The 72089-nt window shown below is 38.3% G+C and overlaps 1 protein-coding gene across 1 annotated transcript; it reads left to right on the forward strand.

Annotated features, from left to right (window-relative positions):
* Nucleotides 1-30098: 30098 nt before the first annotated feature.
* LOC149142834 (ras-related protein RABE1c-like) lies at nt 30099-57066 on the forward strand. The gene is made up of 8 exons (XM_089449521.1): nt 30099-30474; nt 55124-55196; nt 55285-55385; nt 55555-55620; nt 55771-55868; nt 56009-56071; nt 56232-56324; nt 56450-57066. The coding sequence occupies exons 1-8, from the start codon at nt 30402-30404 to the stop codon at nt 56531-56533; spliced, it is 651 nt and encodes a 216-aa protein (XP_089305647.1). The 5' UTR covers nt 30099-30401; the 3' UTR covers nt 56534-57066.
* Nucleotides 57067-72089: the final 15023 nt, after the last annotated feature.

Raw genomic sequence — 72089 nt, forward strand, 5'->3', positions numbered from 1 at the left:
TTTTACACAAGCTTGAAATGGAAACAGACTATCTTTGAGAATGGTTTCATTTTACACAAGCTTGAAACAAGATAAAATATGCTTGAAATGAGTTTGCATGTCCCCAACGCAATGACTCAATTCAAGATACATGCCCCCCAAGCTTCATTGCATTCACCTAAGTAGACTATTGGCTACTAACAGGTGGATGGAATGAAGGTTCACTTATGAGATCAAGTGAAAGACTCAATTGGGAATTTACGAGATCTAATCAAAGACTCAAATTGGAAGGGGATTTCTTTCATTTTTTAATGAGCTTGACACAGGGAAAGAACCACGCTCATGACACCTTGTTTCATTTTTTAACGAGGTTGACATAGTAAAATAACTATCCTCATGGGAACCTATTTCATTTTTTAACAAGGTTGACATGGTAAAAGAACTATCCTCATGGGGAACCTTGATCATGGACTATAAGAGACCATGACTTCCCAAAGGTTCTCATCAGATGGGAGAACAACACTCTGGAAGGGATACATGTCAAGGGATTCAAATGAAAAATAGGGTTCCAATGCCCCCAGTACATGGTGTACAACATCCCCTACTAGATCATCAGTAGAGGCAGGCATGGAATAGGTGGCCATGTAATTAACCTGTGGCGGGGGTGATACCGCTTGCATAAATGGACTATTTAGGGAAGATGGTTGATTGGGAGCCGTATTAGGACCAACAAACGAAAGTTGATCAATGATCACAATTCTTCCTTCATGCGGGAAACACATCACTCGAAAGAGGGAAGAGACAAGAGCTCCCATGACATAAACATAGTCACAACCAAGGAGTAGATTAAAATCCAACGGGCCTTGGAAAACTATCACGTCTATATAGGCAATCCTGCCTCCCAAAGTAGTAGGAAAATTAGGAAGGATCCCTAATGGTTGATTGGTTCCTCTGTTAAAATCCAACAGATTATGGGTGACGGGGACAAGATGTGGAGAACCTAAAGCTTTCCAAGCATTGGAGGACATAATACTAACAACTGCACCCTTGTCTACGATTGTGCTAGGTACGACCACATTATAATCTTGCACTGGAATCGAGGAAGGCACATAAGATGGAAGACGATATTTTGTCAATCAACTCCAATCAAAAGAAGTGACCAAACTACTCAGAGAGGGTGCCATAGGAACGAGAGAGTTGCCTCCTTGCGCTATGGGAACAAGAGAACTGCTCCCATGCACCTTGGGAACAAGAGTATTTCCCTCGAGTTCATTCAAAATTAAAGAAACTAGAAGAACCTGAGTGGTATGAGGTTCACTCTCTATCGGAAAGGTACAGTCAATCGAAGGTGGAGCCAGGTCTACTGTTTTCTCAAGCAATGGTTGGTCGAGAATGGACTCATGAGATTCATTTTTAGAGAGAGTGGGGTTGACCAAAGATGACTTTTGATCAATCACTGGATCAACTAGTGAAGGATCAGGGGAAAACTTTCGATAACCAGTCAGAAAACGAAGTTGGGAAGCTGTAAGGTTTTCCAACTCTTTGGAAGCCTCATCCATAAAAGGCCAAAGGTGAATGGGATGATTACCTTCACACAACTTACAGGGAAATTGACTTTTCCCTTTTTCTCATGGACTTTATTATTACTAGTTGAAGGTTTACCACCAGCATAATCTCTAGAAGCTAATGACAAAGGTTGATGTGAACTTGTGGACCACACTTCTAAGACCTTGGGAATACTATGACAATTCCGAAGAAGGTGGTCACCCTTACATAACATGCAAGGGAATTTTACTTTTCAGGGTTGGTTGGAAGATTTTTCTACATCAGTTGCATCTGTAGCAATGGCTGCTTGGTTGGCCCTTGCTTATTTTTCTTCTTCTTCTTAGCTTCCTGGTTACTAGAATCCAGACTTTCACCAGGCAAAGAAGAAGAACGGGGTGAAGAAATAGATGAAGAAGGTGAGCGGTCAACTTTAGGATCAACACGAGGTTGATGTTGTTAGGTGGAGGAGAATGCGGTTGAAAAGCAATTTGGACACTCAGAACCACCGAGGCCGAAAATAACCAAACTGGCAGACCAATGGTCAATCCAGGAAGGGACAACGTTGCCATATAGGGAGCACTAGTATTTCCAAAAGATGGAAAAGGACTAGGATTCCTGTCAGAGGAGTTTCCTTGACTGGTAGACTCAGGAAATGTTGCCAGTAATATTAACCTAAGATCTACTAAGGATTATTTTCCACAGGAAGGATGTTGTTCCGCAGTCAATTAATTAATTTTAGAAATGAACAAAATAAAACAAAAGAGGGGTAAGCTAGGCAATATGGTTTACCAAGTATTTGTGAATCACAATATACACCTTAGCCGAAACCAAGGACTTAATGTACGACGTACAATCTCCCCGAATGATGTGTTCGGTGTATCACATTTACAACGCGGCTGACTCGGTTACCTGTGGCTAAAGGATAGCAACCTAGTGGGGTCTCCCAATATATACACGATGGTACGGGGAGCACAAGTCCATGTTAGCATTGTCTAATGCATAATCGTTCGATGAGAGCATTCCCATATACTTGCCATACGTGGAGCTCCTTTGATATACCTAAGAGTACCGGAGAACGATCCTATATACTTTCGTACGTGGAACAAAATTTCACCCTCGGGATACAATACTAGAAAATAACGACAACTGCTAGGTTTATAGACACTGGAACACGTCTCTAGCCTAGACCTCTAAATGTTTGCGTTAAGTTCCAAATGCTCCTTAGGTTGATTGAGTAAATTTTAACGTTTATCTTGAATTATGTTTCAATTTTGGGCTCAAAACGATGTCACCTGAATCCCTAAGATGCAACTATATGAGAAAAGGAAAAATTTATACTTTGATGAAAGCTAGACTAATCAAGGGAATAAATTTCAATCAATAATGCATCAAACAACATGCCTTCCACTAACTTTCACTTTTGCTTTCCAAAATGTAATGCTTACAAATAAAAATGATCTTCACTTTTCGCTATTCTAAATGCAACTTTTCGAAAGAAAAATGCTATTTGCTTTTACTAAGATGCCCTTATACAAATGATGCTTTTTTCTTTGATTTTTGAATGCTCTAATGCAAATAAAGCATCAACTAAAGCAAACTGAAAATTTTGATTCAAATGCTCTAATGCATCAACTAAAGCAACACCAAATCCAAATCAAAAGCACCTAAATGAAAATATCTTTCACTTCTATTTTTGAACAAATAAACGATGCACTAATTTTAGCTTGAAAATCAAACAACATAATATATGCTTGATTAAAAATAAATATGATTTCCAAATGCAAATGACTTAATGCAACCTGAAAATAAATTTTGTGAAAGACAAGCTAACACAAATGCAAACTGATGTTTTCAATGATTTCCATGGAAAACAAGACTCAATCAATCAACAAACCAATATATCAGTGACACAACAAGCATCCAGTGGTGATTAATTGACCTAGAAACCCTAGAACTCAATCAAATTCCACTTCAAGCACTTCAAGGTCAAAGAGACTAATTTACTAATTAAACAAGACAATCAGACAAAAATACTGGCAAATCTAGACTCAGAGGACAGGAAAAGACCTTCAAAGGCCAAGACACACTGGATCCTAGGGTAGAAATCCTATTTTTTCTCAAATTTATGAAATCAACGCGGTTGCCATAGGAAAAAACGTACTGAAAGTGGCTTCAACGCGACTGTTTCAAGTAAAAACGCGCTGGCAGCGCGACTATTCAGGTCAAAAAACGCATTGGGCGAGAAAGTTGGGAAAAAATAAAAAGAATTTCAACAAGTCCAGACCTAACACTCTATAGTAGTGATCATTCAATGTGTAGACATATACATACCCAGACTAAATGATAAATCAATGGTCAGTCAAAGTGATCAAAAAACCAAATTAAGAAAAGAGATCGAAGAGGCTATAACTTCCCCAACGGAGTCACCATTTTGTTGTGAAGATAAATCCCCTATGCAGACAAAGGCGATCTCTCTAGCCCAATGAGTGGGTCTAGAAACAAACTGAACAAACTAATGCAGACTTTCCTAGCTTATGTTTAAAAATACAGAGAGAGAGAGAAACCTACCTCACTCTGATGCTAATTGCTCAATCCTTTGGTGATGGTTTCGATCCTTAGCTTCCAGGCTCGCTCCTTGCTTGTTCCTTATGTCCGAGTACCTACAAAAGAGATCAAAAGACAATACAAGATACAAGATAATACATAGTAATTATCAAACATAAACTACTTGATAGATCAAGGAGTATCAAGCTAAATGCATAAATATTTAGACATTTATGGAAATTGAACATCAGATGTATATATTAATGAATAAAAAAGGGAAGCATACAACCATTGCCTTGATGTTGGAGACCTCCTTTTGGTGGATGTCCAAGTCCAAGCCAAGGCTCTGCAAGCACTCCTTCTCCAAGTTAGATGGGTAGCATTTAGGCATAATCTCAGTATAAGAATGCAGGAAATCAATGACCAACCATTTGGGAATGGAGTGGATTTGATTTATAGGAAGGGATAGGGAGTTAGGGATCCACAAAAGAGGGAGGAAGGTCCACATCTCAAGGGGAAGACCCTTAAAGGTAGGATCAAGAGCTCCAATTGAGAGAGCTCAACCATATCTCTGCCCAACAACATCCAACTTGTTGTTTCTCGAAGTTTCGGCATACGAAGCTTCTCCTCCATTTTGAGAAAACCTACCAAAAGAGGTTTAGCGTGGGATTTCATATCAAAACCCGTGCTAGCAGTGCTATGCCAAAGAACTAAAGCTTGCCATCAGCACAGGCAAGCAATGGAGCAAAAAGCGGTGGTCTTGAAATTTAGGGTTTCAGTCAACCTTCTCATAATTGACTCAGGGCATTTTTTCTTCCATTCTTCGAGGATGTTTTAGTATGTATTCCATGATGAGTACACTTCACAGTTGTCAATATTTTGGTACTTCGGGATGTGAAACAGGAAGTGAACAGGAGGTGGGACAAATTATTATGTAACAATGGACCCACTGCCTTATAATAAAAAAGAGGACCCTTTGCATGAGCTCTTCCAGAATCAAATACACAAGTCACCTTCCATCTATCCTTTTCAGCAAACAATTTCATAGAACATTTACCCCCTTGGTTTTAAATTTGAAGGATACATGATCATTAATAGCTCGAGAGAGTGGCAACACTTTCATAAAGTCTCACAACTTTTTAGACCAACATAGCCAAGACAAAATGTGCAAGTGCCCTCTAACAAACAAGAGGACAAAAGCTGCAGAAAAATACGTTATTGACCACCCTGTGTTTGAGAGAATTGAATAAATCAAACAATATGAAAGTATACATCAAAATCCCCTGCAAACCTTCCAAGGCAACCACCACCCAAAGTTCCACCACAACTACTTCCAAGACAAAAGCCGGATTGGGAGTCCCATGAAGTCATTGCCCCAATCGGCCTAGCCGGATAGCCACAGTAAAAAAGGATTCTCACACTTTTGATGCCTTGTGTCACCATTACTCTAATCTTCCTTCATGATAATAGACTTGAGAGCCTGAACCCATTGCAAGTAATTAACATCTCACATATCAGAGTACAAAGGTTATCATTCGCCTTGAATTCACATAAATACGCTTGGTACAGGGAGAGGGGAGCATGTATGAGGAAGGTGCTTGCCCAAGTAAATACATTGATTTCCATTTGGGTTCGACATAATTTGAGGGGAAGGCCACATGCCTCCCCCATAAAAAAATTGATTTAAAATTATAATCTTGATTATGTAGTGCATAATAGAAGATTATGGGGTGGGGGCCTCTATAAGTGACCCTTTAACAACTAATGTTCTTAGAGATACGAGAGTAGCTTGGTTTGTCATTGAATTTGTTGTGGAGTTGTGCTCTCTAAGAATGTGGAAAGCTTTGAACCTATCAAGGGAGGAGATCTAGAGTTTAATCCTGGCTAAGATTGAAGTAGGTGCAAAATCTGAGGGCACAATGCTCAAAACAATGTGTCGAATAAGATTATGAGAATCCCCTATAATTATTTGAGAAGTGACCTCCCTTTTGAGAGGTGAGTCAAGCCCCTTAAGTAGCCCATAACATTCTGCTTAATTGTTTATGGTCATTTCTAGACCCCATGAGAAAATCAATTTGATTTATCCTATAAAATTAAAAATTACCCTGTACTTACTACCAGTTATATTCAAATTTTTTAGAAATATGTGTTTTATTTTAAAAAATTCATCATATTTTATCCATTAATTTTTTTCATTTAATTAATATTTAAAATTATATAATAAAAAAATTAATAAGTAAATATGTATTTTATTACACCAAACAATTATTTTTATCTTTGATCACTTATTGGGTTTGGAAGGAAATACCTTTCCATTTTTCTCTTTGAACACTTATTAGTTTTGGAAGGAAACTCCTCGTATTACATCAATCCGAAACTTTTCTCATTGATCACTAATTGGGTTTGGCATTTTCAAGTCAACATTGTAACTATTTAGGTAGTTGGATTTGGTAACTCTTCATATTACATCAACCAAATCTATTTTCTTTGATTATTTATTATGTTGGGCATTTTCCGGTCAACGTTCTAACTATTTAGATGGCTAGATTTTTGATGATATATCTTGATTTTGATTTGGTAAGTAATCGAAGGGAATTTATCATATTATATTAATAGATTTTTTTAATCAAATTAAAATGGGTATGGTTAGTATACATTCATTTTAATTATGGATCTAGTAAAAGTCTAGAGATCAAATTTTTTGAGGTGAAAATTTCTTTTAAAGTGCAAAATTTGATATTGAAAGTAAGATTATTGATGTTTTATTATACTTTTTATTAAACAAACTGAACAAGTATATTCATTTTTGTTTTTTTATTATGGTAAAATATTTTATTTATTGTTGAGGGTGAGGAATATTTTTACTACTTCTCCTTAGTATGACCATTGAGTATGAGATTACTGATGTTTTATAATACTTTTAATTAAACAAACTAAATATGTATATTCATTTTTGTTTTTTTATTATATGCGACTTTTTTATTATTATTTAAATACATTTTTCCAAAGGGACACATGTCAACTCCAAATTAAACACGAACATACTTACACATCTCTCATACTGAGCTATGTAGAATAAGCCTCTTTGCTCAATTATTTAATACTAAGATTTTGTATATATATATAAATGAGAATTTTTGAAGAATCAATAATTTAAAATATCGGTTTTCATTATTATATTAGGTATAATTATTTCATAAATACTACAAATGGGCTAATTACAACATATCTCTAAAGACTTGAATCCACATAGCTCGGAAAACAAATTGTTCACCAAACCACTCAAACTAAGATCCTTTGACAATAAATTTTATTTTTTTTAATATATATTCTAATAAGTTAATTATTACGGTCCACGGGGTCTTGGATAGATGGTGATTGGGTGCGATGTTAAGGCACTCCTAGATGTTAAGTAATCGATTCAATTCCCAGCCCTATTCGGGTGTTATTCTTGGACATGACTATGATATAGCCTCACCATTGCCTAAGTTACAAAAACAAGGTTAATTCTTACATTAGATTTTCAAACAATTATATCATATCTATCACTCTTTGTTTTTTGCTCGCCATTTGGGAAACTAGACCAAAGATAGAAGAGTATGGAGTCCAAGCTAACATATTTAAACTAAAAATGACAAGATATGTTGAGAGAGTTAACAACATATTTGTTGCTCCATGGTTGGGGAAAACAACAACAAAATCAAACAAAAAAGCGACATTGTTACCCCACAATATCTAAGGGAATAGGTTAAGGAAACTAAAAATAACAACTAAGATAGGGTGTGAACACCCCCATAAAACTAACATAGAAATCCCAAAACCAAATAACATGATTGGATGGGAACTTAGGCCTCAAGAGGACAAGTGTCCATATTATTGGGTTAATTCTCGACCTTGCATGGCTAAGGAATTAGAGAACTAGGTGGTGATCCATTCTCCAACCTTCCCAATCTTCCTTCTACGTCCAACATGAGGTCTTCAACTCATCTGACCTATTCATGAGACTAACTTGAGTTTGTTGTCAATCTACTAAAACCTTTCTTGGCAACAACTGGACATGCTAGTAAAGGTCCATTGTATGAAGTTAGTGATTATGCATTCCATGTCAATTGCTTGTATACGGTACCCATGGAGCGACTCCTGTCGTTATCTCTAAATCCATAATTTCTTGCCTTTCCCAATGAATTTCCTCCTCCATCAACTAAATTTCTTCTCAAATGTCGAGAGGAGTGTGCTCATGAAAACCATGTGCCAAGGACACGACCCAAAACTTCACCTTGGAGTCATCCCCTATTCCTCGTCCCCCTCTGCCACTATAACAATATGCATGTTGATGCATCGTAGCAACAAAGTGAACAAGACAAGGCTAATACTTAACTGATGTAGAGTCAAGATTTATAAGAGATGTTGATGGAAGAAGGTAACTAGAAAATCATGCCAAGAAGGTTGAACTTATGTTGAAGGATGGATGAGTCCCTCACCTTTAGAAAAAGCTAATAAAGAAAGAGGGAAGCCAGAGGAGATGGATAAGATCGACATGCCCAAGACACTGTGCTACAACCAAAGGTCATGGGAAACGATGGAAACAACATGAGGGCATGACAAAGAAGCATGAGAAGATGAGTTGTTGAGGAGGAAGAACTTTGTGGAGGTTCCAACCCACGTCGCCAACTTCAAAACTATGACTTGCTCGAGAGCCTCTACCACCTTCCTTGGAAGGCGAGGCCTCATTAACTTTATCCTATTAATCCTTGCCCCTACTAATGCTTCGCTAACACCCCATCGGGGTATTTGGATTCTTTTAAAAACATAATGGAAAATGTTAAATGCACATACATAATTTAGAAATATTTTTTTTTCATAATTTTTTTATAAATAGGACTAATGACATTTATATTATAATAGTTAGATACATAACCATAACCATTTACATGTTTAAGTGATTTCCAAGGAATGCAAATTTGAGATTGAGCACAGAGGCTTGATCCAAACCCTCAAGCGAGTTCTCCATGACACAAACATTTCAGTCCCTTTACAACTAAATTTTTTCCAAAAAAACCTCAATACCCAAACACATTTACATTATATTTTTCACTATTTTTATTTTGATTTAGTCTAATATCTTGTTTTTCTTGGGGAAAAACTTTTCCCTTTCTTCCCAACTTGAGTCCAACCTGCATTTTCTGCAAATTCTGACAGGTTGTTCTTCAACAAGTGCACGTTGATTCTTGAAATCCTCCTCATCAACCTAATCTGTCCAAGCAGTTGCCTTTTCAACATTATTTGTTGTGGTTTCCAGAGGGGATATGTTTTCCACGAGGGTTTGTTGCTTTTCCACTTTGGTTTTGTTCGAAGAATCCTTATTGACATTTGGAGGATCCACAATGGCATGTGCTTTTCCCTGCTTGGATTTTGATATTGCAGATGCATTTTCTTTGGTCGTACCTGCTTCCTTCTTGTCTTTTGGTTCTTTCTTATCCTAAAACTCTTCCTCTTTCTATATCATATAGTGATCACCTTGTGCAACTTCCCACCAATTGGGCTTTTGGGAATTTTTTCCGGTCTTTGCTATTATATGAACGTTTTAGCAATTTTTAATTACATGCCCCATTTCATAACATGCACTACACTGAAATGAAATATTCTCATAGTTTGGACCCAAACATAGTTTAAGTTGTTAAATTAATCTCCATGGGAAAACCATTGTTGAAGCCCATCTCCACAAATATTCTTGCATAAGTAGTCTTGTACAATTTTCCAGTTTCAAGACAACGACAATAAAACTTTTCCAATGCATTCCCAATAGAGGATAGTGATGGAAGATTCCAAAAATGCAAGGGAAGGTTTAGAAGCCTTACCCAAACTGGGGCCTTAGAGATAGATGTTGTTACCAGATAAAAAATGGGAGTCCAGGGCTACATGAAGCGACCATCACTACCCCAAAACCACGACCCAACTTCGTAGATGGCCTTCTCGTCCTCTATATTGTTAAAAACCACAATGAAAAAACCTCGAGCCATAGGGTAAATGTTCATTTCATCTGTCAAAAGGGGCTTCCATGTCTCAGAGATCCATTTGTGTAGATCAACCAACTGTGGCCAATATCCATTAAACCTACGAAACAAGCCATGTCTCGAAAAATATTTTTCACAACATAAAGCTTCCCCATTCACAGGAACATTGAGGAAAGGGATTTCTTGAACCACTGTAAGACCAAAACCAAATTTCAACATGTAACAATACGAAACTAAAGAAGAGCCAACTTGATTAGTAGCCATCTGAAAAAGAAATTGTCTTTTTTCACTTAATCATAGGAATTCACCATTGAATGAAATACGAAAGAGATATGCAACATATTCACACAAACAAAGCAAAGATTGGTTGTCTAGGGTGAAACCCTGGCCGCCGCAAAGGTTTCCAATGCACCCTCAATTGATAATTGGTTGTTGATAAATGCATGAGGTATTTTTTTCATAAATTTTAAAAATATCATTGTAATTGTTTTTAGTTTGGGTATGCTTTAAGTAATATGACCAATGATTTTAGACATTAACTATTTTGTTTTTTTTTTTACAAAGTCGGTTGTTGTATTAATCTCTGAAAAAAGGAAGGGAGTCGGGACTCCTGAGATACAATAAGTGCCTAGGTAAGCCAGGATCGGAGGAGTTACAAAGCAGAAAATTCTCCTTAATCCTGCTTGTTCTGGCTTTAAGAAATTCTAGACAAAAGTAGACTCTTACAAATTGGAGCAGCAAAAACTGACATTGGCAAAACATATCTAAACTATACTAATGTGATTAATTTGCCGTGCTGTGGATACCTCCGGCTTTTCATCACCATCCATGTGCTTGGCGCTTGAAGAGCTTGGGGCTACGTTGTTGCGATTGTCCATCATGTAATTCAGAACCGTAAAGGGCTCTTCCGCATGGCTACCTCTGTTAGACCGATGGTTGATCTGCTGAAGAAGAGGAGAGATCCTGTGCAGGAATAGAACGATGTCTGCAATGGAGAACAACCTATGGATTCTGACAGATAAGGAGGCGAAAACATCCACTTGGTCACCGGTGAACCAACGCAAAACAGAGGCATAATAACGATACTGAGAGAGAGCAAACAGAGAGGCTATCAGAAGGAAGGGCGCTGAGAAAAGGCAGGGGGGAATAACATATAGAAAGGCGGGAGGGACGAGGAACGAACACGGGGAATGAGAGGGAACCCGGAGGAAGGCGAAGGGAGACCTGGAAGCTGTCCTGAAAAGTCAAAGAGTCGAGAGTGTAAAGAGAGAAAGCAACGATATTACTTATTGTGAACAAAGCTTTGAGGGGGTCGGATCTGCGCCAAATCCCTTTGCATATAATGGCTTTGTTGAATATCTAGAAAGTCTGCGTCCACTTCTTTCTGTCAGGAATAACCGACTTGATGCAGGGTAAACAGATTCGGATCATGGCAAAGGTTGATGCATCTCCTCAGCGTTGCAACATAAATTGCCCATTGTCCTTTCACAAGCCTTGTTGGCGTGCCTGTCAGCTTGTTTATTGAGATTGCGGAGGATGTGATGATACTGCAGGTTGCCCATTGTTTGGTTCAAGAGTTGACATCTCTGAATGACCTGCTGAAGGAGAAGGTTGGGAGACTCTTTCTGTTGAATCATAAGGCTAATAATGACCGAGGAATCTTCGAAGATCTTTGTTGTTCTTATCCCTAGCCTATTGAGCTGAGTTAACCCCTGATAAAGAGCCAACGCTTCTGCCCTGTTATTAGATAAATTACCAAGACCCCATTCGTAATAAAGAACGCATTCCCCATTAGCATTTAGGATCAATCCCACTGCTCTAGTGATTCCTGGGTTTGACTTAGAAGCTCCGTCAAAGAACAGGTAGTAGTTGTTGCAATTTTGTAACCAGTTTGCAAACTCCTCCTCTTTTAACCTGATTTTCCATGAGTGGGTTTCCTGACTGCGCTGATCTTTCACTGTATTGCCTTTCTGAGTGCTGTTGTTTTTGTCCAGGATGTAGCTAATGAAACTTCTTTCTTTGACACTATACATTGCTACATCAATGTTGCTTTGGGTTTTGACTGAAATGGTTTCGAGAGCAAGATTCTTAGCCTTATTGCATACAATTCTTGTTGCCGAGCTTTTATCCTTAAAGGTTTTCCGGTTTCTTGCTAGCCAGATACTCCATAACATGGTGTAGGGGAGAGTATTCCATACTCTCTTCACTAGGTTGCTCCTCTTATTTTCCCAAGGACAACTCTTTTTCCAGACATGAATCACTTCCCCTATAGATTGCTGGGAATTCCATGGTAACTTATCAGTGAGGGATAATTTTTTCTAACAATCAATAGTAAAGGGACAGTCGAAAAAAAGATGATGCATAGTTTCTTCAGCGCCATAGCAGTTGGGGCAGCGAGATGGACCGATAATACCCCTCTTTTGCAAGTTCTCTGCTGTTAAGATTTTCCCTTTTAGAAGTGCCCATATAAAGAATTTGATTTTAGGTAGCGCCTCTGATTTCCAAACCATTCTCCATTGATTCCATAATGTCATAGGGAAGGTGCTGTAGCAGATGTGCTGGTGTCCTGCTTGGACAGTGTAATCCGATCCTGAGGGGTCCCAACGAAAGCCGTCCCTCTCATTCTTTTTGATGGGAGCTTTACTGTGGAGGAGAGATTGAAGAGTGGATAGACTAAAATTAAGATCACTTGGGATAACTGGAAAGGACCACCCCAGCCAGATATGAGACAGTGGATCCCATCTAGAAATTTGATCCAGATAAAGGATACCCATGTTGTTGAGAAAAGTTAGAATAGGAATGGTTTCTTCATGCCTGTTTATTGGCTGCTGTCCCAGGATTTTATCAGCCCCAATATTTATGCTAGCTCCTCCCCTAGGGACTTTGGATATATTCTGAGTCATGAAAGGAATAGCTTTTTTGCATAATCGCCAGATTTTTGAAGAGTCTCTATTGGGGATATCAGAGTCTAGAAGCTGTTGTCTGGGGGAGGTCAAGTATTTGGTTTCCAGAACCCTTTTCCACCACGTAGAAGGGCCAGTGATGAGCCTCCAAACGATCTTCCCTCCAAAGGCAAGATTTAAAAAAGTGGGGGACCTAATACCGAGACCTCCTCTGTCCTGGGCTTGAATGACTTGTTTCCAACTGACTAAGTTGAATTTCTTCTTGTCGTTTTTCCCTCCTTGCCAAAGGAAATGGCGGAGAACAACTTCCATTTTGTGGAGAAAGGAAGCTGGGGCTTGGAAAAGAGAAAAATGATAGAGGGGAAGAGAAGAAATACCTGATTTAAGGAGGATGAGACGGCCTGCTGGGTTGAGCCACATTGAACCCCATTGCTGAACTTTCCTCTTCATCTTGTCAATGATATTGTCCCAAGTTCCTACCTTCAAAGGTCCTAGGCTCACTGGCATGCCCAGGTAAGAGAAATGAGTCCAGTCTAAGTTGCAAGGAACACCAAAAATATTTGCAATGTTGTGGATGACCTGATTTGAAGCATTCCAACCATAAATACAGCTTTTTTGCTGATTGATCAAACCTCCAGAGTACCCCATAAATTGATCAAGAAGAATCTTGAACCTCCATGCTATAGTGGTGGAGGCTCCTCCAATGAGCAAGGTATCATCGGCAAACTGTGAGTGGTTGATATTCTTGGCTCCATTCCCGAATTTTATACCAGTGATGAGACCCACTCTTCTATTGAAGTCCAGAGCTTGACTAAAGGATTCTGCCATAAGGATAAAAAGATAAGGGGAGAGGGGGCAGCCCTGTCTGAGACCCCGAGAGGATTGAAAGGCTTCACCCGGTCTTCCATTAACCAGAGGGGAAATCCAGGGCCCAGAGATGCAAGCAGTAATAAGACTAATGAAGGGCGACTCAAACCCCATCTTCTTCAAAACAGCAATAAGGAAGGAGTGCCTAACTCTATCAAAGGCGTTGGCCAAGTCAAGTTTGAGGATGAATCCTTTCTCCTTCCTGGAGCGACTCGAATGAATGGCTTCTTGCACAAGAAGTATAGAATCAGTAATTTGCCTGTTGGGCAAGAACCCTCCTTGGTTTTCAGAGATCAGAGAGGGGAGGAGGGGTTTGAGTCGAGATGCTAAGATTTTGGACAGGATTTTGTAGGAGGAGTTGCAGAGGGATATGGGCCTAAACCGAGAGAAGGATGTGGGCCGATTTTCTTTAGGGATGAGGGCGAGAAAAGTGGCATTGGTGTAACCACCTATCTTACCCTTCCGCTGGATCCATCTGATCATCTTGACCAGATCCTTTTTTATTAAGCCCCAGAACACCCTATAGAAACAGATGGGGAATCCATCAGGCCCAGGAGCCTTATCTGGATTCAGAGTCCAAATCGTTCTTCTGATTTCCTCCTCATCAATTTCCTTATTCAGGCTGTCATTCATTTCCTTAGTAATTCCTTTGGGTAAGTATTGGAGAAGGTCGGCATAATCCTCTTCACCTTTAGTTTCAGTTAAAAGATCCCTGTAGTACTCAGTGGCAGCGTTTCTAATGGCTTCTTGGGTGTTTTGCTGGTTGCCCTCATTATCCAAGATTGAACTTACATTATTCCTGAGTTTTCGAGCTGTGGCCTGTTTGTGAAAAAATGTTGTATTTTTATCGCCACCTTGGAGCCAGAGTTGCCTTGATTTTAGACGCCATTTGGATTCTTCTTCCCTATTGATGTGACTCAGCTGAGAATAGAGAGCACTTTCTTGCTCCATACTCTGCTGAGAGAGGCCATGTTCTTCTATCATTCTTTGGATGTTCTCTAGATTGCTCTTAACTTTCTTTTTGGTCTCCTCAGGTTCCTTATAATTAGCTCTTGCCCATTCTTTGATAGCCTGTTTGGTTTTTCTTTGTTTAGTTTCCCAAATGAAACCTGGTGATCCTTCAACATGCTAATTCCAAGTTCCCTGAACAATTTCTCTGACTGCTGGAACCCAGTTCCAGAGGGGACTGTATTTAAACGGTATGGGCCCAAGGGGACAGTGAGTTTCCAGCGTGAGGACTATGGGATAATGATCAGAGGCTGAAGTGGTGAGAATGTTAGCATATCCCACGGAGAAGGAGGAAAGAAATGAAACGTTGATTAAGAACCTGTCCAGCCTTTCCATTATATTGCCAATGCCGAGTCTGCGGTTGCTCCAAGTGTACCTGCGGTTTTTAGGAGCAACGTCCACTAGGTCATGATCTTGAATGATAGCCTCCAACCGGCCTCTGAAGGGGTCTGATGAAAAACTGCCTCCCCGTTTTTCGTTGGCATGTAAGATGAGATTGAAGTCGCCTGCCACTATGATATTTAAACTTAACTCACCATCAATGCTAGCCTTAAGATCTCCCCAACAAATTTCCTTTTCTCTGTAGTGATTGGGGGCGTACACATTATAGATGATTACAGTTTGGTTGTTTATTCTGTTGTCCAGAGCGGTTCTAATCCAATGCTGTTGAAGATTTACTGAAACGCAGTTCCATTTGCTATGATCCCAGAGGGTGGCTATGCCTCCAGAAGCTCCTCTTGCATCACTGGCGCATCCTTTGTATTGTTTCTGCTGGTCTATAATGCCTCTCATTACTTGTTGATCTTGTTTTGTCTCCTGAATCAATAAGATTTCTGGCTTTTCACTATGGATTAAATCTCTGAGGGCTAAAATTTTGGAGGGGTGCCCTAACCCCCTACTATTCCAAGACAATATTTTCATCATTGGATATTTGGTGTGCGGAGAGGTGCTCGCCTCTCTTGATCTTTGTAATTTGTCTCTTTCTCTTGATGCCCCTGAATGAACGACTCTATTGGGGTTTGAGTTCCCATGGCTATGTCTTTCTGAGCGTTCTCGTCCCTATGTTGCTTGGCTGATTTTCTACCAGGTCTAGATTTCTTAAGGGTATCGCTGGAAGTTCCATGTTCTTTAGTGTTGCTTCTGGTATGCCTTGAAAGAGAGGGTTCTAGAGAAGCTTGCGATGAGATGTTCAGGGAGGGAGGGGGATCAGAGGGCTCAGGTAGGATCAAGGGGGGTTGAGGAGGGTCCATGGGAGAAGGATCAAGGGAAGATAAGACTAGAAAGGGATTAGAAGAGGAGGGGAGGGGCGGATCTGGAGGGGGGTGGATAGATAAAGAAGGGGAGGAAGATGAGGGATGAGAAGCAGAGGGAGCTGGAGGATCTGGTTCCAGGGGAGGCTTAGATGACGTGGCAAACTTCTTCTTTTTGACAGTTTCCCATTGGCCTTCTTGATTGCCGCTCTCTGCATCAACAAGTTTAGAACATCTATTGGCAAAGTGTCCGTATTCATGACATACCTTACATTTAAAAGGAATCTGCTCGTAATCCAGCTGCTGGATATGGCTCCATTCGTCCACTTTCAGTTTTATTGCTTCTGGGAGCCCTTTGCCAAGATCCACTTCGACACAGATCCTTGCGCAGGCCTGCATGTTATCTTTTGGTTCACTGCGATCAATGTATTTGCCCACTGCATTCCCGATGGCTCGAACAGACTCATCTCCCCAGCAGTGAAGAGGGAGATGAGGGAGACGGACCCAAACCGGAACAGCACTGGGGACATCCAGTTCAGGGTCAAAGTCTGGAGTCCATTTGTTGAGGTAAAGGCCCCTGGAGTCCATGAAATAGGGCCCATTTCTGAAGATTAAATCCTTATCCTCTTTAGATTCAAAGTGGAATGTGAAGTACCCTTTCCCACAAAACCTGATGGAGATTTTCCCTTGAATCTTGTCAGACCAGTTTCTTTCAACCCATCTTTGAATAGTTCTAGGAGAGGGCCAGAGGCTTGTAAATTGACCTATGAGACCTTTTTCAGCGAGAGACAGAGCCGCCATGTGAGGCAGGGCTGGAGGTAACTGAACTTCCTGGAGTACATCCAACTTCTTGACAAATCTTGAAAGCGCAGGCCTGGGGCGTTGCGGAGGAAGGGATTTCACCAAGTTAGAGAAGGTGCGTTGAGAGTCGACCCCCTCCAAAGGCGGATCCGAGGGGGCCATGGCAGGAGGCCAAGACCAAGGCCCAGGCAGTCGCGGAGCCGGATCGCAGGAGCAGCTCAGAGGAGGGCGTGCGTGCGGGGTTTAGACATTAACTATTTTGTAGGTTTAATATTAATTTTAAATATTTTTCTTTTCAATTTTAATTTCAAATATATATATATATATATATATATATATATATATATATATATATATATATATATATATATATATATATATATATATATATATATATATAATTTACAAAGATTTTTAAAAACTTGAGTTTAAATTGTTTAATCTGCATAATTTGAGTGCTTGAGGGATTTTTTAGGGTGTTGAATCCATTTATACATTCAAAAATGTATTTTAAATAACAAAAAATCTTGAAATTGCATTGCCTCATTTTGGTGAATTCCGGTGAAATAAGCTATTTTGCCTATAAGTTAGGCTATGCCTATTTTTTTTCTTTAGAAAAATAAAAATGGATAATTATAAATATTGTGATTAAAATATATAACTTATATAGGAAAAAAACTTAACGAAATAAAGATAAATAATTATAAATATTGTGATTAAAACCTATATCTTATCCAACCCAAAGCAAAAGAATAATTTATATATATATTTTAATTAAAATAAAAAAATATGAATAACAAAAGAATAATTTAGATATATGTTTTAATTAAAATAAAAAAAAATTATCCTCCTACACTACTATCCTCCTATTTGAGAGAAACAAGCTATCCTCTAATAAATAATAATCATATTAAATAGATAATATTAATAAATATTCTGATTAAAGAAATTGATAATATTAATAAATTATCATTAAAATATAGTGAAATAAACTATTTTAATTTAATAATATTTATAAACTATTATTAAAATATAATGAAATAAAATATTTTAATTTTAATTTATTCTTAATAGCTAGTTTTCAACCTAATATATTCTATTTAAGAAGTCAACTCTAGCAAATAATATTATATAAATTAAGAATTTTTATATAATATTATTATATAAATTAAGAACTTTTATATAATATTATTATATAAATTGATGTCATTAAATTATTATTTTATAATATCAAAATTAAATAATTAATTATTACATAACAATTAGTTTCTGACTAAATATTGAATAATTAAACAAATAACTTCTTACCACTTTTTTCTTAAATAATATTTTACCTTCCTCAGTGACAAATTTACCAATGACTAATTTTCAACATCTAACTTTGGGCAATGATGCATCCATGTTATTTATTCCTTTATGGATTGATTTTTCACCTTGTCCTAAAGATGAACCACATTAGTTGGTTAGAAACGTTTACAACGATGTGATTAATCCGAAAAAACTTATATCTACATAAACCACAAAAATCTTAGATCTAAATTAAAGATGTTTTTTTTATATTTATGAATTAAATTTTTATTTAGTAATTATTATTTTAATTAAAATTAATTAAATACTTAATAATATTAAAAATCGATTAAATGAACCCTTTGAACGGATGATTATCTTATGACAAGATCAAGATAAATACTATTAGTTTTTAAGAAAATTTTATATTTTTAATTACAAATTCATTATAAAGCCTAAAAATGTGTTGCACTTTTTATTAAAAAATTTACCTAGCTTCCTAAAATATGGTTAGATCTAAATCTATCGATTAAGTGAACCCTTTGAACTCATGATTATCTTATTACAAAATCGAGATAAATACTATTAATTTTTTAATAATTTTTTATATTTTTAATTACAAATTCATTATAAAGCGTAAAAATGTGTTGCACTTTTTATTAAACAATTTACCTAGCTTCCTAAAATATGGTTAGATCTAAATCTATCTAGAAGGTATTGTCAACCTCATCATTATATTTATAAAAAAAAACTAAACAATTGAGAGCTTTAAGTTATTCTCATATAATATGTTCACTTGGTGTATCTACCATTTAATCCATCCTTTTTCCTCCTCCTTTTTTTTTTTAAATTTAAATTTATAATTTAAAAAACATTTTAATATCTAATTTGTATTTCATTATTTTATGAGTATTTGAAATATTTTTTAAAATGATCTATATATATATATATTTTTAAAATAAATTAGTTTTTTTCCGAAGAAAAAGCGAACTTTTTATTAAGGAAATAAAAAGTTACAATGCATATGCTGTGAGCATTTCTGATGCTTCTGTTTGACTGCTTTTGCAATCAGATAAGAGACAAAAAAAATTCTGCCATTTTTATCTGGCTGTCCTCAAAAAAACAGTTGAGTACCTTTAAAAATGAGCTCTGAAGGGCTTGCGCCACTGTTCTTCAACTCTGCCAGCACATCAGCCTCATGCTTGCTACTATAGGCCTTCTTTGTTTTGTTTATCCCACTAGAAAGGCTGGATAATCCACTCTTAGTGGCATTGAACAGTAATCCCAATCCCTCCTTTGCAGCTACTGAATTCATTGAGATTTGTTTTCTGTTCAAACTCCTCCGATTTTCTCTCCTGTAACTAGCAGATCATAGAAGACCAATATTAACCAAATAAAAAAGAGAATGCTTCCCCTGTTATTCGCCTCTCTGACATTTGCATTTTGGCAGAGGCAAAAGTGGAGAAAAGTCTCGCTTTGTATAGCCAATACCGGACAGGTAGATTTAGGCATTAGCAGACTTATCACCTCATCATATCTGAACACATTCCTTAGTTTTTAGTGAAACCATATCTTTTATGTTGGACCTAAGCAGACGATTGGATTTTCTGAAGGGTGACACGAAGTTAGCTGATATACTGTTCAGAATTTTGACTGTAGGAGCTTCCTCTCATTAAGAGAGCATCCAATTAAAAAACCAAGAAAAAAGTGTTTAGAGTCTCCTCGAAAGAGGAAAAAACCCCAATACAAAAGTTGTATGATCATAGTGCCCATGAAGAGACGAGAGAGGGATAACAGTTTTATTTGAGAAGTGCTTTGATGCCGATATAGAGTCTGAATGAAAAACTGTGGCAGAAAAGAAACGAAAAAGAGTAAACACATAAGACACAGTCATTGCTGAAGAGCGAAAGGAGGCTGATCGGATGAATGGATCTGTCCCTGCCGGTCTTCTACAACTTTCCAGGTTCCCATAGTCTGCTGCAAGCCTTCCTTAGAGAGCAGGTCCGCTGAGGCGTTGCTGTCCCTGAAAATGTGACATATGGAGAGGCTGTTAAAGGATGATTTTAACCCCTGCAATTCTTCCAACAGAAGCTTCAAAATTTGATTTTTGCAAGAACTTTTCCCATTGACCCAATTTATGACGTTTAGGGAGTCTCCGAAGATCTGTATTGAGAAGATGTTTCTTTGTAGAAGCCAACAAAGGAGAAGTCTCAGTGCTGACAGCTCAGCGAAATTATTGGATCCTGTCCCTAGACCTACGGAGGCTTTTAAAGAATGATTTGCATTTATGTGAATGACCATTCCTGCTCCTGCCCTGTTGTTTTGGGATGCTCCGTAAAAAAATGCCCAGGGGATGCCTTCTTTAATGATTACAGGCTTGTGATGGGCTTGCTGATTTTTAGTATCAGGAACAGGGATGGACGAGTAGATGGAGGCACAATGAATAGCAGTGACATTTACCGGAGTTTCCTTCTCTTGAAAGAGGCTCCTGTTCCTAGCTATCTAGACCCCCCAGCAGAAAATGAGGGGAAGATTTCTCATGTTCCCATCGGGGTATTTTTTCCACCAAATTCCCCAAACATCTTCCAAGGATCCATTCCCCCATTATGCCTGAATGTTTAGCAATTCCCTTACCTCCCCCCATATCTTTTTTGATTCAGAGCAGTGGATAAAAAGATGGTTAATTGTTTCCTCATCAGACTTGCACACAGGACATCTCCCTGGACCGTACATGTACCTTGACTGAAGAATATCCCAAGTTGGGATTTTCCGTTTTAACAAACACCAGAAGAAAAGTCTAGCCTTGGCTGGACACTTTAGCTTCCAGATGTGCTTCGACCACCATTCTGGGTCACCCCATCCTTTCCTTGACATAATAAATTTATATCCACACTTAGGAGTGTATTCTCCAGATTCTCCATGAGCCCATATCAGCGTATCCGGACCATCTTTTAGTCTGACATTGGATCGATTGAGTTCTTGGATGTAGGAGTTCCATTCGTTCCTCCATCTAATGTTCATTCCTAAGTCTTCCCCATCTTTCCAAGCCTGTCCCCACATAGTAGATTGGCCTTCCTTCTCCACCTGGTTTAGAGTAGAGATGCCCATATTTTCTAGATGTCTGATAAGCCCTGGGGATAGTGCAAATTTTTCGTTGCAACCTACCCAGGGGTCCAATCCTATCTTCAGGTTCCTGCCATTCCCAATCTTCCACGCCAGTCCTTGTTCAATCACCTTGAACGCCTCCACCGTTGCTTTCCAAATAACTGAGACATTCTTCTTATTCTTCACGGAGCTCCTTATCCAATCTTCCAAGGGGGCTGGTTCTATATATTTCCTTTTCACCACTTTAGTCCATAAATTTTCCATCGAAATTAATCGCCACCCTGATTTTGCTGCCAGAGAGAGACTAAATTCAGGAAGCCTTTTTATTCCCCATCCTCCCCATTCCTTTGGCCTTGCCAGTTTGTCCCAGGCCACCCAAGGAAGCACCGAGTTCTCTTTTGAGCCATCCCACAAGAATCTACAACATATTCTTCTGATTTTCTCCAAAACTCCTTTAGGTACCCAGGTTAATGCTGCCCAGTAGACTGGGATGGCCAGAAGCACAGATTTAATAAGGGTCAATCTTCCAGCTCTGGAGAGCCATTTGAAACTCCAGTGAGAGATTCTGGATTCTATCTTGGCAATCAGCCAGTTCCAGTCCTCTTTTTTATATGCGCCTGGTTTTAGCCAAAACCCCAAGTATTTGAAGGTGGAGTCCATAGAGCTATATTGAAAAGGAAACAGAGCTTGCAGATGAATCCTCTCCTGTCTGTCCATTCCTGCCACTGACATCTGAGATTTCCTAGGATTTATCTGCATTCCAGTTGCTTTCAAAAACAGATCTAGAATGGATTTTAATTCCTTAAGTTCGTTAGGAGCTCCGCTTGAGAAAATCAATATATCATCAACAAAAAGAAGATGAGAGATGAATAGATTGGTTGCTACCTCTATACCTCTTACCTTCCCCTCCCTTCTAGCTTTTTGGATCAGCCTGCTTAAGCCTTCTGCCACTAAGAGAAAAAGCAGCGGAGACAAAGGACATCCTTGCCTTAAACCTCTCTGGCCTCTGAAGAAAGGTGATGCTGATCCGTTGATTAGAACTGCATAGCTGACATTTGAGATGCACCCCATGATCCAACTGATAAAGTCATGTTTGAACCCCAAGTGAGTTAGAAGCAGCCGAATATAAATCCAGTTAATCCGGTCGTATGCTTTGGATAGATCAATTTTTATTACTACACCCTTCTTGTTCTTTTGTCTGACACTGTGTAAGACTTCTTGGGCTACTCCGATGGCCTCATGAATTTGTCTTCCATTTAGAAACCCGAACTGCTCCATTGAGATGTGGCTCGCCAGAATGGGCTTGATTCTGTTTGCTATCACCTTAGCTATGATCTTGTATAAGCAGTTGCATAAGGAAATCGGCCTGAAATCTTCAAAAGTCTCGGGAACTTCCTTCTTCGGGATGAGGGCTAGGAAAGTAGCATTGAAAGGACTGTAGACTTCTCCTTTCTTTCTAGATTCTTCAACTACTTCGGTTATTTCTGCACCAATCAAATCAAAAAAATGAAGGAAAAGTTCTATAGTCCATCCGTCCGGCCCAGGACTTTTTTCCTTTGCCATAGATTTCATTACTGACTCTACTTCCTCCTTAGATACCGGACTTAACATCTCCTCTGCTTCTTCCTCCTCAACAAATCTTGGGAAACATTGAGCTGTCTTTATTACCTCAGCAATGGTAGCCTCGCCCGGATCTGCAAATAAACTCTGAAAATGTCTCTGTCCAAGGCCTGATAATGAATTGAAGGACCGAAACTCCCTCCCTTCTTCGTTTTTAAGGCTCCATATGGTGTTTGCAGATTTCCTCCCTTTTGCATAGTTGTGGAAGAAGCTGGTGTTCTCATCTCCAGCTTTTAACCAAATCGCTCTGCTCTTGAGCCTCCATTCCTCTTCCTTTGCCAATAGAATTTGATTCTGAAGTTTCTCCAGGTGTAGGATCCTTTCCTTTGAAGCCTGGGTAGCATATCCATCCGCCTCTATGCTTTCCAGTTTTTTTAGTTCTTCACTTATCCTGAGCTGCTCCTCGTTCTGCTTTGCCTTCCTATCTTTTGCCCAGAGGATTGTCGCTTTTTTCAGTCTCTTGAGATTTTCCATAAACAGGAAACTTTTATCCTCTCTTGAGTTATTATCCGGATGTATCCATGTTTCTTTGAAAAGATTGATAAAAGAAGGTTCTTGCAACCATGAAGAGTTGAACTTAAAAGGCGCAGGAGGCTTTGGAGGGGGGATGGAGAGGTCTAAAAAAACAGGGAAATGATCAGAAGACCCCTTTTCTTCAACCCATTGCCTGAAAATAGGAACCTTTGAAGCTAATTCTTCAGAGATGAGAAACCGGTCCAGTCTTTTCGCCACTCTAGCCTCCCCTGCTCTCTGATTCCTCCAAGTCGGCTTTAGTTTTATCGGATTGACATCTATGAATTTGCTGTCCGTTAGGAGATTTAAGAAAAAGTCCGTCAAAGGGTCTTCCCTGGCCGACGGTCCCCAAGCCTCTGCTCTCCCAACAGAAAAATTTAAGTCTCCTCCCAACACCAAATGATTTGTCTTCAACAGAGATTTGGACATCAAATCATTCCAAAAGAGCTCCCTTCCTTGACAGGGCCCGTATACATTGAGAATAGTAATAGGCAATGCGAAATCAGGGGATTGGACTTCCATACCCATCACTTGTTTCATTCCCCACTGATTTGTCACCTTTACTCTCCCTTCCTTATAACCTATTGCCAAACCCCCTGAATGACCCACTGAATCTACTGCTGTGAATTTCCAGCCAGGAAGGAGGGCATTTAGAGACAGTTCTACTTCGGCTCCGTTCCCTAATGTCTCTTGCAGAAAAAGAATCTCTGAATTTGAATTTTGAATCAACTCTCTAAGGGCCAGTCTTTTAGGTTTACTGGCCAGACCCCTGCAATTCCATGATGTCAATATCATTTTATAACATTTTCAGGGGTCTGCACCGCTCTAAGAACCCCAGTGATGGACTGTTGTTTCCCATCAGCTACATCAAATTTTGCTTTTATTTTAGCCTTGGCTAGATTAGACTTCCTTCCTCTTTTATTTTTGAATTGGCCTTGAGAGGGGAGCTGACCTATACCACCTACTGAATCTGAAATAACAGGCTTACAATCATGGGATCTAAGATTGTAAGGACATGGAGTTTGGAGAAGAGAGGAGGCAGGATGAGGCAAGTCATCTTCACAATGCGGATCTAGGGAGGGCATGGCAGCCGAAATAGATTCTATGCCAGTTTCCACCGGTGATACGGCAATATTTTCGCTTAGACCTTTTTTATGAATGGAAGAAAAGGAAGGAGAATTTACAGGCTGTCTATCAACATTTGGTTCTGAAAGAATAATGGGAGAGGGGGGAGAGTCTAAGCACATATCCATTACTTTTTCATTGACAGATGGATTTTGAGAAACTGCCGGCTCCCCAGAGATCTCCTCTTTAGCTTTAACTGGGTCCGGCTCCAGGTCCTTGTTCAAGTCACTGTACTGAGGTGCTTCCTGAGGCTGCCCTTCCTGAAGAACCTCTGTCTCCAATCCTTCAGCATTCTGATCCCCGAACCCCTCCTTCTCCTGATTGAAATGAGAATGACTGATGTCCTTATCCCAGTGAGATGATGTCCTCCGAAAACGCCTTCTTCTCCTACCCAAAGGACATTCCATGGCCAAATGACCGTTTACATGGCATCTATGGCACCGAAAAGGCAAGGATTCGTAATCCAGTATCTGCTCGAAAACATAGTCTTTGTATTGAAGGTTTATCTTTTCTGCAAGGCCTCTGCTGGGGTTTAGACTCACTAAAATCCGAGCCATAGCCTTGTTCCTGGTTTCAATGAAGGACATATCAGCTTCCAGAAAGGAGCCCAACCTATTCCCTATTGCTTTGAAAACTGATTCAACCCATAGAAATGAAGGCAACCCTGGAGCTCTTACCCAGACCGGAAAGACATCCGTTTTCTCGTGGATAGCATCAAACAGGGGATTCCATTTCTTCAGCAACACTGGAATGTTTCCTATGGCCCAATTCCTTTCTAAAACCCAGTCTGCTGCCTCTTTATTTTCAAAACGGAACATGAACCATCCCTTTGCAAGGTTTGAAGCTTCAAAACCTTTGATTTGGTCAGACAGAAAATTCTGTTCTCCCCAGGCTTGGATAAAACATGAGGTAAATTTCTTCCCTCTCGCCCTGCCAACCAGAGTACATTCTGCCACCTCCAAGGATTCCTCAATCGTCACATCCATGCCCAATACCAAGTTCCCTTCTATTTTCTGTGAACCGATTGGCCTCTGGTTTTTCCTCTTCTCCCCTTTTTTCTTATTCCCTGCGACTACTTCCGTTGGCTCCTTGTTTATAACGTTACTAGCTGGATCTTCCTGGTCCTGAATCGGAGGGGTTTCGAACTCCGGGCATGGAGGATTCGAAAAACTTGTGAAAACAGGGAAGGAATCGGCTAGCGATTGTTTACAAGCCTGTGCACCCACAATTTCTTCTGCTCCTACCGCTTGAAAAACAGGAGGGACTTCAAAACCTTCCGCCGACCGATCTCCTATTCCTTGAGAGCGGACCTGATCTTTGATAGAAGATACCCTAGAAGTCGTTGGAACCCTTCCAGATCCCCTTGCACTTCCTTGCCCGGAATTAAGCCCTAAATTTGCTATGTCCTCTATACCTCCTGAGGGAGAAAACCCGGCCGTGTAGGGTTTGCCTTTGTTGCTGTAGCCCTGGGGATAATTTGCATGCCGCACATCCTCACCAAGTCTGCCTGTCTGCTGTGAGAAGGGCGATTCCTGTTGCTTGAAGACATTCCCTTCCCGTTCCTTGAATAACTGGAGTGGAGAAAGTTTGATCTCAGTCGATTTCTGCAAGAGGGTTTCAGACCTTGAAGACTCATAACCTCCAAAATATCGCTCTATATTCCTCGCAGTAGTGTCTTTCCCCCAAACCGATAGGATATCTTCCATTTCCGGTTCAAGATCCACCAGCTCATTTGGATTAACCATGATTACTGTGCCCGCGCAGGGAAAGGCGCCAGAAACAGTTTTGATGCCAGCGCAAAAATAACTCCTGTCTTTTACTGTCTCAGAAAGGCGAAGAAAATGAGCTCGCAGTGTAATGATCCCCCAGCTGCCGGCTTAAACTGCTTTTGACCTCCAGCTGCCAATCCTCCTGTCGCTTTCCCTCCTATACCTATGTCTGCGAACTGTGACCACCTACAGGAACCCTAACCCGCGCCTGATCCTGGTTCCGATCGGAGTCTCTGCTCCCAAACCCTCGCCATCACTTCGTCTCCCCAGGTTGTTCTCAATCGATACTCCCTAAAACCCTTAAAAAATAAATTAGTTATTTATATATATTATTATTATTATTATTATTATTTAATTTTAAGGTCACGACCAAGCCAAACGCCGAATTGGTGTATGAGACTTTTTTGTTTATGGAATAAAGAACCCACCTCAACACAACGATTTGACTGCTAAGTCTACGAAGACATACATACTTACTTTACCCCTTCCCGATTTTGATATATTCAAAAAAACAAATTAGTTTTTTTCTTAACTTTAAGGATAGAGTGAAGTTGTTAGTATTAAGTTAATTCATAAATATATTCATTTAAAAGTTTACTTGCATAGACTCATTTTAAGTACGGATTTAACATGAGCCGAGAGGGATTACATTTTTTCACGTGTAAACTTTTTTAAAGTGCAAAATACAATGTGTTATTTTTCATTGTTTAAATTATATTTTTAAATGCTAAATAAAGTATATATAGGACCAAATAAAAGTTTTAACCATTTTTTTTTACCATATATAGATACATATAAAGTTGATATGGACATAAATTAGTTAACATAGATCTTCAAATAGTTATTTAAATTTCTTGTTGAAATATTTTTGAAAAATATAAGATTTAAACATTTGATTCACACATTTTTTTTTACTTCTAATTACTTTACAACATATTTTTTTTTTTTTAAGTATAGCCCATATTATTTTTCTATTTAGAACATAATTTTTTTATTTTAAAGGGGCTCACAGACAAACAAACGTACACATCCCCTCATATTGGGTTGTAGAATTAGCCTCTGGGCTCAACAAGGTTTGAAGCCAATACAACAATATTCATAGGCACTAAGCCACTACAAGATGATTTATGAAGGCATTGTAGCTTATTATGTCACTAGCAAGAATTTGAACCTAGGTGGGAAAGATAACAACGATTTTGCCCAACCACCCAAAATAACCCCAATTAATGAATATATATAAACAAAATTTTGGAAATTTTAGTTAATTATCAATACTTATTAAATAAATAATAGGATAAAAGTATTGTCTTTCAGATTAATCACATTTTTGAGGAATTTACAAATTTTTTTTAATAAAATTTATAATTTTAAAATTACTAATTAAATTTTAAGAAAATAAAAAATATATTTAATAAAAAAAAAGAAACGTCAAACATTTAAATTAATTATCCCACTTTATATCCAAAATCTTCACTACAATTCGTCTTGAAATTGAACCATATTTTTCTAAAGCATAAATGAGTATTGATTATATTAAATATTGCAGCTGATCGCATCAAACATGGGGAATTCATTACATTACATCATTTTCCATTGGTTCTTCACCGAGGAGTTGACTATTAGATTAAAAAAAAAAAAAAAACTATTATAAGAAAATACTATAATGCCGGGTGGACATACATATATCCTACAAAATCGTGATAACAAAATGACAAATTTGTAGAAAGAACCTATTAGAAAATAAAGAAGACAATAGAGGTCTGTTTAGGTCAAATTTCAAATTGCGAGAGTGGGGGCCTAAAGCTGAGCTAACAATTTCCTAATTCCCTAGAGCTTGGACTATATGCTTTAGGTCTTCAAGTTGTCTTCACAGAGCATCCAACTCATCATCCTAGTGGGAGAGCTTATCTTTAAGAGTGTATTTCTTTAGTGATAAAAGTGAGTAGATTAGAATGTTCATGAAATTGCCATTTTATGTCCAAATTCTCCATCAACACGATGTATGTGTGTTGTATGCACTACAAACTTTGGTACTTCCAATGGTGATTGAACTGCTGAGACTTATAAACATGATTAACAATACAGTGGGGGTGATTTGGGAGGTTGGGGAAGTTGGTCTCAAGTTATAAAGGCAAAGGATGTTGCAGGGGTTTCATGAAACGCTAGCGGGCGTAACGATATCCGGGGTAGTAGTGACAGATGGAGCAATGTTGATGGATGGGTAATTATTCATGACAGACACTTCATTCATGCATAGGGAGGGTGAACACAACGTGGTGGGATTGATGAAGGGGAACAAGAAGGGACCGATGGTTATGGAGCTAATACAACCTTCTACTACTAAAAAGGAATAATAGAGACGATTAAGATAACACAGGATGACAAAGATGACCAAAGAAGGTTCTTAAGTGATTAGAGTTGACTGAGGGAAAAAAGAGCAGAGTTATTCACTTTTATAGGGGGAAGGCACTTGAGACAAACCTGAAAGAGATGCCCAATGTAGTCGAATTCCAAGATGCGAAGGCCACCTCGAGCTCTGCCACTACCTACTTTCTACACATGATGGTTTCCTGAAAGTGAATTTCTCCAATTAACCAGAATGCAGGGATGAGGAAGCCACTTCTTCGACCCACTGATGCTAAAAGAGCTATCATGCATAGGGGGCTCATTACGGAGCCTCTCAAAGCCCAAACTTGAAGACGTCATGACGACATTGAAAGGGATGAACACTTAATTCAAATAGAAATGAGTGTGAGAGAACACTTGCGGGGAATTTGCCTAGGCGAAATTGTGAAGGGCCCGAACCAGGTTTAAGATTTAACACAAGAATGGTGGCCCTCACACATAATGATAGTCAATTTGCCATTAAAACACCTCATGTTCAATTTCATTGGATTCATCACTCTGCTAAGAGGTGGAGCTATACAAGGCAAGTGCTTCTGTAAGAGGCGAGGAGGAGTGTGTGGAATTAATAGGGTTTCCCATGCACGGGTTAAGTGCTCGACAATAACCACGGTACTGACCAACTTGGCACAAAATAACATAATACCAAAGTTTAAATTTCCCCTTCATGTGAATCTAAGGGAGTGACATGAGGATGATTGTTTGGGTTGGAGAGAGCACATTCAAGAAATTATGACATAGTATGCCAATATTTGATTCCATTAACTTCCCTTTGACCCACTTCTAAGAGGCAGGCTAGATTGGTTTGGTGATCTGCCTCTGAGTTTTGGCTTTGGAGGATAGGGAAGAAAGACTTTAAGAGCAAGAGATCCAAAGCACAATTTATTCTTTTGAGAAGGAGTTTGAGGAGATTCTCTTTTGGATATGAGCCATTGTTTAGTTTTGTATTGTAATTATAGGATCTCCGAGGATTATTAGCTCAAAAATTTCCATATCATAAGCAAGAATTAGACCCAATAAAAAACCACACCACACATTTTTGCTTGTTATTGATTTTCTTATGCAACCTCATAATTAGTGATAATGTTTTTTGAGAATAGATATAATTCCTCCCTCCTACCACCCCTAAAATTCAACCATATTTATTGAATTTGATCACTTCTATTTTTTTTAAACTAAAGCTATAATATTTTGAAATTTTATAGCACACTGACCAATAATAACATTAGCAATAAATAAATAAATATTACATTTAATATTAACCCTGTTTACCGAACTGGAGTACGAAAAGACATTGATAATAAAGTAAATATATATCAATATTTAATTTGGATATTAGGAAGGGTGCCCAGTGCATACGAAGCCGAGGACGCCATTTATCAAACCAAGGATTGAGTCAAACCACAAGTGTTTGAACCAGGGTTGGGAAGCCGTGATATGGGCAGAGGCTTTGGAAACTTTGGCTTTTGTGCGATAGGTAGAGCGCGACTTCTAAGGAGTAGCAGCTGCGTACCAAATTGACCTATATAAAAGGCCTGCGCTGGCACGGCGAGGGCTTGAGTTCGAATATGTTGCACGGATTTTTCGGTTCGTCTTGCAAGGCATAAGAAGCCAAACAGAATCAGCAGCAACAACAAAAGAAGGCAAAGACAAGCGAGTTTTGTTGGGATGGCTGCGGCAACAGGAAGAGCTCGGGCCGATTACGATTACCTCGTCAAGCTGCTATTGATAGGGGACAGTGGTACGTATCCCAATTCTTCTATTATAGTTTCATTTGATATTTGCTGCAATCCTCCCCTTGGCCTTGGATCTCATGAAGAACTTTACGATCTGTTATTCTCATGACCTCATATTGAACTTGTGACCTGCAATTGGCAAAATTCATCACCTTTGATTTCTATACGTCATTTTGGGAGCTTTGACCAGTGGCTTGTTCATTTAGGGCGCCTGGTACAGATGTATGTATATAGTGGCAATGGACTGTCTGGACCCCAGGGCCGTTCGACCCCGGCACTTCTAGCCCTTTGCATGTCTTTCTCATCTGTTACTTTTTGACATTTGTAGTCCTTTTTAAGTAAAAAATTGTCTAGCTCGCAGGTCTATGGTATTAGTTTAGTTTCCAGATGCCGAGAGCACCTCCATCAGATTTGAGGTAGAACCTTGTGCTTGTCAAAATGTTTCACTGCTAGTCTGTGAATGCAGTTTAGCGGACGATGCTATTATTTGTACTCTGTTCCTGATTGGAAAAAGAGGAAGGGGTCCGAGCGACACTTAGCAAGGATCATATTAATCCCATCTAATCAATAGACTAAACGCTTAGGAATCACTAGATCAAACTTTGTGGCGAATCAACATGGTATCGTTTCGCTGGTGAGATAAACAGAGTATTAAACCATCTAGCGGGGTTTCATTCTCGCTGTGGTCCTTCCCACCTGTACGGAGTGAGTTTCAAATGGACGGGGCCATGTCCAAGTTCCCAGAAATTTTGCCAAAATAGCTACCCATAGACCTGACACCTAAATCAAGGAAAATGTGCTCTTTGCGGTGAGTTCCTTAGAGGCATCCATCGTCCTGATCAATACAAAAGTATCATGCATCTTGTTTTGTCCCCCTTTTACGTATCTAATTTGAATCTGTAAACAAATGTATAAACAATCTGACATTATGCTTTGAAGGAGGATATGGGGCTGTCCTACTCAAATTTATGACTCTGTAAAAAAGTACCCAAATTTTCCTGCGTTTTTTATCTCCTTTGCTTTGGTTATGTAAAACAGTATTTAAAATTTTCTGCATTTCTTATCCCCTTGCTTTCCTTGATGGCATCTTTCCTCTCACTGGTTTGGTGCTGACCCTTTCTTTGGGCAAGGTTAACCTTAATTGTTAAGGGTGTATTTTTGCCCAATGTTGATTAGCTCTTTGCTTTGTCAAGGGCATGCTTAATGTTCTTTGTCAATCATCATGTGTTTTAATGTGAAAGGTGCACCCAATTGCCTTAGATTCATTTGCCAACCAGATCTGTTTAGATTTGCTTTGCTGTTTTCACCTCCTTTCCAGGGAGGAAAGTGAGTTGAGTGCTTGTGTGTGTGCCCAAGGCTTGACAGGGAGGGGAAAAACAAAACCTTGAATATTAGGGGCTTCATCCCTCCCTCCTAAATAGCCCAAGTCATATTAGAGTGAATTGCATTGAAAATGAAGGCCCTATTTAATGGATATAGTGCCCGAAATGGACAGAGTTTTATTCTAGAAGGAAAAGGGGACATGGTGGTACTTGGCTTGGACTAAGTTGACTTACTTGTATAGTTATTGACATAAATATTGCCAGATAACAGAGTTATAGAGATGTATCTAAGAGTAAATCTGAAGCAAGGAAGTTACTGTAGATGATGAAGGTATAGATATGTATTTAGGCGTACATATGAAGTAAACAAAGTACTAATGGGGAGAAGGTGGTTGCATGTAGAGAATGGAAGGACAGAGGTGCAAGCTGCAAAAAAATGGCATGAGGCCTTTTACATGTTTTATAGCTTTAGCAGGCCATGTGAAAAGAGCTCAGGAATATGTCCCAATTCAAACTCGCCAAAGCCAAAAGATTTCATAGAAAAGGTTTATTAGTAACTGGAGGATGATAAATGCTTGGCTGAGTCTCTACATCCTTTATGTGTTTTGAAAAAATTGAACACTTGTCAAATGAATAGCATTTTGTAATTTGCAACGTTGAAGAAAGATAGACTGAGACATCATAGCTTTTAAAAAAATCACGATCTTTTTGCGTGGTGATTTAATCGGCTGTTGTTATCAGTGGTTTTTTTTCATTTTGAAAAAAATCGCGATAAAATCATAAAAAGCACCAAAAAATCCTAAAAATTGCCAAAAATGGTGAAATTTTTTCTAAAAAATCGTAAAAGTCGTGAAAACACCGCCAATAAAAAATTGGAAAAAAATAGTTTTGTATTTTTGTATTTTTTTTTTTTAAATTTTGCTGGTGTTTTGCCAATCTTTACTGATTTTTATGATTTTTTTTTTTTTTTTATTCTTCTGGATCCTCATTTTATCCAGCAAGGTCAATTTCTAAATTTCAATGAAGCAATTAAGAGTCGATTACTTTTGTTGTTTTAGAGCCTTGGTTTGCTAGTGAAAACAATGAGCATGGTGGGATTGAAATGAGACCGTCTCCCTTGAAAAATGAATCAATGGTGCATACATGGTGCATGATATTATAAATGTGTTTGGACCTTCATTTTTAAATATCTTGATCCTAGCTTTTGAATTTACCTCTATGAGATCCCTGTGGGCATGACCCTTGTCAGGTATAGTGGCTTATCTCATTGTTTCTTTTTCATGACCCTATAGTGGTTTATCTCTTTGTTTCTAGTTCATGTATTTTTACCCGTTCATTATGACGTTCTATTGAGTACTTGTTCTTGAAAGATTGGGTATACTCCTTTTTTGCTTTTTGAGCCCGTGAGCTGGATATACTTCATTACATTGAGTATTCTGCATCAAATATTGGATATTTTCAATCTCTTATGGTACATGCTTGTATGCTTCAGTTTATGGTAAACTATCTACTTTGATGAACATGCTCATCTTAGTGCCAAGGCCCAAGACTTTGTTTTCATAATTGAAACTGTTGTTTCCAAGTTGAATCTTCAATTTCTTTGCAGGCAATTTTTAATGGACTTTGACAATTTTGACATTAATAATTTATTGATCTAGGTTGTTGAAAGTTGTGAAAATCTTCTAAATTCAACTCAGAGCAAATTTGTTACCTTTATGGGAAAGATTACAGAATCAGTGTTGACAAGTGACAAAAATTGGACTATTTATCTTGTGTTAGTCACCTTTGTTAATTTTTCTACATAATATATATATATATATATATTTTTTTTTTGTTGTTGTTGGTTGTTTTGGTTTGTTCTTTCTCTTAAAATCATAGGCATTTCTATATCCGCCATGAAGTATTTGTTATAATTGTTTTTTCCCATTGGGATAATTGCCTAGTGTAGTTTGTTACATGTTCCTGTTATAATCCGTCAATAAAATCTTCACATTTTTTCTCAAAAAGATGTCTAGAGTGGCCCCTTTTTTGTACAGCCACTCAGTCATCAATCATCTTCATTTCATTATTGATGCCCTACAATGGATTGATGTCAGAAGCATCTGTTCTCAGCTAAAACACACTATTTTTAGTGTACATTATCTGTCTTCCTCAGTTGAAGTATTCTTCCTCTTTATTATGGGCACTGCCAAGTTTGGCACAATCAGTTCGTCATTTTTTATCAATTGTGAATGTTATTCCAAGGTAATTTTCAGATAGACAAGAACAAGCTTCCTCGAGAAATCTGAGCAAAGGAAAAAATGGGATGTCTAATCAAGCTACCCTTTCTTGCTTCTTGGCATTCCATGCTTGGCTTTCGAAGGCCACTGTTATTTTTCCACGTCAATGGCTTACAACATGCCCTGTAGGCAGTTATCAATTGATGAAACATGGTGGAGGATAAAAATATAAACTAGCATTTATTGCCTCTTTTCAATGAAGAGAGACAAGTTTTGATCTTCCTCTAAGAGGTAGAATACTGATATCTAAGAACAGGTTGAGTATAATATGTGCGGGGCAAATCCTAAAATTTATTTAGACACAGGACGGAGTTCTGTCCTTTGTCATGAATTAAACCTTCCTTAAAGAGCAATGACACTATCATTTGAAATTGATTCACCATGATACAAACTACCCAATGTTAGGTGATTAAAATGGAGTAGCCTACTCTAAGAATTGGCTTGAGCTAGAGTTGATGTCTACTTAAATGTGGCTTTTGATTATAAACAGATATGGGTATGGTTGAAATGTAACAATTTTATGCTGAACCAAGCCATTAGAAAATCATATCTGATGATAATAATGAATGAAAAATATGAGGTCCTGTGTTACAGTGATATAAATATATCCTATTACAAATAGTCAGTGATTATTCATCGTGTCTAATTACTAATCTAATTACTTCATTAGTTTTGTTCCAGGTAATAACTAGCTTCCCTTTCTTGTGATGCTTTGTCCTCAATGCATTGGGATAAAGCAGGGTAATGTATGAAAGGATTTGTTTTACACAACCTCCCAGTGTAGCATCATTCCTCAGATTGGGTGCTTCTAGTTCAGCATAACAACTATTATTCATAAAATACTTTGATTGGTAGTGTCCTTTTGTTGAAGCTTTGATAGCATAGATGTATAGGTTCAGATGTTTATTCCTATCATCTCATTTATGACATTTTTTGGTCACAAATTGAAGCCACATATAACTACTACTGTTGGAGTTCCACTTCCAATTATCGTAACTTTCTTTTATGATTATGCATGTCAAGTGAGATGGGAATTGATTCATATAAGTTGTTGTCTTTTTCATTCCCAAGTTTAGCTAATAGATTGTCTTCTCAGGTTCATTGTAAATATGTCTAAGGCAAGGACTAAATCTACTTATGCTTCTAGAGCGTTTGTCGGACATGAAGAGTGTTGTCTTTGAGAACGTTCAATGGACATGGAGAGTAGTATAATCTTGCATTATGAATTAAGCCTCGTGCCATTTCTCCTCACCTGAAACAACCTTCCTTCAGCAATCATCAATTGGAGATGGAATTTGAATGTGGGATGGATAAACTGATTTAGTGTTTGTGCTATGGAAGTTTTGATAATGATTGTTACCTTGGCCTTCTTGATGCATGCCTGGAGTTGGGGTTTTAGCTTGAGTAATTTCCATACCTCCAAGGGGTTGATTCTTTATTTGTTGACTAATAATATTTCTCTCTTTGCCAAGGTGGAATGTGAGTACATAGCTTAGTTTCTTTGTATAGGTGTGTGTTTTTAAATTTCATGTAAATTTGCTCCTGTAGTAATTTTTTCTTCCGAGGAAACTTTCGCTGTGTCACTTCCATCTTTCTTGGAACGTTCAGATGGAGGTGTCGCTCAACTGCCACCCACAATACTAGCTGGTAACCCCTATGGACTTGTTCCTGATGAAATCAAGTGTTGTTAAAGTCTTGACAACCTACTAGATGGGCACACACATAGGGCAGAGACCTATTGTCACCTCGGTTTAAGTCCATGCTACGTAGGCCCAACACCCCCACCAAGGAGGGGTCCTTTAAGTGCCTTATATTGAGTCATCTAGACTGGAGGTGTTTGCATCTATGAGTTGTCTAGTTGTAAAAAGTGTCACTGTAGTAGCTGAAAAGTAAACAACAAATATTAGTAGCCTAAAATTATTAAAAGTATGTCATGCAGCCTATGGACTTTGGTCTACATTGAAAATTATAACTAGAATATCTATATCTTTTGATTTGGGGCACTGGTTGCCGAGTTGTGACTCAAAACAACTTGCTGTCTTGTGTAGTAGAATGTAAAATCTGCAAAAAGTATAGAGACAACAATCATAATTTGGGTATGACAACCACCCTACAAGTGCCTTTGCATTTTCAGATAATTAGTCTAGGGGTGGAAAGTGTATGAGGGTTAAAAATAGAGGCCAATGACTAGATACAAGTGCAAAAATAACTTGAATATAAACCTTGTACCTTTTCTTGGTAAGATCTAGTAGTCAACTCTATTTTTTCCAAGATATAAACTTGCTAATAAGATAAAATAGTAAAAACCAACAAGCAAAAGAACTTAAACTAATTGCAGATTTTATTTTTTTCCTTTTCTTTTAAAATTTATTTTGAGATAGGAGTGGTTGTTGTATAATACATGTGCCATATGCCTCACCTTTGTCAGAATGTGAAGTCAATATTCACTTGAGTCGATATAGATGGTTTATTTTAAGGGAGTGAGTTTGGTCCATGATGGAAATTGCCCCAACTATTCCTTAACCCTCTTGATGACTTTCAAATCCGTTGAGGAGTGGTCTCTCCTCAAAGTGACATCTCCAACCTTTGATCTTTGTGTGCAGAAGAATACAAAATCCAGAACAAATTGAAACTCCCTCAAGAGATGGTTCAAATGCTTGAATCAACCTACCTGCAAGACCAAGAAAACTCAAGTGGGGTTGCCCCCTAGTTGGCTTTCTACATGTAACTAGGTAGCTGCTCAATGGCAAAAATCGTTAATCTTAGCTTAATTTTATTTATCATCAAGAAAAATTAGATTTAATTAATCCCAAAACAGTATACCAAGAAAAGAAATAAAGACAATAATCATTCCACACAATGCACAAATTTTACAATTTCGTGAAATATTACAATTTTCTTTTAATTCACCCACCAAGTGGTTGACTTGGACAAATTTCCACAAATTAGCTCAAGGTCTCCTTTGCTCATGGTCCACCATGATCCATAGTCAAAATAATAAACAATAATAGCTCAACATTCCACTTGGTCACCCTTGAAAAATTCAACTTGGTTCCTTCATTTTCTAATGGCTACTTTCTTGGTCCTTCGCTCAACTAATTGGTCCACCAAGTCTCCAATGGCTAGTTAGACCCTCTTAACAACTAGCTGACTTCACCAATGACTTTTTGACTTGACTTTTTGACAATTTCGGCACATGAGTATGCTGAAATTGGCCTGAACCTGAACTGGGTATCCCTTGGAATCTTCATAACTTGCCGAGTGTTGCCACATCATCACTTGCCTACCATGTCATCATGCCTTGCTAGAGCTCTAACGCCCTTCAGAACTTGGAGAGACCAAGACATGTGTTGTGTTCCTCTCGTTTTATAGACCAATTTTGACATATATGATATTACATGTTTTGTCAAAATTGCCCCTTGTTAAGCCTTTTTGGAAACTTGTCCTACCACATCATCCCACTCAAGTGGATGATCTTTAACACCCTTTGAGAATTTGTGAGTTTCAAGACATGGGTTTTGCTCCTCTCATTGAGTAGACAAGTTTTGGTGTAATGCATGTCACAGACAATCCAATGCTGCCCTTGTTCTGTCACTTGGAGACATGTTTTGACTTGTTGAACAAGTTTGACCAAGTTGTAACTAGCCACTTTCGTCTTTGATTGGAAAAATTTGACATGGCATGTATTCCTCTCTTCAAACTACACATTCTAAGACCAATCTGATTCTTTGACCACCGGGGACCACTTTGTATTGGGAACCATGAAATGCCTCGGGAAATGTGAAAAGTTATCAAATGAAACTATTTTGCTTTGAAAGTTGTCTGAGGAACATTGCATCGAAGCCAAGGTCACCTATAGACTTATAGACTCTTGAGCTAAGTATTGACATGAGCTAGACTGGCCCATACACCGGTGATCACCCCTACAAATGCAGGCTCCCATAAAAACATGAATCCTCAAGAAAGTTCACCTAAAGCCCTTCAACGCAGTTAGGGACGAAAGTGACCTCAAGTGGAACTTAAAGGGATAGGGTATGGTCCGACCAAACAATTGAATACAAACTTAATAACAAAGGCACATGTCTAGGATGCCTAATACAGGGCCTCAAATGGTTTTTACATAGCTCTGACATGTGACCTTGGGCTTACAATGGTGTGAATGCTGCACTGAATAGTATATGAACCCCAACTAACAAATGGGGTAATAGAACCCAGCCAGATTCTAACTTGTGACATAAGGCCTCATTGTTGGCAACATGTCTTGGGCAGATGGTTGAACTAATTGAGCAACCCTCAGGGCTATTTGCTCTTGTAGTCCTACAGCGTATGATCAAACACTTCAATCTTTTATTTATTCTTAAAAGAATTGCGGATCTTTTAATGTAGTCTTAGTGTCTTCTTTTCTGGCTTTCGCTGTTAGGGATTATTTTAGTTTTTCCAAGCAGACTTTGCTCTCAAATGACGAATCTCAACTATCAATGGATATAAAGTCAACTATGACGTTGGGGAATCCAAAAAGGTGCACCAGTAGCATTTAGACAAGGGATAACGGTGGCCAATGCATTCTACATGCCTGTTGATACGCTGAATGTTTCTCTTATTCATGCTTCTAAAGTGCAATGCCTATGTTGACATATGTGGAAGATGTGGTGATGATTAACTTTTATTTTAATTTGATATAAATGCTTTTGGTCAAGGCACAATGACTTCAATATTGTACTATTTCATACACAGAAGGATTGCAACATCCATAGTCATCAATGTGCCAACATTTTTTTACATTCACTTATAGCAATGCGCAAAGGTTTTAATGATATACTGTTGAAATTTGGTACCGGAGGACAGGTGGTTCCCTAAGGCTTTGATCTTTGGCTTAGGGAAAAGTGTCCAAAAGAATTTAATTTTTCTCCTAAAGTGGCTTTATAATTTTTATAAAGTCAAATCTAATTTAAAAGTGACTTTAAGTGATAAAGTTACTAAAGTCTAATTTTAAAGTGACTTTATTAAAGTCAATGTAAAATTAGAAAGGAAAAGTGACTTTGGAAATAAATGACTAAGTGGGTCTTTATTAAAGTGGGGTGAATTAAAAAAATAGAAAGTGAGATTTAAATGAACATTTAATCTCAGCCATAGATCTCAATCTATTTCAGCCATTGGATTTAGGGATCACCCAAAAGTCACTTAGGGTTGGATTAAGGGAGGAAAAGGAAAAAAAGATCATTCATTCTTTCATGAGCAGATTGAGAGAGAGAGAGCAAGAGAGCAAGGGAGATTTCTGGACAGGGAGGAGAAGGAGGCAGTAGCTTGGCACACATACCAAGGCAGCATTTAAGCAAATCCGTACAGCGGAATGAGCAAACAGTAAAAGGCAGATTTGTTGCACAGAAATCAAGGACCGTACAACTGATTTTCCGCACAAAAATCGAGGTCCGTACAGTTCGTACAGTTCATACTGCAGCCGTACAATAGTTTTCAGTGTTTTGTTTTGCTGTTTGGAAATTTCCAGTGGGCTGTGAGGCTCGGAAATCGAGATAAGTTATAAAATTTGTTTGCTGAATATTTCTCACTGTAAAAGGCATTTTCAGAAATAAGAAAGAGCTCTTGAATTGGTTTTCCTCAAGAGTTGTAGGGGGTTTTTCTAGGGTCACCTTGACAAAAAATCACTGTGTTTAGATGTGTTAAATGGCTGTTTGTACCTGCTGATTTATTTATTTATTTATTTATTTTTTTTCTAGTTTTGCATTTTCTAGCATTCTGTAAAATTTCCAGAATTTGTGTTTTCAGCAAAATTTATTTTTCCAGCTTGTTGAATGTATGGATATGGGAAGGGCATTTAACTATATGGGAGAAATAAGGTGAAACTGAAAACCGGGGTGGGAAATGAGAAATTTTTACATGGTATCAGAGCTTGAGTGCTGTTTGGGACAGCAAGGAAGAAAATTACAGCCTGCTGATTTTTCACTCAGAAAATTCCAGCAAGCTGATTTTTTTACAAACAACAGTTTTATCTTTACTACAGCAGTGCTATTTTTCAGTTTTTAGGACGACAGGATGTCATAGGGATTGAGGGTGGAGGATAGGTTGGATGGGCATACAAACTACAGCGTTTGGAAGGAGAGAATGCAGAGTATCTTTGAGGAGGCAGAAGTCTGGGACATCATGGTGCATACCACACAGAACCCTGTTGTTGTGCCTACTGATGCTACTCAGTTGGCTGAGTATAATAAAATGAACAACAAGGGTAAGAGACTGATTCTAGACGGAGTCAAAGACCATTGCATTCGTCATGTGAGAGGAAAGAGAAATGCCCATGAGATGTGGACAGCATTGTCCAATCTCTACCAAAGTACCAATGAGAACCAGAAAATGGTCCTGAAGGAGAAGCTGAAGACTATTAAGATGGGTAATGATAGTGCAGTTGGATATCTCACAAAGATTACTAATGTGAGAGATGAGTTGGCGGCAGTTGGAGAGGACATTCCACCCACTGAGTTGGTGCGGATTGCAGTGAATGGCCTCCCACATTCATGGATGAACTTTGCTGATGGGGTTTGTGCACGTGAGACCCTTCCCACATGGGAGAGGTTTTGGGATGATTGCATTCAGACAGAGATCATGAAAGGTCAGCTTGGGGCAGCCAAGCCAGTTGAGCAAGATGAGGATGTAGCACTGTCGGCAGGAGGCAAGAAAGACAAAGGGAAGAAGCAGGCTTCCACAAGCAATGGTGGGGGCAAAGGCAAAGGTAAAGGTAAACAGGGTGACACACAGAAGGACTATTCCAAGGTGAAGTGTTGGAATTGTCAAAAGATGGGACACTATGCAGTTGTGTGTCCGGAGAAGAAGAAGAAGAAGGGGAAGAACCAGAACGTGGCAGCTTCAGCAGAGGTTGAGGACTTTGCAGTTCGTTTTGACCGAGAGTTTGGGTTCACTGCATATGAGTCCTCTAGTGCAGGATCACCTGCCACACAGGTTCAGAGGGAGCATGCTTTTCCCTCGATTAGCGGAGCATCTTCGGGTATCTGGTATGTGGACAGTGGGGCTTCACGTCACATGACAGGAGTCCGTGAGTACTTCTCAGAGCTTTCAAAGAGTGGCACTGATATAGAGGTAGTACTCGGTGATGACAGAGTTGTTAGAGCAATCAGGGTGGGGACACTGACATTTCAGAGGGAGTCCAAACCTCCCTTGAAGGTGACAGATGTTCTTTATGTGCCAGGGATGAGGAAGAACCTCATATCTGTATCAACTTTGGAGGACAGAGGATATGAGGTATTGTTCAGGGGAGGACAGGTGTTGATGTATCCCAGGGGCACTCCAGCTGATTCAGCTAGAGTGATAGGTGAACACCATGCAAAGGTGTACAAGTTTGCATTCCAGTCTCTTGTGGCATTGAGTAGTAGTATCGACAACAAAGCTAGTAGTTCTGAGCTGTGTGAGATTTGGCACCGCAGGATGGGACATATGTATCATGGAGCCTTGAGGACATTGCGGGAGATCACTATATGTGTGCCAGATTTCAGTACTGATCACTTTGATGCTTGCAGAGGATGTGCGATGGGCAAGTTTGCCAAATCCCCTTTTCCCAGCAGTGACAGTAGAGCGACTGGGATACTTGATTTGATTCATTCCGATGTGAGTGGTCGGATGTCTCAGGTTTCCTTGAGTGGATATGAGTACTATGTTTTATTCATTGATGATCACTCCAGGAGGACCTGGATTTATTTCTTGAAGACCAAGAGTGAGGTCTTCAAGCGGTTTTAGGAGTTTAGAGCTCTTGTGGAGACACAGACAGGTTGGAAGATCAAGTCCCTGAGGTCGGACAATGGAGGAGAGTACATCCTTGGAGAGTTTGTTGACTATTGTACGGAGGCAGGCATTAGGAGGGAGTTCACTGTTCCTTACAACCCCCAGCAGAACGGGGTTGCGGAGAGGAAAAACAGATCCATTGTAGGGGCTGCCAAAGCCATGTTACATGATCAGGGGTTGCCATTGTTCTTGTGGGCAGAGGCCTGCAACACAGCTGTTTATTTGCAAAACAGGAGTCCGCATCGTGCCTTGGGGCACATGACTCCGGAGGAGGCTTTTTCTGGGAAGAAGCTTGATATTGGTCATCTTCGTATCTTTGGATGCATTACATACTCCTACATACCCAAGGAGAAGAGGACCAAACTAGAGCCCACTGCAGAGAAGGGTATCTTTGTGGGCTACAGTGAGACCTCAAAGGCCTTTCGAATTTACATTCCTACACAGAGGAGAGTTGTTGTCAGACGGGATGTGAAGTTCGAGGAGGACAGGGCCTTTATGAGATCACGGGAGTTAGAGTATCTGGATCAGCCAGACCCTCAGCAGCAGTTGAGTCAGTCGTAGGGATCCAGTGGGCAGGGATCAGGCGGATCAGGAGGTACATCTATGAGGATGTCAGGTCCGTTAGTGAGCAGTGGCTCATCGAGCCAGAGGGGTGGTGCTCCGGGCAGCATGCAGAGCAGTTCACAGAGCAGTTCACTAGGGAGTCCACTGATGGACAGTTCACGTGGTACCTCAGCTTCTACAGGTTCAGGTGCAGGCAGGAGGACAGTAGACAGACAGTCAGGAGTTCATGCTCCTGATGATGATGGGGAGGAGGAGTTTCATTCTCCTATGGGAGAAGTGCACTCAGGGAAGAGGAAGCCCAAGTGGCTTCAGGACACCTTGAGAGATGCCACATCTGTTGCTGAGCCTAAAAGGCTGGTCAGAGAGAGTAGACCACCTGAGAGGTTTTGTAGCTATATGGCAATGGCTACTAGCATCCTTGACTCTGAGCCTTCTAGCTATGAGGAGGCAGCTAGCCAGTAGGTCTGGAGAGAGGCCATGCAGGAGGAGTATTCTTCTATCATGAAGAATGATGTTTGGGAGGTGGTGCCGAGGCCTGAGGGCAAATCCGTGGTTACTTCCAGATGGCTTTACAAGGTAAAGCATGCTGCAGATGGCAGCATTGAGAAATTCAAAGCGAGGTTTGTGGCTAGAGGATTCTCCCAGGTAGAGGGAGTTGATTATGAGGAGACCTTTGCTCCCGTGGCTCGATATACTTCGATCCGTTCCATTATATCGATAGCAGCAGAGATGGGTTGGAAGATCCACCAGATGGACGTGAAGACTGCATTTCTCAATGGCTTCATACAGGAGGAGGTGTACATTGAGCAGCCACAAGGCTTTGAGGTGCATGGGAAGGAGTCCCATGTGTTTAGACTGAAGAAAGCCCTTTATGGCTTGAAGCAAGCTCCCAGAGCTTGGTACTCCAGGATAGATACATACTTGCAGGGGTTGGGTTTCACAAAGAGTGAGGCAGATCCGAACCTTTACTTTATTGTGATAGGTGAGGAGCCTCTCATTCTGGTGCTGTATGTGGATGACTTGGTCATTACAGGTGCAGAGAGACTCATAGAGCACTGCAAGAGAGATCTTGCGGCGGAGTTTGAGATGAAGGACATCGGCTTGATGCATTGCTTTTTGGGTTTGGAGGTGTGGCAGGAGGAGGGGCATTTCTTCCTGGGGCAGGGGAAGTATATTGTGGACATTCTTAGCAGATTCCACATGGAGGATTGTAGACCCATGTCGACACCAATGATCACCAACTGGAAGAAGCTTCATGCTTCGGATTCCGAGTTGGTGGATCCCACATTGTACAGGCAGCTGATTGGTTCCTTGATGTATTTGGTCAAACTTCACTTTATATTTTTATAAAGTCAAATCTAATTTAAAGGTGACTTTAAGTGATAAAGTTACTAAGGTCTAATTTTAAAGTGACTTTATTAAAGTCAATGTAAAATTAGAAAGGAAAAGTGACTTTGGAAATAAATGACTAAGTGGGTTTTTATTAAAGTGGGGTGAATTAAGAAAATAGAAAGTGAGATTTAAATGAGCATTTAATCTCAGCCATAGATCTCAATCTATTTCAGCCATTGGATTTAGGGATCACCCAAAAGTTTCTTAGGGTTGGATTAAGGGAGGAAAAGGAAAAAAAGATCATTCATTCTTTCATGAGCAGATTGAGAGAGAGAGAGCAAGAGAGCAAGGGAGATTTTTGGGCAGGGAGGAGAAGGAGGCAGCAGCTTGGCACACATACCAAGGCAGCATTTAAGCAAATGCGTACAGCTGAATGAGCAAACAGTAAAAGGTAGATTTGTTGCACAGAAATCAAGGGCCGTACAGCTGATTTTTTGCACAAAAACCGAGGTCCGTACAGCCCGTCCACACAGTCCGTACAACCGTCCGTACAGTTCATACTGCAGCCATACAACGGTTTTCAGTGTTTTGTTTTGCTGTTTGGAAATTTCCAGTGGGCTGTGAGGTTCGGAAATCGAGATAAGTTGTAAAATTTGTTTGCTGAATATTTCTCACTGTAAAAGGCATTTTCCAGAAATAAGAAAGAGCTCTCAAATTGGTTTTCCCCAAGAGTTGTAGGGGGTTTTTCTAGGGTCACCTTGACAAAAAATCACTGTGTTTAGATGTGTTAAATGGCTGTTTGTACCTGCTGATTTTTTTATTTCTGTATTTTCCAGCATTCTATAAAATTTCCAGAATTTGTGTTTTCAGCAAAATTTATTTTTCCAGCTTGTTGAATGTATGGATATGGGAAAGGGCATTTAACTATATGGGAGAAATAAGGTGAAACTGAAAACCGAGGTGGGAAATGAGAAATTTTTACATATACTTTCAAGCTATAGGCAACATGCAATTGGTTGCAGACTAGGAAGGACTGTTTTAGAAAACATAACTTAGTTTATGTAGAAGAAAGCAATAAATATTTATGGAGAAGTCACTGGAGAATTCAGTTTGTTTAATAATATGACAGCATCTGCAGGAAAGCACCTCCATGAGCAATTCACAATGGAATGGGCATACTACAAAGACGATTGTTGATTTTTTTTTCTATGAAAAGGGAAAACTCAATGCCTGTTATTTCAGATGTAATGTACAGATCTCACCACATGAACAATTGACAATTTTTATCCCATTAAAAAAGGTGTTCAATATTTTATATTTCAAATTTTAATAAGTATACAAATAAAAACTGGGCTTTAAAATACACAGCTCAGTCTAATGTCTTGTGAGGATCAGACATCAGACCATAGATTGGGCCTTACCCATGTTTGATAAGGCTGACTTTTACAAGTACTAAATTCTGTATATGGACTTTAATATTTAGAGTAGCAAAAATACAGATGATAAGTTTTAAAATTTTGTTAAATTATCCAAACTGGAACCATCTGAAGCAGGCTTGAGAAATCCTGCTCTACTGCATTCAGCTTAGCTGCCTGAAGAAAAACTGCTGCTACTGCTTTCGTATTCTCATTTACAATTATGATCTTCTCATGGTAAGTGTGGACTATCTCAAAATCTCCAAAATGTCCTTAGTTTCTGCTGGAGAATAATTACCTGTAAGCTTCAATGTACGAACAGTTCCAAGTTTCCCATTACAGAACCGATCTGAAGGTTTCCCTAATGAGCCAACTGAATTATACTTTGTTGTTGGTGATCTTTACAGATGCTTATTATTGCTAACACTTCTACCATTAACTTTTACCATTCAAGTGTGGTACCCATGGATGCTCTTCATTTTTTGACAACAGTTTGAAATTCTAAAGAGTAATTTTAAAAGGAATGGTTGATCTAGATCTGATTAAGATGAAATTCGAAAACAATGGAAGCTCATGCATAGACCGCTACAAAGCATGAATAGAATAGGTGCGGATATGCCAAAGTAATATTCAGTAATATATAGCTAAACTGAGAAGAATGTCTTCCTATGGCTTGGGTAACTGTTAAAGATATCTTTCAAATCACTTGCATATAGAAATATCGGTGGAAAATTTTCCAAATTGTCCATTAAATTACCTAGAATGGGTTATGTGCACAGTGGAGTAAGAGGCTAGACAGAGTTTGTAACTACCCCCATACCATACCATCAGGACGCTCTCTGGAGTTCCTAAACCTGACCTCTGCCCCATGAATTGCTGTTATGATAAGGAGTGTAAACTCCTCCATAGACCTCTTACCATTGTCTTGCTCTGTCATAAATACCAAGAATTCCTTTCCATAAGAAGATGTGAGCTTCGTGAAGACCTCTTCCATTCACCTAAGGCCCTTGGATGCACCCCTTTCCCTAGACAAATTGCTGTCCCACCTGATATAGATCCTTGGTGCATGTTTCCACATGCTAACTCCCTTGTGATATCCCTAGGCAACGACTAGTTCACATCACCTCTTCTCCCATTCTATTGTCATATATTTTCTCATATGGTGGCATTAGGAGAGTTGTCAACTTTGTAAGTACTAGGCTGTATGCTGATGAGGAAGACTTGCAGGTTGAGTTCCTCAAGCATGGTATTCACTCTCTCAACTTTCACATTGCTGATTTCTTTAATCATGTTGTATTTTTAGGTCCCACTTTAATGTCCATATGATTTTCAAATCCAAAGCTGCTTCAAATTAATTATAGGACCATCACGATTGGACAATTTTGCCAAGATTTATTCTACAATCTTGCATTTGCGACTATCAGAATCCAGATGAGCTTGAGTAGAATTACCTTCGGGCCAGAGGATAGGCAATATTCAATGTAGAGAGTCTTAGACCATTGATCATATCTTTGCACTTAATGTTGTCAGTTAAGAGGCCTACCATCTCTATTAAAAAATCTCATGTTATTTTGTGGACTTTCAATAGATGTTTGATTTGGTCCTAAGAAAGGCCTTGTTTCAGAGGTTGCATGACATGGGCATATCAGAAACCCATTTGGTTGCCATCATAAGGTTTTGACTCTTGAGTTGGTTCTTGGTTGCCTTTGCACCCCTCACAGCCTCCTAGACTTCATCAGAAGCACTATAGGGTTCAGATAGAGGTGCTCAATCTCTATGTCCAATCTCATTGAATCTTTTTCAAATTTTGCATTGATGTGTTGGAATCCTTTTTTTGAGAGCACCTAGAGGATGGGGATGGTTGTCTTCTACACCATATCTTGATCTTCTTGTGTCTATTTGTGAATGATGTGATCCTCTTGGCCTCCTTGCTAGAGGGGTTGCAAAGATACGTTGAAGCCATATCCAATTTTTGTGATCTTTGAAAGTTGATATTTAACATTAGTAAGATGAAGATTATGATTTTCAATGCATCAAAAAATGCTCTTTTGAACAATCACTTCCTCTTTTGAGGAGAAGATATCATGATCATGGGGTCAATTCTTAGGGCCTCAATTCAGTTTGAGATGTGCTTTCTAGCCTCAACTTAGCAAGGGATATGGCTCCCTTGCTACTTGAGAGTAGTGTTTTTAATCTTGGCTTGCTTGGTCTTGGACTTGGTTGAGTTACCCCCTAATCAAGTCAACTTGAGCTTGTACCACTTCGGTGACACATTTTTTTGTTTGAAAAAATTAATTAAAAAAACAAAAACCTAATTCCTAGCACCCTAAACCGTAGGGTGACACATGTTTTAAGGAAAAAATCAAATAAAAAAACTAAAACCTAATTTCTAGCACCTTAAGCTGTACATTTGGAGTTTTGGAGCAATGTTGAAAAGTTGTGATTTAGAGTGAGCTTGGAGTTTGTTTGGCATTTATCTTGGGGTGTTTGTGGTAGATTTGGTATCTCCTATCTTCAAGCATGCTGGAGGAGTTGTGAACCAGATTCTTGTGCACACTGTTCATTGATCTCATTCCAAGATATGTTAAAGTTAAAATTGCCCTTATTTAATTCTCTCATGAAATTGGAGAGCTGAAATCTGTGTTTAAAGTTTTGTACTTTCAACCTTTTACTAGTATCCTAAGCGCTACATTTGGAGTTTGGGAGCAATGTTGAAGAGTTGTGATTTAGAGTGAACTTGGAGCTTGTTTGACATTTCTCTTGGGCAGTTTGTGGTAGATCCCATCTTCAAGCATGTTGGAGTTGTAAACCGGATTCTTGTGTCCACTGCTCATTAATCTCATTCCATGCTAAAGTTAAATTTGTCCTTATTTAATTCGCTCATGAAATTGGAGGTCTGAAATCTGTGTTTTAAGTTTTGTACTTTCAACCTTTTACTAGTTTTAAGTTTGGACTTTGAACTTTGCATATTAAAATAGGGTTTGCGATGTTGCATATTTGAATTTGTAGATTTCTTTCCATTTAAATTTTACCAAGGCCCCAAGAGTCAAAAGCAGTAATGGATCCATTTTAAGCTTGTTGATGAGGAGATGTATTGCAGATATTGCAAGAAACACATAAAGTTGGGGGGTGGGGTGAAGGGCGCAAGGAAAAAAGAGATAAATGCCAAAATAGGGAGAAAGAGTCAACTTACCACAACGAGAGAAAATTCTGGTGTTGAATTTAAAGGATCTTCCGCTCTCCCTTCTAACAATTTCAGGGTCTCCTTTCTTTATGTTCCTCCTCACCATGAAAGAGAACGGTGAACCAAGAGAAAAGGAACATTCAAAATTATTTTGCACCTTGCCACACATTTGCCAATGCCTCTTAACAAGGCCACCTTACCATTGGAAGAAGCAGTATGAAGATGTTGCTTTGAATACATAGGTAGATAGTGGTATGATGTAGATATTCCATTCAATGCTACTCACTCACCTTATTACCAACCTATGTGGGATTTCATTATTTTTGCCAAAAGGGGCTCTATGTATGACTTGAGGGGATCTCGTTTGCAGAAAGAAGTTCTGTCCATAAATGAATACTGGAAGGATTTTAGAAAGTCGTGGGTCAAAATAGGTTGTGCCATCATGGTAGATGGATGGATTGATGGAAGGAATCGTATATCATAATTTTTTTTTTCTCTTTTACCCTCAGGGAACCATTTTTTGAGATTGGTTGATAGATTTGATAGATGAAAAATGCAAATCTGTTATTTCAGCTTTTGTATAAAATTGTTACATCATTGGGGGAGGCAAATGTTGTTTAGAGCATCACAAACGATGCCTCTAAGTATGTTCTTGCTGGCAAGATGTTTGAGGCCAAATGCAAGACCATATTTTGGACCCCGTGTCGCACAATGTATAGACCTCATGCTTGAGGAGATAGGAAAACATGATTGGATCAAGAACATTGTAGAACATGTTGAGAGTATTACAAACTACATCTACAACCACTAGTGTTTTGAGCATGACGAGGAAAAACATTAGGGGCAAGGACCATGTTGGTTTTGCTATCACGAGATTTGCAACTCACTTCCTCACATTGCAATCGCTCATTCCCCAAGCATAGAACTTGTCAAGTGATGAATGGGATGAATTTCAATGGACTTTCAAACAAGATGGAAAAGCAACCAAAAATAATATTTTTTAGAGCACTTTTGGAAAAAGCAGCAGGTTGTGAAAATTGATTGAGCCCCTTGTTAAGGCATTGTGGTTGGTGCATGGGGAAAAATTGGCCAAGGGTTACATATATGAGGTTATGGTTCATGCAAAGGAGTAGATAAAGGCAACATACAAGGATGGAGTAGCTAAGTATGGGCATATCTTGGAGATCATTGATAAATGATGGAACAATTGACTCCATTGCTGTACACATGCAACTGGGTATTCTTTGAACCCAAGGTATCATTATAGAGCTTAATTAGGAGAAGATCAAATCGGGGAGGTCAAAATGGATTATATAAGTGCTTACAACACATGGAACTTGATTAGAGTGATTAGTGGTTTCACTAGAGCCATGAGTACCTTTGGCAAAAACCTAGCAATAATTGCAAGAGATGTGGACCAACAGGTAAGCAATTCTAGAATTCAAAGTTTTTTCAAGTTCAATTGTTCAAAGTTTAAATACACAATTTTTTAGCCAAAGTCACAATCTAATTTGTTGAACTAACTTTGTCCTTGCAGCGGATTGGTGGAAGTCATTTGGTAGCCAATGTCCTTAATTGCAAAAGTTTGTGATTCAACTCTAAGTCAAACTTCTAGTGCTTCTAGGTGTTAGTCCAATTGGTCTGGTTTTGAGTGGTTTCACATGAAATTGAGAAACCTTTTGGATTGAAAATGGTAAATGATCTTGTCTTTGTGCATGGTTTATAGTATTATACCATTTGTAAGGGCTAGAATGATGACATAAGCCCTTCCCATGTCTCCCATGGTGAGACACATCCTCAGCGAATGCTGGAACCAATGTGGAAAAAGTCGACTTCGGGATTAGATCGGCAAGGGTCCAAAAATTGAAAAAGTCATTAAAGTCGGGAGGTTTTTGAAAAAATGGCAAAAACTTGGCAAAATAAAAAAAGGTACTAAAATATTCATTTTATTTATTTATTTATAGCATTTAAAGTATCCACAACATCAAATGAATTCCTTTCCACGTAAACATGAAAAGAAAGCTAATATAAAATATGTATATGAAGTCTAGTGCTACTTCACATCAATGTGGAAAAAGTCGCGATAAAATCGCCAAAGTCTGATTTTTTGGACTAGTCGATTTATCGACAGACTTTTTGACGATTTTTTCCCAATTGAAAAAGTCGGGATTAAACTGGGTGTTTTTCCAAAATATTGTGGGTGAGGTCGTTTCTTTAATGACTTTTTAATTTTTATTTTTTTTGAAAAATTGAGATTTTATCGAAAAAGTCCAGATAAAATCACGAGTTTTTCCAAAAAATCGTGTGTGAGGTAGTTTCTTTAACAACTTTTTGATTTTTTTAAAATGAATAGATATATATATATATATTTTTTTTATTTTTTTTTATTTGTCAACTTTTTCAAAAACTTCCTGACTTTAATGAGTTTTTCAATTTCTGGAACCTTGCTGATTTAATCCCGACTCCGACTTTTTCCACATTGCATCACATATCAAAATATGAATCAGGCCTTGAATTTGGAGTCCTCACTCAGTCTCATCTCTCAAGAGTCAAAATATCAACAAAAAATATAAATGTATATCATGAGTCATCTACATGCCATAAAGTAATTAGTCACTCAGATCCTCTGCCCCTTTTACGGGAACAGGGAATGGCTTTGCCTTTTCCTTTGTCTTTTCCTATGCCCTGTTGTCTTTGGCATCCTCTTTATCATGCAATGATTTAATGGCCTTTTGGATGATTTCTGGAGTTACTTTTTGGCAAAGTTCTATATTTTGCCCCGAAATATGCCCCAAATGGAATTTTAATCTGTTGAGACCCCTTGACATATGCTTGCCACACAACTTGCAAGGCATATTGTCTATTGACCCCCCCACTGTCGGGTGTAGGATTAGGTTCACCATATTCCCACATAGGGTCCAAATTCCTCGACATTTTGTTTGAAACTTTGAACTTGAATTTGAACCTAGGGCACAAAAAAATGAAAAAAAATAAAATTTGCCCATGACATAAGAAGCAAACACAAATGTAATCGTTGATTTTAAATTTCAAATGCCTCTTCTCACTCGCTTGAACACAGTCAGATTCACTAAACAAGGGTTTGAATTTTTGATTCTTGAAAGTTAAAACATGTAAATAATCCAAACATTTTGAAGTTTTGATTCAATCTAGATTCTAAACAATGTTTTGATTCAAATTTCTAAGCAAAAGTAAGCTAAAATAAAACTAATAGAAAGCTTTAAGAAGCCATTTGTGTAACAAAGTTTGAGAGAGAAATTAAATTACATACCTGGCAGTAGCAAATCAACACCTTGAGTCTCACGTTGAGCGGTGGACAAATCTCCAAATCCACACCACAAAACTAGTAAATCTCCTCCCCTTGGGCAATGGCAAACACCTCCTCTAGGGACGAATGGCAGAAAGAAGAGTGAAAAATGAGTGATTTTTCAGTCTTTTCCCTCTCTTATCCGCAATCTGGGTGGGCTTCATGATTTTTTCGATTGACTCTTGATAAAATCGTGACTTTTTCAATAAAATCGTAATTTTTTCGTTTTTGAAAAAATCGCCAAAAAGTCGGCCGATAGATCCGGCTAGCCCAAAAAATCGGACTTTGTCGATTTTATCGAGACTTTTTCCACATTGCAAGCTGGAACATCTGCCAAGTGTGTGGTGCAAGTGTGAAGCCGACTGGGCAGGGTGGTCCAGGTGCATCATCCTCATCCAAAAAATGGAACATGAGCAACCAACGAATGGCGATGAGGGATCCATGAAGCAACAATCTACTCTCGGCTATGGTGGAGGCCCATGGGTCTCAATGCTCACCCTACAAGTGCCAATGTGACCCTCTGGATGGCTTGGACCTCGTATAGGGATACCAAATGCCAAATGGAGACCCACCTGCAATCCTGTATAAGATCCAATGCGTTCCCTTACTTTCTAGTACTACAAACCATTAGAGTAATAGAGTAAAAGAGCTTACAAATCATGGAATTAAATGGACACTTCATAGTGGCATGCCCTTCCATAGTGGGTTTTAACATGTACATGTGTCTCCAAGCTCAATAAGGGGGTTAATCAAAGACCCTATTAGGTGGTTTCTACTTCTAAAGGGGGTGACATGTCCATGGTGCATCCATTAAGTGGTAGGTGACATGTGATATAATGGCGGAACAGAATGGGGCATTAGGGAAAGGCTCCAAGCCGCATGCCATAGTACAAGGGTAGCCATAATAAGGGAAGCCCACACTTGGGTGTATGAATGTAGGAGGGAGCAATCATGATACATGAGTTACCTCGACCTTTGTTTTTCCACCCTTTTTCATATGCCCTTTTCCTTTTATTGATATTCTTTCATAACTGCTTAGGGCTCGAGGGGATGAGATCAAGATGTGTAGGATATAGTAGTGGACATCCCTTTTAAGATGGGGCAGTTCATTGCCCACTAGGGGTTGGGACAACCATAGATTCTTTAATGATGAAAGGGGTCAATATGGACCTTAGGAACTAGGGTGATGGCCATAATGATAGGGGTAGAGCTCATGTTTGGCTTTTGCCCATGTGTTAAATGTGTATGTTCGGGCCATATTTTGCATTTTATGGTACATTTCCTGTTGAGAGTGGCCAAATTATGCTTTTTCCTTTTCTTTTAGCTTCCTCAGCCTTGGGGGCATCGTTCCAGGCCCGACCCAAGGTGTGGACAAGGGGAGGGATGCCAAATCCTTGTGGGCCGAATGGACAAATGGGGACCCAGATGGGAAATATGGTAAAAGGGGTTGTAATGAGTGGAGGGGAGTGAGTTATATGGTGTTGGGAAGCGGGACCAAGCAACCAAAATCGAGATTTCCCTATGTAGTGCCACCCTTAAAGCTAGTAGCTAGTAAAAGAGATGCCAGAGGACTAGGATACAAGGCTAACCATTAAATTGGACAAAGGAGACAAGAGTACATACTACAAACCAAACCCACTCTTTCCTGCCGAATCCCCCCACTAATCCATGTCCAAAAGTGTCCATGACAAGTAAACAAAATTACCCAACTACACAATGAAAAGCCGCACCTTTGGGATCGGGAGGCCCTCCTTCAAACATACGATCATAACAGATGGGTGAGGGACCACATCGTTGGCTCAGGTGGCAGAGATAGTGACACATCAAGCTATCTGGTGACTGCTGGCTGCCGGTTGAGGACCATCTAGGAGAAGTTTTTTCTCTTATTGATACCACCCACGGATGGTGGGTAATAAAGACCATTTAGAGCCTCATTGGTTATGTATTTTGTTCATAATATGTATTACAGTTGGTGCCATTTTGATATATTCACCCTTACATAATATATAGCATATACGCAAGTAGACTGCATACTTTGTCTTTAATGATTTGGAATCTTTAAAATATATTTTTTCATTAAATTTAAATATTTTATGTATTTTGTAGTAAACTGAGTCATTAAATTCTAATGAGACAATGCTTTCAAAGTCACTTCTAAAATATTGTGTCCAAGATGCATCTCTTGGACACGGTCATCATAACCACTATCCTTTATGGTTCCAAGGTATGGGGACCTAGTTTGCTTTGGACTTATTGGATTAGAGCTTTCGTATGGAGATAGACCCTTATGTTAGAACACATCTCCGTTGCAAACATACAGTTCATTAGTCCATCATCCAGGTGGAGTTTGGGTCTCATCCTTTGCACCTTGAGGCCATTTTCAAATCATATCACTGTAGGCCCCTTGGGTGAAGAAAGAAATGATATGTTGACGCTTACCTAGCTCTTTGTAGGCCCCCTTGGGTGAATATTTTTCTGGGTTTTGGAGGCTTCTCGGTTACTTCAGTTGATGGTCATCTCTCATGATTATCTTCCCCCTTTCAAATTGAATTGCCTAATGAGGCCACAATTTTGCATTGATGGTGAATTTCTCGTTGGAATCTGGCAAAAAATTCTTTATGAAATCCGACTGTGGCACCCAAAATCCTGAAGCTTGACCGCTGTAACTTGGATTTTCAAAATTTTCTGCCAGATTTTTTCAAAATCATGCCGGAATTTCTATTGTTTTCTGGCAAAATTGTAGCCTGTTTAGACTAAGCTCTTTCAAATACTCTTTAGATGCTATAAGTCTTTTCCTATCATCTAAATAGTACTTGTACTAGGTGATTAGAGAGGAGATTTGCAAGAAGTACATCCCGGTGCTAACCTTGACAAGATCGGAGGATAGAGCCTTTGTGGTGTTGAGGGTGGAAGTATTTAGTTTTTTTCAATGGCCATAACATGTTTGCAAATACTGACACTCGGACAGTCAATCAGATGTGGGGATTTTCAAGAAATATCCAATCAGCAGAACAAGTCTTGTATGACTGTAGAGGAAAACATGAGTCAGTTAAGTTTTTTTATGATGTGTACTTTGCTGATGATGCCGGTTTGGTCTTTCGATTAAGGATTCATGACTGTGTAAGAGGTTGACAATTTTCAATCTAATTTTTAAGTTGTGACTCTCTTGTATAAAACAACCCTTTGTGAAGCAATTGTAGTGAGCACTGAAATTTAGTTGTTAGCTGTTCTAGTTTACAGTCAGAGCAGTTTATGCCCATTTTCTATCAAAGTAATTTCGTAGCTTACATTGATGTTCGTGTTAACTTTGTTGCATACCTGCACCGAAATCTATTGTCTATGCTATCCTATAGCAACACGTAGTATTAGTACTTGATTTTCCTTGAATCTGTGATATTATGTAACCGAGATATCTGAATCATTACAGGTGTTGGAAAGAGTTGTCTCCTCTTACGTTTCACTGATGACTCTTTTACCACAAGTTTCATCACCACCATAGGGTATGCTATCTAATTTTGCACTGAAATTAACTTTGGCTGATGTTTTTTCAGTCATTCTTCTACCCTGCTAATGCTATTTAGCTATCAGAATTGACTTTAAGATCAGGATATTTGAGCTTGATGGGAAGCGGATTAAATTACAGATCTGGGACACTGCTGGTCAAGAGCGTTTCCGGACAATTACAACAGGTTGCTACCCTATTATAAGTACATGCCATTTGCAATAATTGGCTTAAGAAACCATTGTTATTCCTAATTCATTTCAGTTATTTGGATGAAAGACAGGGCCCTAGTTGGTTATAATTGTGAATTTTGTGGACATTTGACATTCATTAATCACACTTTCACATTGATGCAGCATACTATCGGAATGCTATGGGTATTCTTCTGGTGTATGATGTCACGGATGAATCATCATTTAACAGTATCCAACTTTTTATTTATTGTGTTTTAGGGATTGTCTTATTTGTTAAAGATAGTTCAATGCTTGATCAACCTGGACAGAAGAATTCAATGGTGGAAATTATTACTTTCTATTTTTGTGGGTCGTCTTCTTAATTCTTATACTTTCAAGACATTCGGAACTGGATAAAGAATATTGAGCAGCATGCCTCTGATAATGTGAACAAAATACTGGTTGGCAACAAGGCTGATATGGATCAGAGTAAGAGAGTAAGTTAGTCTTCGTTGTTTGCATATATTGTGTGAGTGGATAATTCTGTTTTTACTATATTGTTCTCGCTAGCTCTGTCCACTTCTCTATTATCTTATGATTCAGACCATTTGTCTGTTGTCATTTGCCTGGCTTTCAGGCTGTCTCAACTGAACGCGGTCAAGCACTTGCAGATGAGTATGGCATTAAATTTTTTGAAACCGTAAGTTTTATATATTTTCTTAATATTGTTTATCTTAATTTCTGGACTATGTTGTTTCTTCTATAAAATCTGGTTGCGATGCAGTTACCTATTGCTTGCTTCTTGTAGCTTGTATTTTATTTGTAGAATACTTAAAAGAGATGCCAATTTGTATTTCCAGAGTGCCAAAACAAACATTAATGTGGAGCAGGCCTTCTTTTCAATTGCAAAAGATATTATGAAGAGGCTTTCTGAAACTGATTTTAGGCCTGCGGTATGTGTCCTGACCATGAATATGCCAAAATTGATATTGTTCTATTCACTTTTTCATGCATGTTGGGGTATGTGTAAACCACAGATCAAGGTTAATCTAAAACTGCAAAAAAACTCTTATTGCAGCCTCAGGCTATCACAATCAACAATCCAAACACAGCAGAAGGTCCTGCGAGTGCTTCATCGAAATCAAGATGTTGCAGTTCTTAGTGTTGTACAACATTAATTTACGCTACAAGCATTTTTCTGGCTGTGATTGTTGATAATATGTATGAGGCTGATGCCATAAAGTACAATGGGAATGAATGTTATTTTAATCAAGCCCTTAATTAGTTAATTGGTAGCTGTGCAGCATGGTGAACCTTACTGGTCGATGTGAGCTGCTTGCCTCATACATATATAGTGTACTGGCATGATATCGTGGAAAGCTTGAATCAATCACCCATTATTTTCCGCTTCATCTACAGTCTTCTTTGTTAGATCTCCTTTTAAGGAATTGGGTACTTTTATTGATATCGTGTGCTGCATGATATCTAAAAGTCTGATTACATTAGCAATATTTTTCTTGTACAAAGTAGCTCTATTTCTTCTCTGGTTACAGGTGTTCTGATCCTTAACTGAAATATTGCCTGGAACTGTTTTATGTTCCTATGGCCTACTTCTTTACAACAACTATGATGAAGTTGCAAGGTGAATTTTCCTTAAGATTAATAATGCCAATATGATCTGGGTATTGAATGCCAGACGTGAGACGCTAACGTATCATTTCTTTTCTATTTTAATGAACTTTACAATGGTAATACAGCTTAGTGACTAGAGGCCCTCGGCCAAGTTCCCAGTGTGTATTAGACAGCATGGTTACTGCAAAATGCATTTAATATATGATACATTTTGCCTTGAAATATCAATATTGTCTGAGAAATTGTTGAGCACTACTCATTTTTATGGATCATTACCTACCTTTCTGTAAGTTCCGTGTATGTGCGTAAAATGCTAAGCTTGTTTACTGCAATATTTTGGAAATGAAACTAAATGATTTCCTGAAACTTGTGCGACTATCATTTGGAGCGTCAACTTGTCATTCAGTGTGTTAATAAGAGATGACTATTTCAATGTCATCAAGTTTCTGCTGTTGAATCCTAGTGGATACTTGAAAATATCCAGGTCATTTAGTTGGTCACTAAGTTTGTAACAAGTTGGAATAGATTTTGGTCAAACATTTTTAGTTGGAATAATAATTTTTAGCAAGCATTCTTTTCTATTATTATTTCAGCTTTATTTGTCCCTGATGATGGGTGGAGTGTCTAGTCTCCACTCAAAACATTGGATATTTCAAAATTTTTAGAGAGTTTATCTCCAGAAAGCTCAAGCAGCACTTTTGCTTTAGTATTGTAAATTATGTAGATTATACATGTCAATGCGTGACATTGCTTATAAATTTTTGGCAGCAACATTTTTTTTTCTTAAACTTGGGATATTGCTGTTGTTTCAGTCTGTAATGTCTCCATGTAGGCAATATGTTCCAGTCTCGATATTCACAAATAATCCTTAGCAACTACTGTTTCGTGTTTTGGTTCTTATTTTGCTGGCCATGAAGACACTTCACTCTTACATGTATACGCATGTCTCAATACGGACAGATGGACTGGTTATATGCACCTTGTTTTAGAGAATATTTTGTAAATATGTAAATAGGGTATATATGAACAGTTAGAATAGGAACTGACCTTGGAAGATGAAGAATCACTTTTGTAACATTTTAATGGTAAGTTTCGCTGGGTGAAACCCACGAGACGAGGGTTCAAATCTCATTGAGTATATATATGACCTGTTGTGTTTTGGTTAGAAGAGTAGGCGACCCCATAGCGGATGTTTCGACTCTTGTTGAGGCATAAGTTTCCTGCGATTGTGCGGCTTGTAGGCTGTTACACGTAGTCTAGGTTTATAGTGGCAGCCAGTTAGATTTGATCCTGGGTCTGTTCAGGGTAACTCTTACCAGTGACCGATTATCCTAGATTTTTTGAAGATTCTTCGGCGAAAATCACATAGAGAAACTTTTGTCGACGTGTTTCGACTAGTCGCTCAATTAATCAAAGGATTAGTGAGCACGCAGCTGAGCTCAAGCATATGAGAACTAAGTCTTCCGCTTTAGCAGAGCATGTGGGGAAAACCAATCATCATGTCTGCATCGAGGAGGCTAGTGTAATTGTTAGAGTGTCGCAGTTCCATCACCGGAAATTTAGGGAAGTCCTTGAGATTGAAAAAAGGCCAAACAATCTCAATAGAGAAGATGGCTGGAAAATCAGTGGTTGCTTGGTCCCAACCCTCTCCTCCTAGTCGTTCTCTTTCATCCCCTCCCCTTAATTAATCGATTAATTTTTTTTAATATTTTAAATAAATATTTATATATGTGAAAACTCTGTGACTATTATTTTAAACTAATTTTTTTTAATAATAAATTTACAAAAATTATTTTTATTAATTAATTTTTAAGATGGTAGTTTATTTATTTTTTTTATTTTTTTTTGTGTAAACTCTTTGTCTATTAATTTAAATTTAATTTATTTTATAATTAATTTACGAAAATTAATCTATTTTATAATTAATTTAATTTAAAACTAATATTCTCTTTTTTTTTCTTGATCCTTAAAAGACCGTGAATTAATTTTTAATATTTTTGTAACACTTTGAATTCTCTAATTTTTTATCTAACAATATAATATTTAAAATTTTAAGTATTTATAAATATATATTTTAATTAATAAATATAATTAACTATCACTCTATTTTTGGCTTTTATAACTAACCAATATTTTTATCTAACAATTTTAAATTAATTTATTCTAACAATGTTAAATTAAATTAATTTATTTTAATTTATATTTATTAATATATTTTCAATTAATTTGTTTTATGATTTACTTATTATAATACATTAATTTACTTATTCTATTTGTAACATGGACCCTTACATTCTAATTTGAATAAGTTTTCTTATTAAAAAAATAATAATTAATTAATAATAAAAAATTAAATAAAAAATTTATATATATATATATATAAAATGTATACCTTTTATCATAGTCAAACTAGCCGTTATTCGGTCAAATCTAGCTGTTGTCTTTTTAGTCGTTACCTTATCGAGAAAATTGAGTCATTGGATATTTTGCCCTATCTATTTAATGTGCAAAGCGAGATCTGCTCATTCAACTTGTCTTGACGATGAACCACACTGGTTGGTTTGAAACGCGTCGACAAAAGTTTCTCTATGTGATTTTCACCAAAGAATCTTCAAAAATTTGATATGGATCACAGAAGTCTCAATTCAATAATTGTATCCTAGATTAAAAAAAAAATACATTATAGAAGTCTATTCATATCAATGTAAATCAATCAATTCGGGAGTTACCTTTGATAGTGATATTCGAGCCTTGTTTAACACTTGACCTCCCTACCCTTGCAAAACCACTTCTCGCTGTCAAGTTTGCTATTCTGATCCAACTTTGCTTGTTCTCTGCGTCTCAGACTGTGACCTGTTTTGCGTTTAATTGTTTTTATTAGGTCCTATTCAGATTCCCCATGAGTTCTAATGCTCGATCCTGTCTCCCTTTTCCAAGCTCCTCTTTCTTGTTGACGTCCTGAATCATGATCACACATTGCTGCTTATTGTGCCCAAGGTTTTCAGTTTATGCCATCAGTCCCTGTGCCTCTAGCTTTTCCCTATGTAGTTGACGTCCAGGATTTTCATGACTTGGTTGAGCCACATTGTTGTCAAAATCCTTCTTCTTGTAGTTTGTTTTTGGTTCTAGTTCTAGTTCTCTGTAAGTCATTTTTTGCTCTCTTTATTCAATGCATCTCTCTAGTTGGTTGAAGACTTTGGACATTCCTGTTTTGCAATCTCTCACGAATCAAAATTCCAGCGAAGAGACCATGATATCTTGTGAGCAAGGTAAAAACATAGCTCTGACCATTATGGTATGTGCCTTTGTAATCAAGTTGAGGTTTGGTGGATAGGCCACTTTGTGGCGAATCTTGCCACCTATTTATTAGCATATGTCAAGATCTGTTCTTCACTGCAACAAAGATGGACATGATGCGTCAACATGCATAATCCCTTGAGAGAGAATCAAAGACATTAGAAATTCGAAAGAAGATAAAGGTAAAACATCAAATCCACCTAAAGGTAAAGCAAATGAATCTTCTCATTATATTGTTGCCCATTGCAATATTGGAGTAATTGAAGATTTGTTTCGCACTTCATTTTCTTCTTGAAGAGATGAATCACTGCGTGATATAGGTGCAACCTGCCATATGACCTTTCAGAAAGACTTCTTTGAAGACCTTAATAAAAATGTAGACGGGGTAGTGTATTTTGTTGACAACTCATGTCTTAAGCCATCGGGACTTGGCACCATTAGGGTCAAATTGCTTGGACTCCTGATTTTCTTTTGCATGATGTAGTCTACCTTATAGAGTTGCAGAGAAATGTGATGCCCTTTGTTCACATTCGCCTGCAAGCCCAGTCCATTCATATGTTTGATGGCAAAATAGAGATATAGAAGACATCTGACAACACAATTGTCATGATTGGAGTAGAGGAGGACAAGTTGTTGAAACTGTAAGGACCATTTGTTCGTGCACAAACTTTGCATATCTTTCTTGGTACAATGAAGGTACATTGCCATTGAGTCTTCTATTGCATGCAAGATTTGGACATCTTAATTATGACAGTCTTTGATTGGTAAAAAAGAATGGCGTTTTTGGTTTGCCAACTATTCCTAGGAAGCTGAAGCAGTGATGCTTGTGTCCTAGAGAAACATAGCAAACAACCATTTTATGATTCTCTTTCCATAGCACATAGAAGACTTGCACAGATTCATTTGGATTTGTGTAGCCCTATCCATATTCCCTTTGCAAATGACAATAGATATATGATGGCTTTTATTGATGAATACACTAGGATCTGTTGGGTGTATTTGTTGAAAAACAAATTAGAAAGTTTTAGAAATTTTCATGCATGGATTGAAAATGATGCACAATCACATATTGACTCTGAATTTGGGAACCATGTTTGCCAATAAAGGTTTCAACATCAAACTATTGTTCCAAACAACCTTCAACAAAATGGTGTAGGTGAAAGAATGAACGTGAATATCTTATATGGTTTGCTCAATGATGTTCTTCAAAAATGTAAAGTTGATGTTTTCCATTGATGTAGTTCTATGCACTGTGTATGTTAAAACCATATGTCCATCTCATGCTTTCCGAAAATGAGACTTATGAAATGTGGTATGGCCACATTCCTTTTGTAAGGCATCTCAATGTCTTTGGTTCCACCTGCTATGCTTTCATTCATAAGGAACAAGAAGGAAGTTTGATTGAGGGAGCTCATCTTCTTGGGGTGTTCAGATGCCACAAAGGCATATCATCTTTACAATGAGGTAAATAAGAAGTTTGTTTTGTCTAAATATATGATTTATTTTAGACTACCAAGATTGACAACACTATTGAGCAACAACTTGATCATTTGGAGAGATTCATCATCAATTTGATAATGAGATTCCACATTTTGAAAAGGGGATCCCTATCTTGGATTAATCTATGGAATCTCCATCTGAAGCATTGTGTCCCCTCAAAGTTTCGACCACCTCTTCATAGCAGGAAGGCCTTTTGAGTGATGTGATGAGGATTGGAAGACTAAATCTTGATGCAACGCCATCTCAATCAATAGAGCAACTTGGACCATTTCATAAAGGTCTCCAAAATGACTCACCAAAACACTTGAAAGTGTTGAAAGACGTTGTTTTTCATGATGAATAGAAAGAAGAAATGAAAAAGGAGTATGATGCCCTCATAGAATGAAATATGGAAGTTGGTGGACCCTCCACTTGGAACCATACCAATTGTCTGCAAGTAGGTCTACAAAATCAATTACAAATCAGATGGCTCACTTGACATGCACAAAACAAGGCTCATGGCAAAATAGTTTGCACAAAAAGGTGTTGAGGAGACTTTTGCCCCCACAACAAAATGGGCTACCATTATGTTTCCTTTTTCCTTGGTAGCTCACAATGGATGGAAAGCTCATTAAATGGATGTGAAGACTATTTTCTTCAAAGGAGATTTGAAGGAAAATGTTTTCATGTCTCAACTATGAAGTTTTGTTGTGAAGGGACAAGAACAAAAATGAGGCAAACTCATTAAATCATTACATGGCCAAAATCATGCATTGCAAGCTTGGTATGAAAGTTGATTGAACATCTTGTGAAATTAAATTTCAAGCACTTCAATCTTGATGATGTAACTTTGTCAAAAAAATTGGCAAAATCGTTGTTTATCTTGTGATATATGTAGATGATTTGTTGATAACATGGAATAATGAAAATTGTATTGCATCCATAAAGAAAGAGTTGAAGAAAGAATTTAAGATGACAACTTGGGACATCTTCACTACTACCTGGGCATTAAAGTGACTCAACATCTAAAGTATATATTCTCTCTCAAAACAACTATATTGGAGAACTATTGAACAAGTTATCATTGAATGTTGTTAATTTCTTAAACCTAATTACAAATTTATTGTCTTAACAAATAATCATAGATCTGCAATAAACGATGTTTTCTAATTTGATTTGTAACAATAAATATTATGGGTTTTTAACGAAATAAACAATAAAATAAAAAATACTTGAAACCAATCACACACAGTCACATGCAACAAAGAATAACACAAATATACCTTGGAAACCCAAATGTGGGGAAAACGAGCAAACATTGCACTTATTTAGCTTCAAGAGAAATATTTTTTACTGTAGTCTTACAATAATTTGCTCTGGCAAATATACAAGAAAAAATCTTGACCTTCTCTCTCACTTGACTCTTGTTTGATCCACACACGCAACTCAATAGAACTTTTGCGCACGAGGAAAACTCGGCCTTACAACCCAAGAGAAAACTCGGCCTACTTGCTTTTAAAAATGTGGCCTACTCGATCCAAAATAAATCAGCCTTTTTGTTGATCTCGCTCTTGTTGGCTTGATCGAGCCTTTTCTTGCTCTCACTGCCAAATATTGCGCTCCACTGAATCCCAACTTGTGCAAATCAATTGTGTCTCTCCTTTGGCTCGAACCTCCTATTTAAAAAAGATCAAACCCTAATCTCAATGGTTGAGATTTGGTCTTGACTTATTGACTACGATTATGACATAATTTATCGTTGACTTTTTTCGTCCAAAGTCTTGACTTAGAAAATTCATTAATTGTCGTAGGAGATAATTAAGGTGACTCGCTACATGTCATGGGATTTGATCCATGTAGAATCACCTTCCAAGTTACAATCTCAACTTATCTTTTAAGAAAACAAATTTTCCCTTTATCAAGGCCTTCATCAAAAAGTTTGCTACCTGCTTGTATGTGAGAATATATTGCAACTTCACTATCCCCTTTTGCACACAATCTCTGATGAAGTGGTACTTGATCTCAAAATGCTCGGACTTGTCATGTAACTTTGATTATCATAGTTAATGATAGTAGGATCTAACTCCTGATCAAAAAGCTCTAAAAGGAGTTTCTGAAGCCAAATAGTCTCGCATGCCACCATATTGACATCAATGTACTTGGCCTTTGTAGAAATCAATGCAACTGGCCTTTGCTTCTTGTGATACCAAGAGAATGCTCCTAATCCCGGATTGAAACTACACTCAGAAGTGCTCTTCCTGTACGTTGTGATGCTTGCCCAATTTGTGTCAGTGTACCCCTCTAGCTTCACTCCACCCACTGAGTGTGCCTAAGCCCATACTCAATTGTGCCTCAAAGATATCTCAAAACATGCTTTGCAGCTACTCAGTGCACTCGCTTAGACTTTATCAAAAATTGACTCACTGTGTCCATTGCAAAATGTCTGGCTTGATGTTGACCAGATACATGAGAGAGCCAATCAACCGTCTAAGGTAGGGTCCATTGCCTTCGATCTAAAAATATCGATCTTCTAGTTGGTTACAAGTGGCGTAGCCATGGGTTTGTAGTCCTCCACTTTGAAACGCTCAAGATCATGACTGTGTACTTCCCTTGTCCAAGGAAAATATTTCCCTCTCTTTGCCACACCCCCAACCCTAGAAAGTAGTGCATCATGCCCAAATCCTTCATCTCGAACTCTTCTGCAGGATCTCACTTGCGATGTGCTATGATCTTCTTAGACCCTGTGAGAAATTGGTCATCAACATATAACACTAATATGAGAGGCTCACCCTTCACCTGATTGTAGTACAACCTTGGGTCTCCCTCACTCTTGATGAAGCCAATGCTCTACAAATAACTATCAAGCTGCACTTACGACGCTCTAGTAGCCTGCTTAAGCTTGTAAAATGCTCTCTTCAACCTGCACACATGGGAATCTCTCCCATGCACCTTGAAACCCTTCGACTACTCTTATGTGGATCTCTTCCTCAATAATACCATTGAGGAAGGCCGCCTTCATGTCCATTTGATGAATCCTCCAACCCATATGCGTTGCTATAGAAATGATAGCCTTGATGGATGAGTATTTGGCTATCGGAGTGAAGGTCTTTTCATAATCAATCCCTTCCTTTTACGAAAGGCTCTTAGCCACAAAACGGGTTTTGAACTTCTATACACTGTCGTTTGTAGCATGTTTTATCGTGTACACCCATTTGGAGCCAACCACTGATTTGCATAGTGGCCATGGCACAACCTTCCATACATTCTTCTTCATGATGGAAGAATACTCTTCCACCATGGCATCCATCCACTCTTGATGCTTAAACGCCCCCTGAAAGTTGACAGGTTCAACCTTAATCAATTCACTCATCAACACCATAAACCCAAAATATCACTGAGGAGCCTTGCTCTATTTGATTAAATATCTTGGAGTGCCAACATAATCTTGGGCCTCTCTCAATCTCTGCGCTTCTCACTTGGCCTCCTTCCTTTTTATACCCGGAGTTTGAGGTTGGGTGTGAGGATTCCCTTGTTTCTCATTCTGATCTCTCTGCTCAACTTGCTTGCTCTTCTCGCCAACTTGTGTGATTGAATTCTAAGGAATTTGTGTTGACTCAACTTTTGGTGCCTGTTCATCCTGAACCTCAACTATAGAACTCATGCTGCCATATTTTCGAAGAGCTTTAACTTCAAACTTCATGTCCCTGTGCACCATTGTCTTCATAAGAGAGAGAATGTAAACATGATAGGCTTTTGAAGTCTCTTTGTACCCCATCCTTGCGCACCACTTTCTTCTTAAGAGAAAGAATGTAAACATGATAGGCTTTTGAAGTCTCTTTGTGCCCCACAAGGATACCTCTCTGTAGTAGGTTCCAACTTCATCCTTTTCTCCTTGGGAACATGGCAACATACAAAACACCCAAAGATGGAAATGTGCCCCAAATGTGGTTTCTCCTTGTAAATGCCTCCTTTGGTGTTAATTTGTGGGCTTTAACATGCAAGTATATGACTGTGTTGTAAGCTTCTGCCCATATAAACCATCACAAATTTGTTGATTTTTAGGTAACTGTGAGAGGTATCCCTAGCTACACAAGTTAAAAGAAAGACAAATTAAATTTTAAATTAAAAGAAAGAAATTTTATTTTAATTTGCAAAGAGATATGTCTCTTGGGAACCCTAAAATCACTATAAAAAGACACTTGAATTTAGGAAGATGATAGAGTTTTTAAGAAGTCGAAGTTTTGAGACAGTGATTGTTTGACTAGTTGAATTTTCTGAGTGTAATTACTTAATGATGTAACTCTGAAGTGTGTTAAAGTAATATATATCATTGGAAGTAATTGTTAGTTACAGAAAATTGTGTTTGTCTAATTTGCACTAGAAAATCACACTCCTTGATGTGAAGTCACCGGTTCAATTCCCTGCCCTGATCAGGGTGATATATTGGACATGATGAAGATGTAGCCCTGCATATATGTTACTGCATTCTTATTCTAGCTATTTTATCCTTACTGCGTTCTTCCCTTTTTCTTTGAAATTTCTTTTGAAAAAAAATAAGCACTAGAAAGTCAACATGGTATCAAAGCATAAATTATGGTGGGCAGTGTAAATTTTTTGGGTTGTTGCAATATTTATGTACAACATATCTACTTTTAGCCTATGTGGGTGGCTTATAGCCTAATTCCAATGGAATAAAATACAAATTTAATGTGAGGAGATATCTAACATCATAACACCAATGAGTAAATGGTTGGAGAATGTGTGGGGTGAATAATGACATAGATCCACTAGTGTTCATAAGAAATCAACATATGAGATTTAAAGGGCATGTCAGAGGATTCACCCAGGATCGAGCATAAACTCAACAAGAGTGATTTGTGTTCAAATAGGAGAAATTGTACATACATTTAGAACCGTGGCAGAGGACTAGAGGGGTCTCCTAAGGATGTGGGATCAAGCCCTTCTTTACCTCCGGAACATCCTTTAGATCAGTGGGAAGACCTAGAAGGATCCATTGATTTAGCAGACTCACATAGGTTCATTGTTTTAGAATCCAAGAAGAGGCTGGCATGGCTCTGAAGTACATTGTAGGATGTGAGGGGCATGCAACTCCCTATGGAACTTTCAAGGAAAGCAAACATCTAAGAAGTACTTAGGATATGTAGCACTTATAAGTCACATCATTGATTCCAAGTCATCCAACTATGAGGAGGCAACAAGTTAACAAGTTTGGAAGGATGCCATGTTGGAGAAATATTAGTCCATCATGAATAATGATGTGTGGGAAATTGTGTCGCGACTTGAGGGGAAGTCAGGATCTACAAAATCAAGCTTGCGGTAGACAACAACATGGAGATGTACAAAGCGATATTCGTGGCAATAGGGTTCTACCAAAAAGAGGGAGAGGACTTTGAAGAGATATTTGCTTCAGTCTCTAGATGCACTTCTATTCGAACTATTATTTCTATTGCTTTTATTATGGGTTGGAAATTTCATCACATGGATGTGAAAATTGCTTTCCCCAATGGAATGATTGAGGAAGAAGTGTACATAGAGCAACCTTAGGGCTTTGAGATACACGAGGAGTCTCATGTGTGTGTTGAAAGATATAACTAGCTCCGGTCTTCATAATTGCACTTGTCAAAATAAAATTTTATTATTAAAGAAAATGACTTATTAAAGCACGGGTTTCATGCTTGGGTCAATGTTTTCTAGGTCAAAGTCTCCATTGTGGACTTCTAGGTTTTGTCTTGAGTCATTAGAGTCATTGTCATTTTTATTAGACCCTTCTTGGGCTTTTGTATCATGTAAAAAGAATTATTTTGAGTCAAAGATAATTTGTCACCTCCACACCAAGTTGGCTCTGTCCCCAAGAAGGTGACCTACATGAGGGAAATTCGACCCAACATAAATGCTATATAAGGAGAGGCATTTGACCTATTTCACTCACTCACTCAACAAGTTCGATCTACAAGACATAGAAGCAGAAAAGAGAGCGAAGAAGTTGGAGAAGGATGAAGTTTGCTTGGAAACCCTAAGACAAAGTTTTTGGGCTATCTTTTTCTCACACGTGTGAAGTTTTCTGGGCAATTGCTAGGGCCGAAAACCTGTCTCTACTGCAGGTCTGAAATTCTGAAGCTGGGGTCAAATTTTTGTTGCTGAGGGGCTGAAATTCTGGACTGAAGTTGCTGATGGGAAGTTGTCACTTGGAGTACTTTGCTAATATCATCTACTACAGAGAAGGGCTGGCTTGGTGCTTGGGGGAAGTCTTTGTCTGGGTCTAAGAAGTTTGGAAGTGTCTCATCTTGAATTGAATTACTAAAGAAAGAGTTTTTGACTAGGTTTTCCCCTTATAGGGGTTTTGCCCTGGTTATACGCCTATATCTTGTGTTTCTTGTTCTTGTGATCTTCATACACATATAATTTGGTAATTACTTGATGAAAGATAATCTAATAAATAAGTAAAAGAGGCCAACATAATTCACAAGTAGTTATCAAGAAAGAGAAATCAAACCCTAATATTTACTAGCATTGATTTCTCGACATGGTATCAAAGCTAAGGTCAAGGAAGGTTGGAGATCACCTTGTTGGCTTGAAAGAAAAGGTTACTCCCTTTATGGCAAGTTACTTGCGGATGGGATTCAACAACGTAAGAATTGCAGGAAGCTCGATTGGAAGGATCATCTACAACTTATCTAATAAAATCAAAAGCGAAGGGTTCTTGGCTGCACTCACAGGTACTCTTGATGATGACAATGCATGGATCATTGATAGTGGGGCATATGGAGACACATGACAAGAGAAAGTGGAAAACTTCACACTCTTTTAAAGGAACCATTATCTCATGCAGTGGAGCTAGGAGACAACAACAATTATGCAGTCAAGTGCCTGTGATCTACATCATTTAAGCTGGAAAATGGAGCAAAGCTACATCTCAACGATACACTCTACGTTCCAGGTTCAAAAAAGAATTTACTTTCAATTTCTTGTTTAGAAGATAAAGGAGATAGAGTTTCCTTTGTAGATGGTAAAGTTCTAGTTTGGGGAAAGAATTCAAGCATTGATAAGGCAAAAGTTATTGGAGTACGTGAATGAAGGTTATATAGAGCCATGACACCATTTCCTCAAGCCCTAGTTCACATGAAGATCAATCATATCGAACTATGGCATAGAAGATATGGGCATATACATTACAAGATCATTCCCTCTCTTAATCAAATGGTAAATGGCATCCCCAACATCAAGGAAGATCGTGAAGGAGTATGTAAGGGATTTGCTTTGGGGAAGAATACAAGAAATCCTTTTACAAGCAGTGATACAGTTCTAAGGAAATATTAGACCTCATTCATTTTGATGTGTGTGGGCCTATGTCTAACAAATCTCATGGAGGCCATCTTTATTATGCGACCTTCTTTGATGATCACTCTAGAAAGACATGGCTCTACCTTCTCAAGACAAAAGACAAAGTATTTGAAAAATTTAATAAGTTTAGATATGAAGTGGATACCTTAACCGAAAGAAAGATAAAAACTTTGAGATCCGACAATGGTGGGGAATACACTTCAAAAGAACTAATTGCATATCGTAAAGAAGCAAGTATTAAGAGGGAGCTAATTGTTCCCTACAATCCCGAGCAAAATGGAGTTGCAGAAAGGAAAATAGAACAATTGAAGAATGTATAAGAACTATGATGTTTGATCAAGATCTATCAAAGTTTCTATGGGGTGAAGCATCAATGACAAAAATATAATACAAAATATAAGTCCTCATAGAATCTTAGAGAACATGACACTTGAAGAAGCCTTCACAGGAAATAAACCATGTGTGGACCATCTTTGCATATTTGGGTGTCTTGCATACATCCATGTTCTAAAAGAAGAATAAGAGAACCATGATAAGAAAACAACAAACCAAGAAGTAGGACCGAGTGAGCTCATTCAAGCCATGATCATACCTTAAACAAGGAAGAGGCAAAATTGGTTAAAAGCTACTCTTGATGATGCCAAAGGACATGGAGCTACTAAAGGAACTTTTAGAGAAAGCAAAAAACCAAAGAGATATTTAGGATATGCAACATATATGACAAAATTAATAGATGCTGAACCAACTACATTTGAAGATGTTGTTCATTAAGAAGAATGGAAAAAGGCAATGCAAGAATAATATCAATCCATCATAAAGAATGGGGTCTGAGAATTCGTTCCTAGACCTAGTGACAAATCGATTGTCACTTCAAAATCGATCTACAAAATCAAACATGCTATTGATGGAGGTATTGACAAATACAAAGCTAGATTTGTTGCAAGGGTTTTTTTCTCAAAAGAAAAGTATAGACTATGAAGAAACCTTTGCACCTACTGCAATATATACTACTATAAGATCTCTGGTTTTGCGGGCTGCTACTATGGGATGGAATATTCATCAAATGGACGTAAAAACAACATTTCTAAATGGAACCATCGATGAAGAAGTATACATTGAACAACCAAAAGGCTTTGAGATAAATATTAAGGACACACATGTTTGCAGACTCAAGAAAGCCCTATATGGCTTGAAGCAAGCTCCTAGGGCATGGTATGAAATAATGAACGGATATCTCTTCATAATTGAGTTTGTCAAAATTTTTGCAGATCCAAACCTATACATCAAAGTGGTGAACAATGAACCAATCATTATTCTACTATATGCGGATGATTTGTTTATTACAAGTGTGGAGCACAGAATATAAGAATGCAAGAAGACGCTGACAATTGAATTTGAAATGAAAGATCTAGGACTTTATGCATTATTACATGGGTTTGGAAGTCTGACAAAAACCTAGAGAAATATATCTAGGTCAAGGGAAATACATAATTGAGATATTGCAGAGATTCAATATGATGGATTCCAAACCTATGACTACTCCCATGATCACTAATCTCAAGAAGTTGAGAAGCTCCGACTCTAGTCTCGTTGATCCTACTGGCTATCGTAAGTTGGTGGGTTCTCTAATGTGCTTAGTAAATACAAGACCTAATACATGTTTTTCCTTGAATGTTCTTAGTCAATTTTAGTTGGAGCCTCGTCATAGCCACTGGATAGATGCCAAGAATATTTTGAGATATCTACGTGGCACTATATATCACTGCTTAAAGTATGATGGAAAGGAAGTCAAGTTAACAGTTTTTACAGATTCCAATTGGGGTGGCAATGATATTGATGGAAGAAGCACAACAGGTGGATGTTTTAGCTTGGAATATGCTATGATTTCGTGGATGAGTAGAAAACAAGATCCTATTGTATTAGTTAGTGCTGAAGCAGAATACGTTGTTGCATGTGAAGTAGGAAAGGAAGCTGTATGGTTAAGGAAACTTTTGTCAGGTTTGTTTGGGAAGCCTCTGGATCCCATTGTGATAAATTGTGATAATCAAAGCAACATCAAGATGGAAGATCCTGTATTCCATGCAAGGACAAAGAATATCAACAACAAGTATCACTACATTAGGAGCTTGGTACAAGATGGGATTGTAAAGCTACAGTGTATTCTGACAGATGAAACGGTAGTTGATGTGCTGACGAAGTCTCTTCCGAATAAGAAGTTTGAATATTTTAGAAGCATTCTTGGGTTGGTCGATATTACAGATTTAGTTGATAGAGAGAGATGAAGCATCTAATGGCAGATGCTTGGAAGGACATCTGGCCAACTTGTGTGTTGATGTCTAGATGCTTATACTGCTCAGCAACATGTAGATAGGATTAATGATGTGTTTGACCTCCAAGAAGTAGATAAAGCTGATGTTAAAATGATATTGTTTGCTCAAAGTTTAGGAGGTGATGTCAAGAAATGATTTAGGGGTTTACTTGCTGGAAGTATAACCGACCTTGATGCTTTCCATCAAACTTTCTTAGCTAGATGGGAGATCAAGAAGAATCCACTTCAACTCCTAAATGAATATAAAAGATTGAAAAGTAAACCAAATGAAAGTGTGGAAGAATATTGTGAACGGTTTAATACTATTTACAACGCCATTCCACAAGACATCAAGCCCTCCCCTATCCTAGCTCTAATTGATTTTCCAGATGGTTTCAATGTAGACATGGAATATCAACTTAGAGAGAGACACGACAACTTTGGAAGAAATGCAAGAAAATGCAATTAAAGTTGAAGCTAACATCCTGGCCAAAAAATCCAAATTGAGTCTGAACGCAAAGTTACCATAAAAGAAGAACCTTCTACTTCTGCTGTTGATCATAAGATTGATAACTTATTCAGAGTAGTGAGTCAAATGATGCAAAGAGTGAACATTAATGACCAAACTCAAGCAAGAGAA

This window comes from Pinus tabuliformis, chromosome X (genome assembly GCF_031772625.1).
Source record: "Pinus tabuliformis cultivar Carrire ecotype Pingquan chromosome X, CPIR1, whole genome shotgun sequence".
In the NCBI taxonomy this organism is placed as follows: Eukaryota; Viridiplantae; Streptophyta; class Pinopsida; order Pinales; family Pinaceae; genus Pinus; species Pinus tabuliformis.

Bases quoted from the DNA above. Each gene is read 5' to 3' on its own strand.
- LOC149142834 (XM_089449521.1), top strand. From the start codon at position 30,402: ATGGCTGCGGCAACAGGAAGAGCTCGGGCCGATTACGATTACCTCGTC. The intron at 55,869-56,008 runs GTAAGTTAGTCT...CCTGGCTTTCAG, and splicing joins ATATGGATCAGAGTAAGAGA to GCTGTCTCAACTGAACGCGG. The intron at 56,325-56,449 runs GTATGTGTCCTG...CTCTTATTGCAG, and splicing joins AAACTGATTTTAGGCCTGCG to CCTCAGGCTATCACAATCAA.